Source organism: Phodopus roborovskii, unplaced genomic scaffold (assembly GCF_943737965.1).
Source record: "Phodopus roborovskii unplaced genomic scaffold, PHOROB, whole genome shotgun sequence".
In the NCBI taxonomy this organism is placed as follows: domain Eukaryota; kingdom Metazoa; phylum Chordata; class Mammalia; order Rodentia; family Cricetidae; genus Phodopus; species Phodopus roborovskii.
The window spans coordinates 1,723-73,811 of record NW_026125302.1 but is presented as its reverse complement, the minus strand read 5'-3'; the positions used below and the strand labels follow the sequence as shown (position 1 = coordinate 73,811).

At 43.6% G+C, this 72,089-nt stretch overlaps 1 protein-coding gene and 1 long non-coding RNA gene across 2 annotated transcripts; one reads left to right on the top strand and one right to left on the bottom strand.

The window, feature by feature from the left end:
• The first annotated feature begins 29,193 nt into the window (after positions 1–29,193).
• Positions 29,194–32,301, top strand: LOC127213696 (transmembrane protein 252-like). The gene is given in 3 exon segments (XM_051174163.1): positions 29,194–29,302; positions 29,305–29,512; positions 32,076–32,301. Coding segments are annotated over 3 exon segments (498 nt in total). The 5' UTR covers positions 29,194–29,238.
• A 7,027-nt stretch (positions 32,302–39,328) lies between these two features.
• Positions 39,329–62,183, bottom strand: LOC127213706 (uncharacterized). The gene is made up of 2 exons (XR_007833669.1): positions 61,764–62,183; positions 39,329–39,498 (listed from the first exon to the last, which is right to left on the bottom strand). It is a non-coding gene; the product is annotated as an uncharacterized LOC127213706 (long non-coding RNA).
• Positions 62,184–72,089: the final 9,906 nt, after the last annotated feature.

The following is a 72,089-nucleotide window of genomic DNA, read 5'->3' as shown; positions in this document are numbered from 1 at the left end:
CTCCTTTCCCCAGTGGATTCTTTCTGGTCCGTGTGAAACAGAAGGGCTGAGAGCCTGGCCTCTTTCACAGCAGGTCTCCTCAATTATTCCCTCCATCCTCTCTGCTGCCCTCCCTTGGAACAAGACCTGTCTTTTCTCAGATCATTTTTCCCCCTCAAATAATGTCCCCTGTCACATAAAGTGTGAAATACTAACAATTACTTATTCTCTAATTTTTTTCCCCAGTCAGCTTTTCAGCTTTGCATCCTTGGGGGCCAACCCCCAACCCTGACATCCTGTACTTCCTATATCCATACAGCCACAGCTTCATAGTCTAAATAAATAACAAGAAAGGAAAATGAAAAAAAAAACTGCTTCTTCACTTCTTCATCTTTGTTTACACTGACATTTTTCTCTCGGAGGGAACAGACTTGGCCCACTGTGTCTATAAAAGTGTGATTGCAAAGGAAGCATTCTACACTCAAGGTTCTTCCTGTTGCTTGTGGCAAAAGTGAGGACTTGAATCTAAAATTAAGAGTGATTTTGAAGCTCTGTTGATTTGGTACTGGGTGAGTTAATTCAAATTAACTCAAATTCAAACCTCTAAAATGCTGGTGGGGGGGATGATTCAGAACCCATCTTTCCTAGTTTGTTTTTCTGTTGCTGTGATAAACACCTTGACCAAAAGCAACTTGAAGAAGAAAGGGTTCGTTTCATCTTACAATTCACCAAAACGTCAGTGTAGGAACTCAAGGCGAGAACCCAGAGGATGAAGCTGAAGTCTAGGCCATGGAGGAGCATTGCTTACCGGCTCATGCTATGTCTTGCTCAGCTCACTTTTTTATACATCCCAAGGCACAACTGCCCAGTGGTAGCACTACCCACAATGGGCTGTGTCCTCCATGTCAATCATTAATCAAGAAAATGCACCCACAGACTTGTCTGCAGGCCACACTGATGGAAGTGTTCTGTGAAGGATGTCCCACTTCTCAGACTTATATGGGTTGACAAAACCTAACCAGCATACCATCCTAATGTGAACTGTTGAAAATGGCAGGCCATTGCCCCCAAATCTCCTTTAGTTTACCTCAGAGGCCTAAAGCTTGAAATCTCTGCAAAACTGATAATTCAATAATCAGATATTGAAAGTACCCAGAATACCTCTCTCCTGTGGTTATCTAATACTCACTCAATAGTATGAGCTTGCCTCCTCATTTATGCCCAATTACAGGGCATAGAATCTAGAAGAAAGAAAGAAGTAAGTTCTGTGGCTGGCCTGCCCCTATCAGGGTACCACCCTCACAGTGTCTTTTATTTTTTGCTTGTTTTGTTTTAAGACAGGGTTTCTCTGTGTAACAGCTTTGGTTGTCCTGGAACTTCCTCTGTAAACCAGGCTGGCCTCGAACTCACAGACATCTGCCTGCCTCCACCTCTGGACTGCTGGGATTAAAGGCATGTGCCACCACTGCCTGGTTATCACTGTCTTTTCTTGATGGCTCCTCTACTTGCAGACATAGGACCTGCATGGCTTCTTAAGCAGGTCATGGAAAGGGAAGATTTTTGGCTTTCTTCAACATGTGGCTGTTTTGAGCTGTGATTTCCAGACAGGGGTGACTGGGCATTCCTGTGGGAAATGCACATCACACAAAACGTGCAATTCATCAAACAAAGACTTGCTTTTCAGAGAGCTTCCTTTGAAGTGGATACTTGGTTTCCCCAGAAGTCACTTTATACCCTTCATTGATACCCACTGTGAATCCTTGGACCCTTTCTGAACTCTCAGAGAAGCCTTATGAAAAATGTCTTCCTTTATGGTTTGCCTACCAGAAAATTAATCACTAAGCAAACTACTTGTCCCTTCTGAGTTAACCACTAAAAACATTTGGCTGTACTTCCTAAACATGTCACCACTTGGGATTCTGGTGGCTGGAATGTCAATAGTATGGTATGAGCACCTAGGAAGGACTCCCTACTGTGTCATAAAATGGAAGAAGGCATTGCACGGTGAGAGAGATACCTAGATGGGGGAGGAGCTGATTCATTCCTTTACAGCACCCTGTTCTGGCGGGGGAGGGGGGGGACTACTCAGCCCCTGCTTGATGTAAGTCATTGCTTGTCTAGCATGAAATCCCATTGGTTACTCTCTTCAGCTAACCACCACTCCTTAGATCCCACCCCTTAAAGATCCACCATCCAACTCTCAGTACCTTTGCAGGAAACTAGTTTCCAACATATGAGTCTTGGGTGGATAAATTGTATTGAAACCACAGCACTTGGAAATTGTGGAAGACCTATCTATTAACTAAAAATATAGAGTAAAAGGGTTTGGATCTAAACAAGAAGTATTGTAGATATGACAGATTTGGCACTTATGACATTTATACATGCATGTGCGTGTGTGCATGCATGCGTGCGTGAGTGAGTGTGTGTGTGTGTGTGTGTGTGTGTTGTACTGGGGATCATGGCCTTGTACTTGCAAGGCAAGTCCTCTGTCAGGATTTACAGCTACAGATTTAGCAGTTTTCAATTGTAATCTTGGGAAATTATTTACCACTTTTGAAACAAGAGTTTTCTATCTATAAAATGGAGAAAAAATCATCAAAGTGATGACAGCATCACATGTCTTTAATCCTAGTACTCAGGAGGCAGATCTCTATGATTTCAAGGCCAGACTGATCTACAGAATGAGCTCTGAGACAGCCAGGACTACACAGAGAAACTGTGTCTTAAAAAATAAAACAAAAAAACAAAACAACAACAAAAAAGGTACCTGCTGCTGCTGATATCTGGCCTTCAAATACATGTGTATGTATACCCAAACACACACACACACACACACACACACACACACACACACACACACAGAGAGAGAGAGAGAGAGAGAGAGAGAGAGAGAGAGAGAGAGGAGAGGAAGAGAGAGAGAATATTATTTTATATAGTGAGTTTCAAAACACATTTGCCAACAGAGGGAAAACTTCAGACTTTTAGGGCTTATCATTTTATTTTGCTCTCTCATCTTTGTTGTCTGGCATATTGTGAAATGGATTTTTTTTTTTTAGATTGTTTTTTGAAGCAGGGGTTCTCTGTCCTGGAACTTCCTCTATAGATCAGACTGGACTTGAACTCACAGAGTTTCACCTGCTTCTGCCTCCCGAGAGCTAGGATTAAAGATGTGTGCCACCACTGCCCACCTTTATGAAATTCTTTATGTTTTAGAATAATCATGAAAACTTTCAATTCTCTATAGCCTAGCAGCCTGAAGAAATGATTGCCTTTCATCTCTTTCCTTTCTTTTCCCATTGACTTGAGGGCTTGAGTTAGGAAACTCCTGTAGACAGAAGTTTCTGTCCTGCCCAATCCTGCTGCCATTTAGTCCCAAATAAACACATAGATGCTTATATTAATTATAAACAGTTTGGCCGATGTCTCAGGCTTCTTATTGGCTAGCTCCCTCCTAATTATTAACCCATCTCTATTAATCTGTGTATCTCCATGTGGTCTTGGCTCACCGGTGATGCCCGATCCCTCACTTCCTTGGTAGCTACATGGTGTCTCTTCAACTCTGCCTACTACCTTTCTCTCTCCCTGTTTAGATTTCTAGCCTGGCTAAATCCTGTCAGTCCACTGGCCAATTTATCAACCAATAAGAGAAACCCATATTCACAGCATACAGAAGGACATTTCCTCTGTTCTATCTAAATAAAAAGTTTTAACTTTAACAGAGTGCCATCTAGGTGGTGAGAGTCTGTTTCTGGCCATTGGACTTGCCTTTTTACCAAGACACCTCCCTAAAAGGGTTGTTTCATGGCAATGTGCCCACACTTTCACAGCCCAAACAAGTATCTCCCATGTTCCTTCTTTAGAAGCGTATGCCTGCTCTGTATACACTACCAGGGATGGCCTGTTTTATGATGGCTCATACCAACACAGGCTGCAGAAATAAACAATTATTAGAAACCATGTCATTAGAAAAATCCAGGCTCCACTTCACACCCACATCTCACCCCACTCTTTGGGGAACCTTAACTGCTTGGGTTGTAAAACCCTGAATCGTTTATTTAAAGAGAAAAATAAGATTTTGTGATTGTGAAGACTAATGGAGTTTTGTGTGCGTGATGATTTTTGTCAACTTTATGAAGCTGCTTTCTAGAAAGGGAGGATTGTCTTCAAGCTTTTGTCCTTGGGAAAGTGTCAAATGCTACAGAACAATCTTTGTACATGGTAAATATGTATTGCTCTCATGGGCAGGAAGAGAATGGGCAAGACAGCTTGACCCAGAGAGAATGCTGGGGAGGGGAAGGGCAGAGCCAGTGGAGTCCCAAGCAGAGACAGAGAGAAGCAAGATGGTCATGCCATACTGAGAAAAGGTGCTAAGCCACATGGAAAAGCATAGATAAGAAATATGGGTTAATTTAAATGTAAGAGTTAGCCTGAGCTATTGACTGAGAATTTACAATTAATGTAAGCCTCAGTGTGTTTATTTTGGGAGTGGGCAGTCAGCACAGGAAAATTTCCACCTACAGTCATATGCTGTTACACCCAATTATTATAGTACCAAGCTTCCCTGTCATGGTGATATTTCTGAGTTTTCTGGCCTGAGTATGAACTGTAAGCTTTAAGAATTTTCAGAGGCTGGGTAGTGGTAGCAGCTACAAATGCTGTCTTGATCTCCAAGTTCAAGGCCAGCCTGGTCTACAGAGTTTCAGGACAGCCAGGCTATACATAGAGAAACCCAATCTTGAAAAAACAAGTTGTTTTTTTTTTTAAAAAATTGTTTTCAGAGGTATTAAGAACACAGAAATGAACTTCGCAAGTCACATTTAATATTTAATTATTACATTGAGTGCTACAATTTACTGAGCCTACAGCATCCCTTCATCTAAGTCAGCTCAGTGAAGTGAAATCCAGCAATGGCTCATTTATGGCATTATCAATCATACAGACTCTAAGCTACACTGCCCAATCTTTCCCAAAGTCTCTTCTATAAAGGGGAAATACCTGGGTCACGTAGATTCCCTCACCACCCTGGTGTGTGCTGCACAGGATTGTGGCTCACAAAAAGGCAAGCATGAGGATCACCTGGTGAAATGTCAAAATACAGCCTGGGTGCTGTCTGCTGCCTCAACCCCAATGCTTCAGTGGATCTGGGGTGGGCATGCTTCAAATTTGAAAGGTAGGGGTGTGTGTGTGTGTGTGTGTGTGTGTGTGTGTGTGTGTACATGTTTTAGCCAGTAAGGCACCTCAGTGTCCCAAAGAACTTCTTTATTCTTGATGGAATTATTTTTCATTTGTTTGTTTCAAATCATTTAAGAATAAAAGTTAAAGTTATACCATTGAACTAACGTTCACAGCCACAAGTGAGGAAGTTCAGAAGGAGGAAGGAACGTCCATATGAGTCAAGTCTCCCTGGGTTCTTGCCTTGGAACTGAACTTTGCCTGGTACTTGACATACTGCTACATCCTTTCTTGGCTCGTCACTACTACAAGGCTCACAGCATCTGCACATCAACTAGGACTTTTAGAATGGATGCTTAGATCATGGGCCTTGGGCATTCCACAGTGTGATTCCAGCTTTGGCCCTTTACCGCTCTGCAAGGCTGGGAGTCATTTAACCCAGGGCTGCTGCACTGGGTTCCATTTTAAAGAGAACAAAGTAACTGATGTTCCTGCTAGTTCTACAAGACCATGGCTCTGATTTAACCTCTCTGAACCTCAGTTTTCATCTCTGTGGAGTAGGGAGAATAACTGTACCCGGAGACTTATAGAGATTGCAGTTTCCTAGTTCCTAGTAAACACTCAAGATAATGCTGGAAGAACTGAGAATTTTAAGTTCAGTACTAGCAACCATGGGATCTTTTGAAGGTAAATGATCTCCACGGTCCCCTCCAGCCCCAGAGCCATGGCAGCCTCACTGTTGAGAGGCACAGGGGTTTCTTTAATTATTGTTGCATGGTGCACACCGTAGCGGAAACTCACATCTACTTTGAAGGGAACCACATGAGGGACAGTTATTTTGTGATTAACAAGGTCTAGACCTCATTGATATAGGTGTCTGCACATGTCATTCCCCACTACAGAACTCTGGGAACCTTTAGGAAATAAACATTTATCCAAAATAACCATCTCCCTGAGGACCAGCAGATGATGGTTAGAAAAGCTGCACGAGGCAGCAAATCCAATGAGCCAGATGGAAATACAGTTAGAGAAGGATCAAACAGACAGGAGGGTGAGGTTCAGTCTGGGGGGCATGGCTGCTAGTGTTCAGTTTCTTCATACACACAAAAGACCTCCAAGGGCATGGCGGGCTGGGGAAGCAGGAACCTTCAGAGTTCCAGCCACAGCTCTGAGTGTCTCCCAGTCCAGTGGTCTGCATCCTCACATCTAAAATAAGATGGCTGTGTAACATCAGGGCCTTCTCAATGTACCCATTGACTTCATGAAAACATTCAGTTCAATATCCAATAAATGAGCAGTATCCCCGCTGACACTAGATCCAGTAGGTCATTCTGTTTTTCTCTTACCTATGTGGCTTCCAAGGGAAATCAGAAGAAATCCAGGTCTCTACAGGCCATCTGAAAACCAGTGAGCTGAGCACCTGCCTTCCAGCTCCTAAACTTTACCCTCTGGCTTTGACCTAGTTCCTCAAAGGAATGACCATGTTCCACAAAATCCTATCCTCCCCCCAAACCAAATCCTTCCCATGATCTTTTTATCTTCTAACGGCTCTGCATGGAAGCCATTATTAACCTAACTTTGCTCACGGGCAAGGGCAAATTATTTGCCCAAGGCTTTTGAGGGAGACAGGATCAGCATCCAATTTAAAAGAAGCAAATGTTGCCTCTGGTACCCAGACTGAAATAAAAGACAACTTTCAACATTTCTCCAACTATGAGCAACTGTAGTCAACTGTCATTCATGCTGACCTTATCTGGTACACTATTTATTTATTTATTTACTTATTTGAGGTGGCTTAATCCTAGCTTTCTGGGTATTTGTGTTTCCAAGCATCATACACAATGAAACACCTGTCAAAAATGTAACACAACTTCATTTATTAACTACAGAGAGGTTGCTAGAAAGCTTGGAGAAAAAGCAGATGGAGGTGTGTGTGTGTGTGTGTGTGTGTGTGTGTGTGTGTGTGTGTGCTGTTCCTGTGAATCTGAGGGACTGTCCTATGAGAAATTATAGATCCTTACTTTCTTGGTTGTACCTTTACTCAGACAGATGGCACAAGACAGAGAACAATTCTAGGTTTCCATGGCAATTACTGGAAAACCCAGGCCTCTATGCAATGATGGCTGGGGCAGTATTTAGGTCAAAGGTAATATTGGAGGTACTCTTGGTAACTCAACAACTCCTGATTTCAAGCCAATCAAATGTCTTCTTTGGAGTCCTGTGTGTTGGCAAAATGCAGAGATTGCAAAGGTAGCCAACATTGGTGTTCCTCCTTAAGAGTGTTGAAAATATGGAACTTTAGTGAGACCTACAGATGTGTCTTTACTATAGCTTTTTGTCTTAAACACCAGCTGTCCAGCTAAGCACCGGCAAGAATGAAATCCTTAGGAGTTGAGTTAATTATCGACCTCTTTATTTGTATGCCACGTATCAGAGCTTTGTGCCAGGAGTGCAGTGCCGGACTCTGAGCCACACTGCCTCTGTTCAAATTCCAATATTGCCAGTTATTTTAGTGGGGTGACCGAATAAGCTGCCTGGCTTTGCCTTTTCTTAGTTTCCTCATCTACAACAATGGCGATAATAAAGGCATTTAGCTCACAGGGCTGTTAAGAGAGTGATATGATTTAACACATACTGAAGTCTGGCCTGGTAGCTCAGGCCTATGATCCCAGCTACTTAGGAGGCTAAGACAGGAGGATCCCAAGTTCAAGGCCATCCTTTGTTCAATTCCCAGTACCTCCCCCAAATAACCACAACCACAACAAAACCAAAACAACCAACAACAAGCCACGTTTAGAAAGAACTTAGAACAGGGTCTGTGAACAATGTCCATGAACAATTAGTAAAGACAAAAGTCGTCAATATAGCTCTCTTCACTGATATTCAAAAAGTAACACTGACTAGAAGTAGAGCAGGCCAGACTGTTGTTAATGCTGTTCTGCTCTGTGAACTCCTATTGGAAACACAAGGGCTGGCACATGCTAGCAAAACACTGTATTCCCAGGTCTCAGAGCCTGTGCTTTGTGGAGCCCCACAAGCCCCTCTGATTTCTCTAGTGAGCTGCAGAGGTAAGCAGACAGAGTGAACCCCTGTACCCAAGCCCAAGGCTCCCCAGACATCAAATGTGAGCAGCTCGCTGCACCATGGCCTCCCACAGTTTTCCAACTTACCACAGTTCAAGGCAATGGAACCAAGCAGATAGGACTTCTGAGGTCAAGAGCCAACATAACCCTTTGTCTTTTTAAAGTCACTTCTCCCATGCGATTTGTCATAGTGATGGAAGCATTTGATGGTGGCAGAAGGACGCAGGGGGACAAGGGTTCCTCATTGCAGGAGATATTTACATGATTTGGATTTCCACCAGGGCCAAGGAGAACCCGGGATTATTCCATTTGTTTGCCCACACTGAAAGCCATAATGGGTGAAAGATCAAAAATGGGTCAGAAAACCAGGCAGCCAACACCTGTCTCAGAACTTTGGAAGGAAGGTCGTGAGTTCAAGGTCAGCTCTGATAATGAATAATTGACATAAATTAATAAGTGGAATAAATGAGGTCAGATTCTTTTGGGAGTATGACATCTGAAAGAGATTGCACATATATAGCCTATAACTCAGTCGCTGCTGAACAGCAAGTGCTCGGTAAGTATTATCATTTAAAGTAAGCTTGGTTTATTTCAGAAGACAACTTCTGAAACTCCTCTAAAAATGCAAGACACAATATCCAATTTATCCTTGCTCTATTTGTTTTCACTAGATTTTTTTTTAAAGCTTCAGTGCAATCCCCACATGTGAAGAAACAATTATCAGCTCCCTCTAGCCATCCATCTCAGACTGATTGTCGCTTGAAACACTTTCCCATAGAAACGATGCTATAAATAGAATCGCTTCCCAGAGGGACTGTCACATTCTTTCAAAACAGTAAGATACTGAAAACAGTCACCGATGGAGCAGGGAACACTGACTCCCACATTGCCACCTGGGCCTTACAGCAAGCCAAGCTCCCCTGGCTCACCGTGGTCCTGGACAAGACTGAACCCTTAGGTTTTTGGAAATGTCAATCAGCCAGGGCTGGTGGGGTAAGAACCCACCTGATGATGTCAGGAGCTGCGATGCCTGCTCTTCCTGACAGCCCCTAGATCAGACCCCAGTAGGACTGAGATTGTCTTGTCATGATTAAGCTATCCCATAACTTAGGAGATGGTATATGATATAGGGAAAGATAACCCTAAATATGGTGGGATTTTTTTCTTTTTCTTTTTAGCATGATGACCCATTTGATCTACAGAAAATGAAAAGACTTTAAAGGCATCCTGGCTTCTTTACCCAAAGCCAAAGGCAAGGCCTTCCCTACAAGTTCCTTTATCTTTATCAAGACCAGACTATAAAGGCAGTGTACATGGAATTCTTAATTGGTCTAAACAAAATCCTGGAGTCAGATAAAGAGGAAAATGCTGAGAGATCGGAGAGAAGAAGGACCAAGCCAAAGCCACCTTTACCTCAATAGCTTCCGAGCAGGACAGAAAGTGAGTTCCTGTTTCTTCCCACTTTATATCCTCTCTCTGCCCAGCTACCTCACTTCCTGTTTCTGCTCAGCCATCTCACTTCCTGTATGTCTGTACAGACCTCCAGACCTCTATGGTTAGCATCTTCTGATCTCCAGACAAGCACCACAAGGGAGCACGATTGGCTTCCATCGGGAAAATCCCATGATCTAGCTGGGAAGGACAGGCTATTAACCACACCTGCAGGGGTTTCCCTTACCAAATAATGCTTGTCCCTTGCACTCATTCAAACTACAGAATCTGCCCAGACAACTCCTCTCCCAATTTAGACCCTTTACTATTTATGCTCGCACTTCCCCTCCTCCTATAACATACATCCTAGTTAGGATCCAGTTGCTGTGAAGGGACACCATGACGATGACAACTCTTATAAAGGAAAGTATTTAATTGGATGCTTTACAGTTCAGAGGTTTACTCCATTATAATCATTGTGGGGCATGGAAGCATGCAGGCAGATGTGGTGATAGGGAAGGAGCTGCGAGTTTTACATCTTCATCTGCAGACAACAGGAAATGAACTGGGTCACTCTGAGTGTAGCTTAAACATAGGAGACATCAAAGCCCACACTCATAGTGACACACTTCCTCCAACACATTCTAATAATGGCCACACCTTCTAATAGTGGCTCTCCTTATGAGCTTATGGGGGCCAATTGCATTCATACTTCCCCAATATGTACATTTAAAAGTCATATTTGGAAAGTGAATGGCCACATCTACCACTGTCCCCATCCTAAACTATGGCTTCTCCCCTTTACACTTGCATTCCTTCACCCTCTACACATTTGATATCAGTTAGTCCAACATCCTTGAAAAGGACTCAGGAAAATCCCCTCCACCAGTGTAGGGGCGTGGGGACATTCCCTTCTCAGCCTTCCCAGGAGAGCTTGGATCAGGGCAAGACGTGAATACTTCAGTAGCAACTTTTACCCTGGCCAGGGAAGGAAGACATGATTTGTTCACTTATAAGCAGAGTTTAAGCAATCGGCTAGGTGTGAGTAAGGGGCTGGGCAGGAGGCTCTGGGCACCTGGAATACCTTTGGGTCATGGGTGGCTCAGAGCCGTCCCCACAGTGGGAAAGGACACCGCCAGAGGGAAAGGCTACTTTGGGTTGTCTTTCTGGTCTAAAAGTCGTAATATACAGCTTCCCCTCCCTTCTCAGCCGTAGAAATCCATGGAGGGGAGACATCTGTAGCAAAGAAGATGAGGGCAATTTGGGGGTGTGGGAGGGGATTTACATCACAGCAGGGAACAGACTAGGGCCCGCTGATGACACAGGGACAGCATATTTGTGGGCGATGTAAGAATCACAGCCTCACAGAACACTTGGAGGGCGACAAACTATTCTAAGAACTCTCTGAACACCTTCAAGTCCCACACCTGTGCCATGATGCGCTGTTGCCTTTCCATTTTATACACCGGAAAACAAAGCAGAGAGCAGTTAAACAACATGCTCTCTGTTAGACATCTGATGGGTGTCAGAGCTGGAGACTGAACTTACACAGCTTGCCTCCTGTGGCGGGGAATGGCATCCAGAGATGTCATTCTCTTTCATACTGAAGCACTTACCTGTAAGAACTCCAGGCATACGCAGTAAGGTAGTATGTAAGAGATAAAGGAAGTTAGTGAAGTACGATTTTCCTTAACATAGCAAACTCAGTGTGTATGAGATAAACAACGAAGATCCCCTTGTAAAGTTGACATTTTCTCTTTTTGATCTGTGCCAAAAGTCTGAGAAAATAAAAAATGAGTTTTTGCTTTTCTTCCTCTTCTCCTTCTACTTTTTGAAATTACAACATAGTCACATCATTTCTCCCTTCCCTCATTCCAACACCCCCCATGTTATCACCTGCATTTTCTATCTAATTAATCACCTCCTTTTTTTAATTGTTACCCATTTAGTTAATATGTTACCTGCATGTATATATGTTTCCATTTGGTGTTCCATAACCAGTGGTGTGTTCTTCCCTGGAAAGACTGCTTACCTTACTCTCTGCACTCCTTAGGTTTTTTGTCTGTAGTGTGTTTGTCTCCCGAACTTTCTCTCTCCCACATTAGTGTCATCCTTGTTCTGGCCTTGCCCATGTCAGTGAGAATTTATGAGTGTTTCTTCTCTCATATTTCTAGAAGACACAATGTCACAGAAAACTTGTTCCTCTAGCTCTTACAGTTTTCCTTCCCCTGAGCCTTAGATGCAAGAGCTGTGTTCCAGATGCAATCCCACTTCTGACACCAGATATGGAGGTTTAACAAGGATCAGGATAAACAAATAGGCCCAACAGATGTTTATTCAGGGAGAAATAACTTACAACCTAGATAGATGAACAGCAGCAGCAGGTTCCACCAGATGCTCTCCTCTCTGCGTCCTGCTAGCAAGAGAGTATTCTGGGCTCCTCCTCAGACCTAGTTCCACAGGTCACTTCTGCCCCTGGCTCCACCCCCAATGGGCGTGGTCAGTGCCACAGAAGCAGACAAAGTGAATATCTCACTATAGGTATTGATTTCTACAACCCTGCCTTTTGATTGGTTGTAGTTTTCTGTAATAGTCTCCATCTGCTGCAAAGAGAAGTTTCCTTGATGAGTGGTGAGAATTACGTTTATCTGCCGGTATAACGATGGATATTTAGAAGTACTTAGGGATTGATCTGGTTTTCTAAAGTGGTGTTTGTAGGTTCTCCTCCAAGATTTATGGTTTACTAGTTCGGGGCTAGGTTTCCATTACCAGGCACGGTTTCCTTCTTGTTGAGCAGGCTTTAAGTCCACTGAGGGAGCTATTGGTTATAGCTAAGGTATGTGCGACACTATTGCACCCTTAGGATCAACCAGCCCTGCTGGCTGTGGCTGTGATTCATAGTCATCACAGTTGAGTAGGACTACTGGTTTCTTAGCTCCTGTGGTAACTTGCATGGTGCCTTCTGGCAAGTTACATTCTGCCTCTGATGATCAGCACCCGTTACTAGAGAGTCTTGGCCTCTGAACTTGGACAGTAAGCTGTTGAAAGTATAACGTTTCCATGACCACACCACCATACGCCCCTCAAGCTCTTCAGAGACTTGCCTGGACACACTCTTCTACTTTCTACTTCTACACACTTGGGTGCTTTATCACATGCTACCCAAGTTCTGCTTCCTCATAATTATACCTCTCAGGATAAAATCCTTACTGAGTACACAAGTTTAGAAGCAGTTACTGCTGGTTGACTACTAGTATTCATTTCCTGTGGGATGGGGTGCCTGATGAAACATACAGGACACTTCAGAGGCTTTATGTTCCTTATAAAGGAAATAAACATAGTTTGAATATTTTTTTAAAGTGCATGTTAATATATATACATCACAGTAACAATTTCCCTTAACTCTGCAATCTTGTAGAACTGTACGGAATTAAGTATAGCTTTCCCCAAATAAATCTATCCTTAAATGCCAGATGCCCCGGATTGTCTTTGCTTTCCCAGCATACCTTTCCACAGGGAGCTCATAAGAACTAAGTGGTAATCTTCCCTAAATGCCATGCATTTGCACAGCACCACCTTCTAGGTTGTCTCAGGTGCCGCTTCATACTCTTAACTTAGGTTAACACATTCAAACTGCACAATAACCTTGTAGGGAGGGTACTCTTCTTATCCTGAAGAGTCAACGACATAGAGATGCTTCACCGTGTAATGCAAGGCTATTCCTTGGGCAGGTTGGCACAGCCAGGTATCCTTTTGGCTACTAGGTACTGGCTTGGTTTTTTCTAATTTGAGTCTGCTTTTTAAAAGTTGTTTGTTTGGTTTGTCAGTTGGTTCTGTGGTACTCTGGGTTGAACCCACAGCCTTGCATATGCTAAGCAAGTGATCTACCACTGAACTACAACCCTAGCCTTAATGTTCATTGTAAAAAGAAGTTTCACATCTCTAGTATAAATGGAAACTCAGTATCACTTGTCATTAATAGGAAGTGACTACAAAACTGGATTCAGTGAGTGGAAAAACATGTTTAAATTCTTGTGTGGGTTTCTTGTCTACCAGTCTGAGCTCTGTGCTGTCTTTCTTATCAGGAAGGAGAAAACGGGGAAAAGCAAGTGTTACAGAGGTGTGCATGATATATTAACATGAAAGTATGCACTGATGACAGAACAAAGCCAAGGAATAAATAAGAGCGTGTATTCATGACATATTCTCCTTAACATTGTCATAGCAAATCAAACCTTTTCAAACTAACTTTCTTATCATGAGAGGGAACTGAGGCACAAATCCTGAAGATCTCTACCATGTCTTGTGGCACCTCACTGTCCTGAGTTTCAGTTTTCTATCTTAAGTGAGAGTAGTCTCTAAGGCTTAGACAAGCCATTTACAGAGCCTGCTAGATAAGAGTTACAATACTACCTAGTGGTGGTGATACATGACTTTAATCCCTGCACTTGGGAGTAGAGGCAGATGGAGACAGGTAGATCTCAGTGAGTTCCAGGCCAGCCTGGTCTACAATGTAAGCTCCAGGGCAGCCAGGACTGTTGCAGAGAGAAACCCTGCCTTGAAAACCCAGAGAGAGAGAGGGCGGGGGGAAGAGTTACAGTATGATAATTATGATCAATTGTCATGTAATACGGGCAGAAAAATGAGCATCAAGATTTGAGTCTGCCCCTCCAGCAGAGTCTCCTGTGGCCTCATGGGGGATTGAGTGCATTTTTTCTCTGCATCTGCCAGTGGCAGAGGGTTACAGGAAAATGGCCTGTGCTTTCTCAGAGGGAGGCGACTGGCAAGTAGCAGAGACCAAAGATGCTACTAGAGTCACCGCTCCAGGAGAGCTTTATCCTTTCCTGCCCCTGCCCATATCTCAGGCGGGTTTTGCAGCTTTCATCATTTCTGACACTTTCCCAAGCTAGATGGAGAGGAGGTCTGGCTGCAGCAGGCAGAAGTCTGTAATTCCAGTGCCTAGTTCATTGACTGGAAAAGAAAAAAGATGGTGCTGTTTGGTCTTGTAGGATGCAGTCCATGACCCTCCACAGTCTGTCCCAGGGTTAACTAGGGAATGCTCAATTGCTCTTTATCAAAACCTAATACACCCCTTTCCCTGCTACCTCCTCAGCAGCTTGTTCATGTTTGTCTATTCAGCAGCTGGTTAGCACAAGACAGTCGCGTCATAAGAGTAACAGTTGGGAGGCAGGGGTCAACCATGCTGTAATATTTAACTATATTACTTAAAGCAGCTGATGAAACCTCATTTTAATTTTCAACTTCAAAGAGAGGTCCAGGCCAGGGGAATTACTTTCTAGAACCCATCATGCAAAAGAAACAAGGCCTCCATTATCCAAGCCAGTAATGAATGACAGCAGGAATGTGGAAGGAAATCACAGTGTGGATGTATTCTGGGCATCCTTGAAGAGGAACAGAGAAACCAGACTGGGACAAATCTTTCTCAGGCTCTGATTTGCCAGGATCTTACAGTGAGATGAATAGCAGAGTCAGAGAGGTTATGAAAATGACATGTAAACTTCAGCCACACCTAACAGTCTTTACTTGAACTGTTAAACAGCTCCAAACATCCTACAATATTTCAAATGTTAACAGTCCACCTTCAGGAAATTAGGTGTCCATCTAAAGAAGTAAAATTATAGGTGTTCATGAGTAATTTTAAAAAATGTGTTACCACGTGGCATCTTAGTTACTTTTCTATTGCTGTGACAAAAGACTAGGACCAAGGCAATTGATAAAAGGGAACATCTAATTTGGAGCTCACAGTTGCAGAGTGTTAGAGTCAATGACCATTATGGTGGGGAGCACGGCAGCAGGCAAGGAGGCACGGCTCTGGGGCAATAGCTGAGAGCTTGCATCTTGATCCACAAGCATGAGGCAGAGAGCTAAGAGAATGGAATGGGCTTTTTGAAATCTCAAAGCTTGCTCCCATTGACACAGCTCCTCCAACAATGCCATACTGCCCAATCCTTCCACCAGCTGGGGACTAGGTATTCAAAACTATGAGCCACTGGGGGCCATTCTTACTCAGTCCACCACACACATCTAATGACAACACAGTGATTATGCCGCTGCTGAGGACCAGTCCCTGGGTTTGGTACTCTGAGTACCATGGTAAAGGGTTGAGACAGGCAGAGCCTCTGCCTTGCAAGTGTTTGTGATCTCACAGGGAATAGAGACATGAGAACAAATTAAGAACTTCAATTGGGTTGTGCATTGTTCTGGAAGGATCTAATCTTATTCAAGCCAAAGAAGTCTCCTGGGGTGACAGCCTCTGAGGCTTCAACAAGGAAGAGTTGAGGGAAGAGCTGGGAAGATGGTACAATGACTAAATGAGACCTGAGTTTGGTTCGCCAACAACCATGTAAAAATCCCAGGGCCCATAGGAAGGGGGAGACAGGAAGATTCCAGGAACTCATTGGCCAGCCAGTCTAGCCAATCAGTGAACTCCAGATTCAGTAAGAGATCCTGTCTCAAAAGACAAGGTGAAGAGTTACAGAGGAAGTCACCCAGTATTGGCCTGTATTCTCCATGCATGTACACACATGTGTGTGCACACACAGACACATACACACAATAAAAAATGAAAAGAGCATTCAGCATCCTTAACAACTAGAGAAATGCAAATAGGGTGACTGTGAGATTTTTATCTTAGCACAGTCAGAATGACTAAGATCAAGAAAATGACTGATAACTGATGATGGCGAGGATGGGGGGGAAGGGGACCCCTCATTCACAGTTGGTGGGATTGTAAACTGGTGCAGCCATTGTGGAAATCAGCCTGGAGAATTCTCAAAAAACTAAAAGTGGATTTACCATTTGACCCTGATACTCTTTGGCGTACGCTCAAAGGCTGTGATAGCCTATTCCGGAGATGTTTGCTCAGCCACATTCATTCCTTTCTATTCACTATAGCTGGGGAATAAAACAACAGGAGCATCCTTCAAGTGAAGAGTGGGATAATGAAAATTCGATACATATGCACAATGGAATCCTTTTCTGCAGCAAAGAAGAATGAAGCTTGCAGGAAAGTGGATGGAGCTGGAAGTAAACCAGACCCGGAAAGATAAACACCTCATGTTCTCTCTCCTCTGTGGTTTCCAACTTCAAATCTTCAGAGATGCAAGGTAGCATGGAGTAACTTCAGAGACTAGGAAAGTCTAGAAGGACTGGTGGTAGGGGTCAGGAGAAGAAGCTCTAGAGCAGGGAATAGCAGGGTGCTACCAGAGAAACGGGAGGTGGTAAACACAGCACAGTGGGACTTTAACTGGGGAGGAGGGATGGAGGGCTATACAGAAGGAGAGGGGGCGGGAGAAATAAATAACAACAAGGATGTTTAGAAAAGCCAGAGGGAGACATATTGTTTTGTTTACTTAAAAACACGTATGTGCTGTTTGGTTTTTGTCAACTTGACACAAGCTAGAATCATCTGGAAAGGCAAAACATTAATTGAGAAAAATGCTTCCATCAGGCTGACCCACAGGCAAATTTGTGGGACATTCTCTTGATTAGTGATTGATGCAGGGGGTGAAGCATCCCACTGAAGGCAGTGGGATGCCATCCCTGAGTTAGTGGTCCTGGGCTATGTAAGAAAGCAGGCTGAGCAAACCACGAGGAGCAAGGCAGTCAGGGGCACCCTTCCATGGCCTCTGCTTCAGTGCCTGTTTCCAGATTCTACCTAGAGTTCTAGAGTTCCTGCCTTGACTTCTCATATACCAATCGAGGTCAGCCTGGTCTAGCAAGTTCCAGGACAACCTCCAAATCTACACAGAGAAACCCTGTCTCGAACCCCCCACCAAAAAAGTGGATGTAGAGATAGAAGATTTGGGAGATATAATATATAGTTGTATGACAGAAAGTATTAAATAATATGGTGGGTGGAAAGAGCCCAGGGACCAGGAAGGTCTTTATACACTTGTGACGTGAACACAGCAGCTCTGAAGATTGTATCTCTATCTGTAACCTCCAACAACAGCAAGGGCATCAAAGAAGCAGCAAGGGCCTTATCCACCCCTACCAACATTCAGTTTAAAAAAAAAAAAATGATCAAGATTGGTCACATGACTAAGACCAAACCAATCATAGGCAGAAGGAACAAAACAACCGTGATTGACTTAGACTGGTTAATATCCTCACCCTACTGAGACAGAGATAGGGTTACTCCCATTACCACCACCACCATCATCGTCATCATCACTATCATCTTCATCATCACCACCAATATCACTTAGCTTGTTAGAGATAAAGAACCTTAAGTCCTCTGCCCTCATCCTGCTAAATCAGAGTCTGCATGCTCTTAAGATTCCCCAGGTGAATCACATGACAAGCCCTGAGTCTGAGAAACACCAGCCTAGATGACAGCCATGTCCATAGTGTCTTCCATGCCAATCACAGTACCTACTTCTTTATTTCTTCCCTCACAATGCTTGTTCAGTTGTTGCATGTTTTAATTTTATTTATTTATTTATTTATAGTGCCCATTACTGAGTCTGGGGGATTGCAGATTCTAATCAAAGCTTCTACACTGAGGTCTGTGAGGAGTCCCTCTTCCCCATGTCCCAGTAAAGATTACTTAACAAAACAGGTTTTCTTTAGTGAGTTCTGTCTACTGTTTGAGACTTCAAGACTTTAATAAATACACAAAGGACCTAGACTTTTTTTTTCAAGAAATAACAAATCTGGTTAAAGAATTGCAGAACCAAACCCACAAGGAAGCATTAAACAAATTTACATGCAGAAGAAAGGGGGAATAAAAAGTCACTGGCATGCAGAATTGGATGATATTTCCTCGGTGCTTCATCCAAGCATCTCTCCTCAGCAAATAAAGTGCTCAGAACCTGATAAAGAGAAAAGCACTGATGCTGTCTTCCTCGGTTTCTCCCTGACCCTTCATTTGTTTTATTCATTCATTTTTACTGACTGCCTGACAAGCTTCAAGCAATCCCTGCTGACAGACTTATTATTCTACTTTAATGTGCATGAGAACATATTCTTCTAGGAAACATAAATGTGTCAAGATGGAAATTTTAGTTCGTTGAAGACACTACATTTGACATAATTTTGGCAAAATTGTAAGCATCTCCATGAGTTACTCTCTCCTTCCATGGCACAGGACCTCGGTAGTCTGTCCCCAGATTGCAATGCATCCTTCCCTTTGCTTGCCTGCCTCTGTCGTGCTGTCATGACCACATTTGACTTAAGTGTGTCAAACCATTCACAAAACTCCCTTGAGCAGGTTTCCATCTCCCCAACATCCCTTCACTGTTGTGAAATGCCTCAAGAGTTTGAGCTCATCTGTAAGACTCTGTAGCTGACCTCTAAACATTAAGCACCTTTACCTCTAATGCAGTGGTTCTCAACCCTCCTAATGCTGTGACCCTTCAATACAGTTCCTCGTGTTGTGGTGACCTCCAACCATGAAATTATTTTTGTTGCTACTTCAGAACTGTATTTTGTTACTGTTATGAATTCTAATGTAAACATGTTTTTGGAGACAGAGGCTTGCCAAAGGGGTTGGGACCCACAGGTTGAGAACCCCGACCCTAATGCGATGCCTACACTATGAATTATGGAGTGTACCTTTTTCTTTGCATTTAGGAAGGCAGCTTGTATGGCTCATCAAAAGACAAAGTTCCCATCTCATCTTCTGTGCTGTCCACTTGGTACCTGTTTACAGGCCCAGTGAGTAGAGCTAGACTGCTTACCAAACATTTCAAAAAGAGTCTTTTTTTTTTTTAAAAAAATCACTAAATATAGAGATGATAATTTATGTTTAAATCCCATTTTCTCATCTAAAAAAACAAAGAAATATTTGTGATGAATTGTTGTGTTATCCCCTGTGCTAGACACCAGTGAGTCACATTAAATAACCAGATGGATTAGGTAAAGAAAAGAAAAAAGAGCCATCATTTTGCTCCTCAAGGTTTTAGACAGGAAGTGGGGGGATCCTCTGCTTCTGCTGCCCTGGGTTTGCTTATAAGACAAAACTAGTTCTGGGCTTCATGGTTTCCAACCTTTATTCAAATGCAATTCATCAGCTTTTCATCCCTGAACACTTAAATGACAGTCTCTAAACATCGAGGATCACAATCCTGCCAGAGTTTTTGTCACTGGCAAGGCATGCTCACACCTTGCTTACACTCCTGGCTCTGAGAAAATGTCTCTCAGCATAAATACAGGCCAAGGCATCATCTTTCCACATCTTTATACACCTGTAACTGAGCAACACATCTCTCAAAAACACTTCATATATCCTGTGATGTTTTCTAAAAGAAACATCATGTCCCAAAGATGAGTGTTTGTTTCTAGGCTATTAATAATTTTAAAAAAAGAAAGAAAGAAAGAAAAGAAAAGAAGAGAAAGAAAATCTCAACTTTCCTATTTCATTTAAGGATAATGCTTCATTGGAAGCAGCCAAAATGGGAGGAAAATACCCTTCTCAGCCAGTTACTCCATTTTCTGCTTTAGCATCTTCTAAATCCTCACTTATTCAGTGGAAGGAAGAATTGGTATCTTAGTATCTTTTAACACTGAGCCATCTCTCCAGCCCCTGAGTTAGTGTCTCTATTACTGTGGTGAAACATTGGCACCAAAATGCAACTTGGGAAGGGTTTATTAAGCTTATCCTTCCATAGCACTGTTGATCACTGAAGGAAGCCAGGGCAGAAGCTCAAACAGGGCAGGAACCTGGAGGCAGGAACTGATGCAGAGGCTGTGGAGGGGTTATCCTTACTGGCTTACTCCCCATGGCTTGTTCAGCTTGCTTTCTTATAGAACCCAGGAACACCATCCTAGAGATGGCACCACATACAATTGGCTCGACCCTACCCCATTAATCACTAATCAAGAAAATGCCTTACAGCCAGGTCTTAGGGAGGAATTTTCTCAGTTTGAGGTTTCCTCCTTTCAGATAACTCTAGTTTGTGTGTCAAGGTAACATAAGACTAGCCAGCACAATGGGAATGTATGAGAAACATTTACAAAGCTCCAATAGCCCAGATCTCAAGGTTCTCTAAAGCTGGCATTTCCTCTTTTCTCCAAACTCTCATTCTTTGGAAGAAATAAAGTGACTATGTATATGTATGCATCACTAAGTTTCACTCAAGATATATAATCACTATAAATAATGTTTTCAAAATCCATGCTGTTCTGGTGATAAAAAGAACCAAACAATATCCAAAGCCACACAGACAACATGACACAGTCTCAGCTCTGCCCACTTATACCCTGGTGTCCTCAGGGGGGAAATGGGGCATCTAATTGGCAGCCTGAGCATACTTGTCTGACTCTCCTCCTCCCCACCATCCTCCAATTACATGGAAATAACAACAAGAAAATCACAACAACCACAGTTGGGGCATTCTGAAGATTTGTGTAAATAAAATTTGACAGAACAATAAAGAAAAACCAAAGGAAGGCTACAGCAAATGTAAGTTTTAAACACATGTGTCCTGGAGGGGCTTCAAGCGCAGCATTATTGGTTAGGACACGAAGGTCTTGATCAGTAAATATCTAGCCCATAAATTGAAAGATCATTTTGTAAGCTGCTGGGACAATCAAGATCCTCCAGATTTCTCTTATGCTATAGCTCCGAAGTTCTGCCGGCTCCCATGCTAAAGCCCTAACATCTGCTCGAAAGCAGTGAAGCTGGAGTGTTCTTCAGAAGGGCCATCTGACAGAGATACCATGCAAACAGGACAACACTCTGTGCCTAATCTTGAGGTGAGCTGAGCAAAGAAGTGACGGGGGATGGCAAGAAATCTGGGGCTTCTTCTGATGTCAAAGGTTTCCAGATCTCTTACTCTGGGGAGAGGAAGCTCCCACACCAGGGTGGGTCATCCACTGCACACCTGGCAATCCTACCCTATGTCCCAGAAGCTGTCTCCTCACCACAGCCTTCATCTACTGGAAGGCTAAATCGGCCATGCGGTAGAAGTGCACCAGTGTGGAAGAAACACTCAGACTTCCAGATCATTGAAGACACTATTGTACAAAATTGATGTATATGCAAATAGATACATGAATACTGATATAAATTTAAGTAGCAAGCATGTGGGCCTCCAAGCTCTTCTGGAGGATAGAGAGAAACGGAGATTTACAGAAGCTTAATGTCCATCTCAGAGTTTGCAAAGGAGGGCACAAAGGGAATAGGTAAAAGGACATTTAGAAACAAACCAGATGGCTTCCCCAATGCTGCAGACACTGCAAACTCTCATTATCAAACTTTTTCTTTATTCATGGATTCATTTCAATCTGCGAAACTTTTGTCTTCATAGCATTCACAACCAGGACAATTTTGGTCCCCAGAAGATGTGTAGCAATGTTGGGAGGTGGTGTTGATTGCCATGGGAGTGGGCCAGCATCACAGCTAAACCCAGTGCAACAACAGGAGAGATCCACCTAAAGCATCCATGGTGCAGCTGATGCTGCTGGGAGCCCCCCCCCCTGAAAAAGAATGACAAAACTACCGTCAAAAGTTGACTGAAGAGATTATTAAGGTTGAATGCAAAAATGATGAAATAGAAAATTAATAAAAACCTTTAGAAGTCCTCATTTACAGGCCGTTGGTACAGAAAGAATGGCCAAAACAGACTAAAGGAATTATTGATGGTAAAAGGAGAAATTACTAAATGAAAACATAAAACAAAGGTCTGCTTTAAAAAGAACATCCCTGAAAGGCCTGCATGATGCTTCTGGTGAAGATCAGTACATGAACAGGCTTTGAAAATGCCTATAGAAAGTAGGTTCAGGCAGACTCATTGAGAATAAAGAGTGGAGACACCAACACAGAGCTAAGCATTGGGAAGTGCCATGGAGTCTAAGGAGACACGAAAATTATGAGCAAATACTACATATAGCAGCATAAATAAATACTGTGTACATACCTATATGCCACACCGTGTGTACTCTGTGTGTGTGTGTGTGTGTGTGTGTGTGTGTGTGTGTGTGTGTGTGTACTGTGTGTATGTACTATGTGTGTGTGTGTGTGTAGCTCAATTGTAAAATTGGCAGACAAAATATGGAATATTTCTAGGAAATTGTTAATTGTGAAATTTGATTTAAAAAGACAAAAACCTTAAAATTACTAGAAGAATTTGAAGAACTTATTAAAAAAAAAAACAAACTATACCAATTGAAATAGTGTCATACTTCTTTGCCTGGCATGCTGAAAGCTGGGGATAGTCTTTCTCTCTGTGATAAAAAGGTAGACTACATTTCCTTGAGTCTATCAGCGAGCTGTTGGAAAAGTCTATCCAAATGGCCTCTAGTCCAAGACAAAAGCCTTCAGGGCAAGCTGGGACACAAGGCCTGCATAGTCTATGGCTGAGCCTAGAAAGTGGGGCTCTGAGGATCACACTATTTAGGAAGATTAATCAGCTACAACTTTTATATTACTTATTTCTATGTGTGTGTGGTTTGCCCCCATGCATGTCTATGCATCGTGTGTGTGGTACCTGTGGAGGCCAGGAAGGCCTGGAACTAGAGTTGCAGATAGCTGTGAACTGCCATGTGGATGGTGGGAATCAAACCTGGGTCCTCTGCAAGAGCAGCCTGTGCTCCTAACCACTAAGTTGTCTCTCTAACCCCTCAGCTGAAACCTTTAATGGGTTGTAAGGTTGCAAATGTGGACGACCATGAAAGCACAGACTCTCTGGGCGCTGCAGACACAAGTTTATAGGCTCTGCTCCAACGATCTTGGTCATGCTGATACATGGGGGTGTTGAACCACTACCGGTACTCCAGTAAACTGCTGGGCTGGGCTGGGTGGAAAGGGGGAAACTCTTACTACCGTGACACAAGAAATTCCACATGGCTGGAGGAAGGGAGGAGAAAAAAATCTTGCATCCAGTAGTAAACTGTTCCTTGGCCAAAACACCAGCTGAAGATAGCATTGGAGAGAGGGTAGATCCCCAAGACAACACTCAACCCAGTCCAAACCTCAGTACACATGGATGACAGAGAAGTCCCTGATCTTTTACTTTGCTAGCAAGCAGCAAACGGCAGTGTGGTGATTTCAATGAAAATGGGCCCCATAGGCTCATAGGGAATGGTTTTATTTGAAAGGATTAGGAGATGTGGCCTTGTTGGAGGAAGTCTGTCACTGAGAGTAGGCTTTGAGATTCCAGAAGCTCTCTCTGTGTCTCTCTCTTTCCCTCTCTCCCTCCTTCCCTCCCTCCCCCCTCTCTCAGTACGGGTGTAGAACTTGAAAACACCATGAGAACCTCTCCAGCACCATGACTGCCTGTGCACTGCCTCGCTTCCTACCTTGACCATACTGGATTAAACCTCTGAACCTGTAAGACAGTTCCAATTAAATGATCCCCTTTATAAGAGTTGCTATGGTCATGGTGTCTCTTCACGGCAATGGAAACTCCAACTAATCCAAGCAGTAACCTATTGCTGAAAGAAAAAGCCAGAATGACAGGATTCCCCATGAGGTGAAAATCTGAAGTTGGGGTAAAAGAGGAACATTGAGAACCCCATCATACACATACCTCAAGCAAGCCAGCCCTTACTTCAATCGCTGAAGAGCCCAAGAGGCATTACATTCAGTCACCCTCCTACACTGATGGATGGGCAGTGGAACAAGGGTGCCATGTCCAGTGGGGACATGCATAGTATTTATCTCAGTCTCTATTGTCTTTTGCATAGCGTTTGGCATTTAATGATAAATTGCAAGATTTTTTTTTAAGGGAGAAGAAAATAAAACAATCTTGGACCAAGTGGTTTTCTGTGTTAATTCTCTATGTCTTTGAGGGACATGAAAATTGTTGCTTAAGTCAGTCAAGAAGAAGAAAATGGGTATGAACAACTAAGAGATAAAAGGGGGAGGACATAATCTCAATATTAAAGGAAGTGTCATGAAACAGGACCCAGATGTGTCATATTTAAAAGTCCCCAGCCATGATACCATTTGATATAAACTTGTGAGTTTTTGCCATGGTGTGAGGTTCTTGTCGTGTTCTAGAGCAGCCATGGAGGGCGGGTTCCTTTCAGTTTTCCAGGAATCTGAAGAAATCACATTTGTTCTGGCTTATGTGGAACATGTTGGAAGTTAAGCTCTTTCTATAACAAATTTCTCCTCTTGTTTGGTCCACAGCCATGACAAGATTCAAACATGAGCAGGCTTGACAGTATCAGGAGCAGGGATGCCCACTTGGGATTTCAAAAATCGCTTGAAAATAGAATCAATACTGATTAGCAAATTCAGTGCTGTGGGCACACATCTCAGGGAACCCATCTAGTTCCAGACCCACTTGGGGTCTCTGTCTTGGTGACCTGCTGGCCACAGAGGGCAAATGAATGGCTGCCTCCTTTCCATGCTGGGAATTTCTTGGCTTGCTGTTTGCCCTTTGCCAATCTCAATAACTCTCTTCGTTTCAGACGGCTCCTGAGAGGGGAGGAGGGAGGGCAGAGGAAAGAGTTTAAAAGCAAAGAAAACAAGGAGAAGGAGGAAGTGACCAGTACTCAGTGAACCCTCAAGTGTGAAAGGCTAATCCAGAAACCACTTAGTAATCATCACCCCCATGAGGTCAGCCGGGGTGGCATTGCTCTTCTTACGCACATGCCCCCTCCTCCACCTCCTGCCGAGGCTCACTTCCTGAGTCCAGGTGACCTTCTGAAATCTGCACCTCTGTGCTTGGCATCAGGCCCTTCCTGTGCCACAGCCTCCACAAGCTGCTTCTCTGTTACCACCCGCCTGTTTTCAAGATACTGGCCCGTACACCCTAGAGACAGAAACTTGGGTGTGGAAGACTGTGTCATGTCCTAAGGCCCCGACTGTGTGTGCTGCAGAGTGTGAAGAAAAAAAAAAATTCCAGGGTATTCTAATGTGAACCCAGAGGCAGGACAGTGCCTGGAACTCAGCCGCACACAATGTTCGGAACAGTGCTCATGGGTCTGTCATGCCCAAGGGAACAGTGTTGAAAGTCATTTATGTCTTAGGATCTCTGGCTGATGACCAAATAATACATTATTGTTGTTGGGTCCAAATGAAATGCCAATTCCCCACATTTCAAAAGGCAGTTCAGATATCCAGACATGAGTTCAGCCTGGACTGTAGGGAGATTTCTGGTGGTTAGATAAAAGCCAGCATTCCTCAGGAACTTGTGAAGCCTGTTCCTGTCTGCCAAAAGGAGCCCCTTCCCCTACCCCGACAAAAGGGACAAATGGCTACCTGTGCTGCCTGTTAGTATATCAGAGTACTTGTTGGCCTCCAGGTTCCCTCGGTGACACAAGTACCTGTTACACACTTCAGAGTCCAAGCTAGCATCCTGCCCTTCTCACCTCCCCCTACCCTAAACTGCCCCTGTTATCCTTATAAGCCTGCTAGTTTAGATATGTACTCTCTTTGTTTCCCCTCTAGTCCCCCCATCCCCATTCTGCGTCTCCTGAGGCCAGGCCCAGTCTGCTGGCCACGGTCAGGCTATATCTTTCTTTGCCCTGGACTCTTCCAGACACTCCTCATATCTACAAACACATTCAGACACCAGATTCTCAGGACAAATGAGATTCTGTTACCCTGGAGAGGGGGGCTGCCTCTGGGCCCGGCAAAGACAGCAGAAGGTGTTTCTACAGGAGTGGGTTTTTAATGAGAAAAAAAGAAAGTCTATGCTAGGGTGAGTTGCAAGCCCTGATTAGACAGGTTAGCCAGTGTAGTCAAATAATACATTTTGATTGCTGGACTTTGGTGTTTTGGTAGCTGGACCTTGGAGTTTTAGTCAGGCATAAGGAGTGGCCAAATAAGGGAACAGACAGTTTAACAAGGGTCAGGAAAGGCGGCCTTGATGTCACGTCTCTCCTCAAACCCCTAAAATAGCCCGGACTCAGAAACTTACTTTTTCTTTTATATACATTTTCTGTGAAGGAACTGGTCCTTCCCTCCCCTGGTGCTTTCTGGATTTTGCTGTATTTCACTGAAATTCATAGGAAGACACCACCACCCCTTCTACCACCACCAATACAACCAGACACTGCTTGGGAATGACAGGAGCCATGTCTGGGATGCCCGAGAGGAAGAGAAGTATTTGGAAAACCATATCTTTCATTGGCACTGGAGGAAGGCAGATAGGAAGATGCTCATTTGCTCATATGTTCCTATCACCATAGGAACTGAGCCTGATCTATAATCCTCCCACATTTATGTAACCCAAACAAAGCAAACTCATTGTGAGCACCACCCCTTCCTGATCTGACACTTAGTATTAACCCTAGGACCCCACTGTCAATCAGAACTTGGGACCTAACCTTTAGTGAAATCAATTCAGTTGGGAACCCTGGGTTTTCTTGTGGCTTTGGGGACTGTCAGTGATGCTGATCATGGTGGAGAGGATGAACACAGCTGACTTAACAGGGTGCTGTGGACCAGGTCCTGTGAAAAACACTTAGCACTAACTACTCTGGCTTCTCTGATCCTAATGGAACTGCATTAGTTCTCTCTTGATACCTTAAAAAAAAGTCACAAAAAAGTAACAACGTAAAGCAATGCATATTTAAAATCCCATCGCTTGTGTGACTCGGGTATGGAAAGTATAACTTGAATGGCTCCTGCTCTCCAGGGTCACTTGGAGTGCTGCTTGAGAGCCTTCTCCAGAATCAGTTGTGAAAGGAATTGCTCCTCGCTCTGTATGCTTGTGGACACAGTGCTCTTCTACATGGCTGATGAGCTAAGGGCCATTAGTGAAGGTTCTGGCAACGGCTGCTGACAAACAAGGTGCTCTTAGTTCTTTGCCAGATGAGTCTTGCTAATATGGCAACCTCATGCTTCAGAGGTAATAATCTACTAGCAGGATGGACAATTCCCTTCTTTTTAACCTGACCGTGGAAACAGTTATCATCTCTACCTTATTCTTCTCTCTAGAATCAAATCACTAGGTCCAGCTCACACTCAAACGGAGGGGATTATTTACATAGAAAACAGGAGTCATCAGTGACCATCATAGGAACCTGAAAACTGATTGCAGAAGGAGGAAGACAAAGGCTAGACTGCAAAGATAATTCCAAGCACAGAAGATGGAAGTAGTTCAAGGTTAGAATTGAAGCTAATATATGGAGGGGTCAGTGGGTAAAAGGAGGAAGTGCCTGCTATTGTGTTTGATCTGCAATGTCTTCCTGTCTGTCCTAGTCCTGACACAAAGGCAGAGCTAAGGAAATGGTGGGCACAAGGCTAAAAGGATATAAGTAGAAATATTATGACACTGCACAAATAAACGTCTTCCCATTGGAAAAGCAAATGACAAGCGATGACAATGGAGAAGCTTAGAAAGCATGCAGGCAAAAATGACTCTGAAGCCTTTGTGGGAAGAAGTCTCTTGGCATGGATGTGCCAATGTATCTGATAGAAAAGGTAGGAAGCGAGGCGATAAGCAGATCAAGAATAAGATGTTTGCAATCACCGTCTATCAAGATGAAGGAAACATCAGGCAGAGTACATGCGGTAGCTTGGAAAATATTTCTAAGGCAACACTACACAGAACAAAGGTGTAGGGGGGAGGGTGAGGAACACTGTTTGGCAGCATCTACTAACATAAATTTTAGTTGACATATCTTAGGGCAAAGGTTTTAGATTTCTCCCAGCCTATAATCTGAGTGTGCTGTGTGGAGCTGGGGGGGGGGGGGACAGAGAGTGGGGATGTAATAGGAGGCATTTCTGACTGGTACACTTGGTAGCTACAGCATGCTGCAACCTTGTGGGGAATGCTCTTAGATCCAATACCTGTGGATCTTTGTTGAGAGCAGGAAGAGACTTGGGTGAACCATTTATAATGAAGCAGGAGTGGCCTGTGCTGAAGTCGTATAGAATAAATACTCAGTGAATATGTGTTAGCCAGAGGCGATGGTGGGATGGCAACATCTGCACCCTGACAATGGAAGGCTTCCAAAGCTGAATTCAGACAGCAGTTATCACACCATCCTCTTTTACAGTCTTCCCCCATGTCCCCATACGGTCCCTTCTCCAGCATGCTCCTTCTCTCAGAATCCTCTATCAACAGAACAGTCGCTCCCTGGCCTGCTCCGTGGAGGAGCGGGGAACTACCACTATCAGAGTATTGGGGCAAAGAAGGTGAGAGTCACTTAGGTAGGCAAGACAAAGACACCGAGAGTCTCAGAGAAACGTCTCCTTAGTGGAAAGAGAAAATGAAATCAGGAAAGGATTCCTTGCCAAACCACAAAAGCAATCGTTTATGGAGAGATGTAAGCTTCTGTAGCCATTAGTGGAGAATCCCTTACAGAGATGGGTTAGAGACCAGTGCCTTCATAATCAAAAGATTTAGGGCCTCTCCTCTAGTACCTGGGAGCAGCTGAGGTCCTACCCACCAACCGGGAACACACTGGCTACGTGCAACCTTCCCTTCCTGGAGGACACAATGTTATGTTTCCAGGTTCCCCCTGGAGGATATTACAGTAACTTTCAGTGGTTAATGAATAGCTTCCCGGTGTCTGCTTCACTTAATTGTTCAAAGGCCATTTGTCCGTGTGTATAAGGCTGCGACTTGGCTAATGAGTGCATTTCCCGGAGCAAGCCTGGAAACAGGAGTGGCAGGGTCAGACGGGCTCTAGACAAGCAGGGATGCAGAACAGGACTGGTCTAATTCTCTGTGCCCTCTCCCTCCTCACTGGCTTCCTGATGATCTGCTTGGGGGCTTCTTCATCTCCAACTCCATATTCCACTCTCAGAGAAACCTGGTCATGGCCTACGTGCTTCTGCCTATGGGGTTTGTGATCCTTCTGAGTGGAATTTTCTGGGCCACTTATCGCCAAGCAAATGAAAACAAAGAGATGTTCAACCATGTACTCAGACAGCACCTTGCTTCCCAGGACCTGCCCCTGGCCACAATAGACAGGTATGTGCTGAGTGCCAGAGGGCATGAGAAGGGCTGAGATGAGCCACAGTGTGGGAAGTGGAGAGATGTATAATTCCACAGCAGGTCCACTTACACGAGGCTTACACGAGGTATCTAGACCTGAAGTACATTGGACAGTTTGCTCTGGGATCATAGTGTGAAAGAGCGAGACTGTTATTAGGGAAAGCATTGAGTCAAGGGGGACTTTTCTTAGGCTAAGATCCTCACACCCCTCGTAAAAACTCAAATCAGCAAATGAAGGGGCACAACTCCTAGGTTCTTATGTATTGGGGGTGACTTTAGTAAAGGCAGGTGAGGGCTAGGTAGTTCCTATAACATGGTTACTGAGTTATAAAGAAAGACCCAGACCAAATTCTGCCCACAATAAATGAGCAAGCAGACATCGAGTCAGTCAGCAACTTCTGTGACTAAGGGAAGTTCTAGATAACTGTCCTTTTAAGTGTTCTGATCTTACCTTGTATGAAGGCTACATTCAAGGCAAGAAGATAACATGTCCATCAATGATGGAAAAACAAATGGCATCATGTACACATATACACTGCAGTATTATTTGATATACTCCATAGGTGGTTACACGCTGAAAACGGTATGTCAAGTGATACCCAATAGTCAGAAAGGGCAACTATTGTACTATTTCCACTTAGCTACCACAGAGAGGAAATAGAACAGTGGTCCCCAGGCCTGGAGCATGGTGTGTGTGTGTGTGGGGGGGGTTGGGATGAAGAGTTATTATTTAATGAATATGGGATTGGAATATGGAGTGATATAAAGTCCAAGGGATGGTTTGCAGCGATATAGGATCACTAAATACCACTAATGCCTTACAAGTAATATATGTTAAGTTATATATATTTTACCAAAACAAAAAGCTAAGGATTCATGTAACGTTGTGGTCAGTTAATTTAGCATCGATCTTCTGATTCCTAACCCAAGAATATTGTTCTTAAGGTATAGGATGTAAAAATCCACAAGTCCTTTTGTGCTCTTCATGCAAGAGCAGGAGATCCATAAAATGTCTTAGTTATCCAATGCACATTGAATCAGAGTCATCTTACAAGTGACTATGCATTGCTGACATCCATAACACCAGTGACAACAACCAGAGCCCATATCTAAGGTTAATTAGACCAACCAGGAAGCAGTTATTTAGATCTGACCAAAAATTAAGATAGCAGGAGTGATTCAGAAGGTGTATGTGTGGGGGGTGGGGCGGGGGTGTTTTTGTGTTTTTTACGTTTTGTGTGTGTTTGTGTGTGTGTATCTACCTCTACAGTGTGAATTCCTGAGAACAATAATGAGTACCTTTAGAATGCATTTAAAATTTACCAACACATTCATATATATTCCCTTGTCTGGAGCATTCAAAAGTTAATGACCATCTTGACACCCCGTCTCACTGCCCCTTCCTGCTGCATCCTGGGATGCTCAGCCCACAGAGTCAAACTGGGAAAATTCTATCTCTCAAAAGCTTTGCACTCGACATGGGAAGCTAGCAGAGATATCCAAGTAAATGTTCCTCTGGGGATGGAATTCACAGCAGCAGTCTCCCTGGAGTCTCTCAAATGGTCCCATGGAAGAGCTCACCTTTCTATCCCCATGACTCAGCCTTAGCTATTCCTGAGAAAGGTCAAGCCTTGCATCGTACAGTAGACCGCTCCTTCAGCTATTTGGCCTTAGGCCTTGTGACATTTGGAGCGGAGCAGTGGCTACAAATGGCAGACCCTGTTCTGTTGTGGTTACTCACCATAAACACTTCCTTTGGCACTGGATAGATTGCCTCTATAAATACACAACTCATGCAAGCTCAGCCTGGCCCTCTTCCACTCACCCGCACCTTCATTCATGGTGGAGGAGCCAGAGGTATTTAGTAATTACTTAGATGGGCAAGATGATGAGCAAGCCCATCAGCTGGGCTGAATGACATTAACCATGGGCAGGCCAGCAGCTATGCTGCAGGTGAATGCCTCACAAAGCTACCAGCCAATGCCTTGTGAGCCCTGAGCATGTCTTCTATATTATTATTCTCTGGAACCAGCTGTCCAGGACCTGGCAATGTGTCTGGAGGGAGTGGAGGCATCTCTCAGGTCAGGGACCTGCATGTAATAGGTTTCCATTCATTATTTTGTTGCTTGTGAAGGTTTGAGGCCTTGGAAGCAATGGAGTGGAAGATAAGGTGTGTGAGTGGTAACAAGGATTGAATACTGGCTAAAGAGAGGTTCATGGTCAAAGTCTCTGTGTCACCCCAGGGCTGATAAGGATAGTGCACTGAATGGCTGTTACCTGGACTGATAGAGCAAACAAGGAGAAATACCTTGGAATACCTGCCCGGAACAGGCAAGCTGCCATGCCTGGAAGGGGATTGGTTCTGCAGGAAGGGTGTGCCGTTTTTAGAAACTGGTGATGTCAGAAAAGTGCATCTGCCTCAAACTCAGTTCCTTAGCAGTTTAGCGTCGCACGGTGTGAGATGAGAGAGGCAGACATATGTGTCTTCACCACTAAGACCTAAATAACACATGCATTTTTGCGGCATTTCATCTCGCAGGCCTGACTTTTACCCACCGTCTTATGAAGAAAGCCTGGGTGCTGAAAACCAGGCCTTCCCTGCAGGCAGAGGACTCCTGGGATTTCCTCCTCCTCCATATACTGCAACAAGCCTTGAACTTGAGGATGAATATGTGCCACAACCAGAAGCCCCACCACCCTACCAGGCCAGCACAGCATGTGCCCTGGGGGTAGATAAGGTGCAGGATGCTGCAGGCCAACCATAGCGTTGCTCTCCAGGGCCTGCTCTCCAGCACTTGGGACTCCCCAGCCACTGAGGAGATAGGCTGGCCAGGCACTGGGGAGCTGCTCTGTCACCCTGCACTGGAGCAAGGTCACCATGGGTTTAAGGGACTCGTGTTTCCGGGGCAGCCGGACATAGCCATCAGCAGGAAGTTGGTGTACAGAATTCCCACAAAGCCCAACCCAGGTGACCCTTAGATGGAAGAGAGGGCATATGGACGGCCTTCTACCTCCCTCCTAACCCCCATGACCTCAACTCAAGCCTGGAGGTGCACTTGCTATTGAAGGTGACTGCCACGGCCCTTCAAATACTATGTCCAAAAGAATCTCAAAGGGAAGACTGTCTGGGAAGCAGCCTTGGGTCACCCCACTGACCATGCTACCTGAGTGACACCATAGCTCAGACACATCACTGGAGGGGCACTAGGAACCAAGAAGCATTGTTTTGTATTGTTTTATTTTAATTATGTATGGCTTTTCCTATATGAAAGGGAAGAGACTGCAATATTTGCTTTCAAATGGTGCAAACACAAAATGTTGAGTGACCTCTTAAAGAGGTCCTCATAAAGGCACATAGGGGTTCTTCCAGATTAAAGTTAAGTAGACAGAAGACTTAATTCAGGATCCAGGGAATCGAGGGTGATGCTAATACACAACTTATTACAAATCTTGGGAAGTTTAAAAATATATGCAGTTTTCCAAGATGCACTCCCTCCCTCCTCAAATTCAGAACGTAAGAAGAGTAAAAACTGTAAGGTCATGTTTCCATCACCAGGATGGTTGTGTGTGTGTGTGTGTGTGTGTGTGTGTGTGTGTGTGTGTGTGTGTGTGTCAGGATAGAGAACTTGACTTTTGGACTTAAAATACCCCAATGGTCCCTCCTTGGTTTTATCTTCTTTGTGTGAGTCTTTAAAGTCAGAAGATAGGTTTAGGGGGAGGACGGTGGTGGGACACACAGGCTGAGACTTTTGGATGTGGGTGAAGATACCCATCTCCTGACCTCAAGTTTTCTTTCTCTACCAAGTGAAGCATCAGTGTTCAGGTCGATATCTAACAACCATGGCATGACTTATGCGTGATGGGTAAACTAGCCCTCCCATGCATGTTATTTAGCTCCACCCCATCTTTAAGATGTGGGTGCTGTGACCATTCCTGTTTTATGAATGTGCCAACTGAGGCATTGAGGATTCAGGAAATGTGTTCAGTGAAACAGTGGCCTCCAGGAAGGTGAAGAGCCTAACACTTGGGGGTTACGCTGGCTACATCTTTCCTCTTTCCAGGACACAGCTTAGATTTCTCACTCCATGTCAAAAATGACCCCCAACAGAAGGCAATGTTCCCAGCCACTACTACATTGTCCACCCTTTGAAGATGCAGCTGAGGTGGCTTTAAGATTATTGGGCTATGCCAGCCTGTTTCCTGCCTGTGAAATGGGCCCTCAGTGCAGTTTTCCTGCATCCTACAGGGGATAGTCATGATGCTGGGCACAGAAGAGCTTTTGAAAACTCACAGAAAGGATGACATCTTTCAAGAAGAGAGTCATCAAGATGGGACTGGGTATCCATGGTCCCTGCTGGTGTGGAGTGCACAGATTGTAAGTCCCCTGATTGACACAAAGATGCCAAATTAACAAAACCCCAGTCCACGAAGCACACCTTTATGAATCTCTGCTCTGAGTCCTTGACAGTGAGTGAATGACTAGATAGGAAGGCCACTGATGACTGTTTTGCGGGAAGGTGACCATTTATTAACAATGCAATTCGTCATTCCTTTCTTGTCATCTCTTTTCATCATCCCCCTACGGAGCAATTTTCTCTACTGGTCTGAATGACCAACATTATTGGACTTTTACCCAGATTTGCACACAGAATAGATGGTGTTTCTACCACTCAGATGAACCAAACATTCAATTTTGTTTGCATAAATTGTGTCAGTCTCCTTAAGGCAATAAATTTTGCATTCATAGTCTTTTGAAATGTATTTTGTGGGTGTGTGCTGCACATGCATGGGGTATGTGTGCAAGTGCATGTGTGCACATGCATGGGGTAGTCGGGGGCAGTTGTTTCAGGTAGGCTGGCAAGTGAATTTCCAGGAATCTTTCTGGGGTTCCTGGCATGAATGAGGATTTAAACTAGTTCCTCATGCTTTCACAAAAAGCATGCTAACCCTAGTCACCTCTCCTTTGCATCAGACTGACCTTTCCTTCCTTCCTTCCTTCCTTCCTTCCTTCCTTTCTTTCATTTTTTCTTTTTGTCACTTTTTGTATCAGAAAAAAGAAAGAAAGGAAAGAAGGAAGGTAGGAAGGAAGGAAGGAAACAGTAGAGGACCCTAAGTCACAGTAGCATTCGCCACAGTATCAAGATGAGTTCATATTCCTGCAAATCCAAACATGAGAGAAACCAGCTGTTGCTTCAGAAAACAGCCTGGTGACTACTTTAAAAAAAGAATACTTTTGGGCATAGTGACACATACTTGTAACCCATGCTCTTGTGAGGTAGAAGCTGGAGAATCAGGAGTTCAAAGTTGGCCTTGGAAGGAAGGAAAAGAGGGAGGGAAGGGGGAAAGAAGGTGGAGGGAGGGATAAAGGAGGGAAAGGGGGAGAGGGAGGAAGAGATGGAGAGAGGAAAAGAAGAGAGGGAGGGAAGGAGAGAAACAAAAAAGAATAAACAAATCAACACTAAAACATATTCCTTGACATGTTTCTAAGACACATGTACTCTGATTCAGGAGTCTAGAACCTGGGTATCATGCAAAGCAAACTTTCATTTTTTAGTCTTAGTGACTAAAATCCACTGGGTAAGTCAAACAAATGTGTCCTGCTGTAGTGAATGATACACTATTATCCCCTACAGAATGCACTCTGAGGAAGTAGTACTGGAATCTTCCTTCTTTCTCAGATGTGTGACCAAATGAAATGATGCTGGGTTAGGAGTTGTGGTCCCATGGATACTGGGGAGGGCATTTGAACTATAAAACAATGGAAAGAGGAAAGTCTCCATGGCAGAAGCTTACTCATTCGTCCTCATCCCTAGTGTGGATTATAGTGGCCCCTGGACTCCAGTTTATAGCTTCATGTTGTTCCTTTGATGAACAAGTTTAAATGATTACTGCCAGCACCTAGAAGATCAGGGTGGCAAGGTCAGTATATGGTACATGATGAGGAGCCTTTGAATATCTGAGATGTACTGGCTGTCTTGACCCCTCTAGGCAAAAACTCACAGATAGTTTTACTGGCACATCTGTTTGTCTCTCAAGAGTTTGCCTTAGTATATTGTTTCCTGTGAAGCATCATTCAAGCTCATCTACATGGTACAGCACATGCTAGGCACTGAAGGAAAGAGGAGAGAATCATGGATTTGTTACTCCACTTTGTTCTCTAAAGTTGTGTGACAACCCAGCTGACTGGCATAATAGTGAGCCTTCAAACGCATGGGCTATTTCTGTGGGGGAGGGAGGAGCCTCCAGCTGGTTGAAGTTGAGCAGGCATTCTGCTAAGCTCTGCTGCCTCAGATAATCTCGTGCTGTTTGGAACTGTTGATGACCCAAACACTGATTTACTAGCCGTGGGCATGGAGTCATCTCACTGTCATTATCAGTTCCCTACATCACCCGTAGCTCATGCATGGATCTGGCCACCAAAAATCTCTAGTCATGATACTATCATTCTTGCCATGCTTTAGTGTGGTCAAATCTAGTGCAGGGATGGCTATCAACCTTAAGGTTTCTTGTGGAAAGCATTCATGACCTGCAGATGTGATGGCTGCATTCTGGGACTTGGCACAGACATTTCTGATAAGTGGTCTTTCTTTAAACATGGCTACCCTTCTGTGTATGTGTACATGGATGTGTGCACCTACAGGTAGAGACCAGAGGTCAATGTTGGGTATTCTCCACCTTAGTTTCTGAGACAATTTACCACCTGAACCATCTTCCTAGCCCTCCCCAATTTTTTAAAAAGGACAATGAAGAAGTTCAAGAATCCTGGATGAAACAAAGCAATGTTTTGTTTGTGGACAATGGCTGGCACCTGGCAGGCAGGGTACTTAACACCCAGGCTCCCCCTATAAATGCTTCGCTGGCCATATGCACACGCATTTCCAAATCCCCTAGATGAATGAGGCACTACTTTGGTTAAGAACCACTACATACATACATGTGGTGGCTTGCCCCTCTCCAGAGGCATATGTTGCAGTGCGGGAACCCCTGAGTGCTAGAAGATAACCAGAGTGGCCCTAGCAGTCACCTCACTAGAAAATGCTTCTTCTATGATTCACTATACAGATTCCCACAAAATTCTTGTATGCCTCATGTCATTTACTTTTAATTTTAAAAAAAAAAATGCTGTCTATCTTGTGAGGAGGGATGCGCATGCCAGGATACATATGAAGGTCAGAGACATCTGTACGGAGTCAAGCCTTCCTCCCTTTCTGTGGAGACTAGGGATTGAACTCAAGTCATTCAGTAGGCTTGCACAGTGAGCACCTTTACCTTCCCCGCAGCTACCTCACTGACCCCGGGTCATTTGCTCTTAAAGGCTGGTTGTTGGCCCTCCATTTTTAACAACAAGAGGAGCATCATATAGGGAAGTGTAGTTTGCTGCCTTTCATGCCTCATCAGAGTAACGCAAGCATTCATACATGCAATCTTGGGTTAAGGCAGAAATAATACCTCAGCAGTGTAAACTTGAGAGAACTCAGAAACAGGCCAAGTCCTAGAACCACTGAGAAACCTGCTCTTTGTTAACCCATCTGAGAGAAAATGATGGCCATGCAGATTGGTTCCACTTGATGTTATTTCCTGTGGCTGCCTGAAGCCACCCATCACATCACCTCTGGCTCCCAAGGTCAACTTCTTATAATTCCCAGCTAACAATGACTATTCTATCTTGCTGCTTCCGTTCACCTCTGGTAAGCTACACAAACGCTAATGGATCCCAAAACATCCTATTCTTTTAGGAAGACTCTCCTGTTGCCAGTGTCCCACCATTTTGGAGCCAGTTACTCTTGGTGTGTTCCCGTAGCCCATGCTTTTACCTCTACTGTAATACTTACGCCTCCCCAATAACTTGTGTTTGTCACCACCAACTCTTTCCAGATTCTAAGTTCATAAGAGCAGGGATAACTCTACCTACCTTCCTGTTACATCCAAAGGAGGAAGGTGCCTGGAGTAGCTACCCAACCAGTCTTTACTGAATGGATGAATGAGCAAATGAATTGATGGGTCACTATAAATTGGGCTACTACACATGTAAAAAAGGGAAATACAATGTTTAAGTAGAATAACTTGAACTTAAAAGTTAGAGATGATTTAAGTCCAGGAATTTGTGACGAAAATATTTGCTTGCCCAGCTCGGGCTGCTGTGCCAAAGGATCTGTTAGAATATGCCGACAGCAGGTCCACAGTGAGTGGATGGACAGATGTTATCAGGGACTTTACTCCAGAGATAGTGAGAATGAAACCCACAAGGCAAAAGTTTCCCATTTGTGATATGTTTTTTATAATTTTTAAAAATAATCTCAGCTCAAAGCTACCTTCCTATTACTCTGAAATGAAGACTCTTACAGTGAAAGACTAGATGCCATTTTCATTTTTGCTGATTCCCAAAACCAATTTTGAACAATTCATTTTTCCTTTGGTCCTATTTTTAAAATCCAACCCTCCAAGTCATTAGAACAAACCACAGCCCTTACCAGTGTTCTGGAAGGCTGCTTTATCAGTACAGGTGACCAAATTGGAACTGCAAAATGGCACGCAGGCAGAAATGAGCTGAAGGCCACAATCTCGTATGGAGGTTAACATAAGGAAGTTTTGTTTTATTGACTACTAAATGTCCTAGCAAGTTTCTGACAGAAGCACAAAGAGAAAATGGAAACAAACACCTTTCTGGGAATGTTTCCTTGGGGCACTGACCTTGACGGCAGCAGTCACGCCTTGCTCAACAGCCAAAAGGCACTAGGTCAACCCCACAAATGACATGATAAGTGAACCTGCAGTTCCCAAGGAAGCCAAACATAAGCAAACACATCCCGTGCCTGCCTGAGGACTCTGCCCCCTGTCCATGTGCCTGCTGGAGCTGCCAGGTCCCTGTTCCTCTCAGGCAAAGAAAGCTAGTTGTAACAATCCACCTCTCCATCTCCTAGGGCCCACAATTGCCCCACAAATATTTCAGTCCCCTCTGATCTCCTTTATCCAGCCACTGTGAACAGGATCAGGGTACACAGTGGTATTCTGGCTCTAGTGACATCAAGAAAGTGTCCCCCTCGTTTTCAGCATTAATTTTCAGTCTTTTCCAGGAAATCCTTCTTCACCGGCACAGGAAATGGCTACATTCAGAAAGATGCAACCAGCTTGGTAGCTAAATTAATACTATATGCAAAATAAGAGAGGAAAAACCCCCTTTTATATGGTTTGTTGGCAGCGTGCCATTGTGATTTAGAGAAAACTCTAGAATGTGAGACAGGCAGTGCAGAGACAGTGGCTGGCTGGGGAACATGGACCATTGGATGGCTGGTGGGAGGGGAGTGCATCCTAGGAGTTCTGAAACTTCCACCTTGTGCTAAGTTGCAAAGATGAGTTCCTCCTCCATGTTGAAGAGGTCTTCTGCCTGTCCAAAGGCCTTAGAACTTAAGAGTCAGTTAGAGTGAGTCTAATTCTGGATCTCTCTCTCTCTCTCTCTCTCTCTCTCTCTCTCTCTCTCTCTCTCTGTCTTTCTCTCTCTCTCTCTCTCTGTCTCAGAATCTTTTCTCATAGGACACCAGAAATCCACAGGGGCTGTGATCAATAGTTTCCTAGCACACCTATCTATCTCCAAAGGGGGAGCTCATTGGTGTGATGACATATAGATATCAAACAAGAGTGAAGATCTGACAGACAACTAAAGACCCTGCTGCATTTGAAGGAACTGAACAAATCAAAACAAAAGGGGTGCTTATCCCCCTTCCCACCCTCATTTCATTTTACTACCCACCTCACCCCCACCCCCACCCTCAACAGCAAAATAGCTTCCCCCCCCCAAAGTCCTAAGAGGCACAAACAGGAAGCAAGAAGGCACGGTGGTGGAGTGTCTCTCTGTGTGCTCTGCTGCCCCGTGCTCAGGTGATGACAGTGGGTCCCCTCCGGCCAGTTCTCTCATGAATCTGGGATATTTTCAACGCGATGGCTATGAGAGGGCTCAGCACCGCCTGGAAAAGAAAGGGACGACCATCAACTTGAAGTCAGCTCCAGTACAGGCTTGAGGATGGGTTTCTACCTCAGAGACATGGACTCAGGTTGCCTTTTACAGCCCACAGGCAGTGACTGGAGTGGACAGGACACAGACGGGGAACAGAAAACTGCTCTGTGAGGTTCACTCAACCACAGAGAAATTAACTCATGATAGGGACAAGTATAAGACTACCGCAAAACAAAACCATGAACTCAGGAAGGCTGGAAACTTCCATTCTTCCTCTGATTCACTAATCCCTTCCAAGTTATAGCCCCAACCAAACACCTCCCCACATTTAGTGTGAGGACAAAGCTCGTTTCTCATCTTGAGACCACAGATCAAAAGAACCCACAGTTCTGACACTTTAGAGAAGATGGCCACACTAATGCTAAAGGATCCATATTCCTATCCTATACCATCCGGGCTTCTTCAGAATTCCCAGGGAGGTGGGGATGGCTTAGAGAACTTTGGAACCCAGTTCAGCAAAAGACTAAGGATCACTTCTTCCCTTTAATCACTTGTCCAGTTTTTGAAGAGTGGAGCACATATCCCAAACACACTCCTAAGACATAAATTATAAAACACTGAGAAAGTTGGTCTGTCTGCACTCTTCAATGCAGACACTGCCACAAACAAGAAACCGTGTTTACTGCTGACCATCAGCACTTTAAAGAAAACAATTCTTGCCAGAGAATTATACAGTGCTAAGAATTATATTTGACTATAATTTATGTGTCTGCACGACTCACATTCACCAAGTAAGATTGCTTTTCCATGTGGAGTACTGATGCAAACTTATATATAAGTATAAAATGAGTTCATTTAAAGATAAAATTCAAAACAAAGATATTGATAGAGAAGTATTGGGCAACAGTGAAGTAAAAGAATAAATAAAGATCCCATAGTTCTGGAAAATGAAGCCTGTGCAGAGGGAGGCAGCATTCTGTACCTGGCAACCTAACCTGTTCCTAGCAGATGAAAGGATGAAGGGTGTTCAAGAATTGCAGTCAAACAGAAGCACATGCATAGGGCACAGATAGCTCAGGCCTTCAGGTATGCCTTGAGTATAGAGAGAACCCTGAAAGATATGATGTGAGGGGTGAACCTATGGTGGAGTGAACCTATTTAATCCAATATACAGTGAGAGATGCTGCCATCCTAGGAGCCAAAGGCTGTCATAATCAGAACAGTGGAAACATTAATCTAAGGGCATGTTTGGTAAGGTATTACTTTAGGGGCTATTTCGTATCACTAAATTGCACAACCTCAATCATGAATAGCCACAAAATAATTTCATGTCATTCAAATAATTATACTGAAATTACTTCAATACAGTTACCCAAATAAACAGTAAGATGTGAGTACACATATAGAGGGGTTTTTCTAAAAAAAAAAAAAAAAAATTAGTATTTTAGAGACAATAGAGAATGATGATTAGTTTACCTATCAAATTAGATATGCACGAGATATTATAAAATATTGGTGAGGAATCAAAAAATGTAAAAGAATTCTTCAGCTTGCTTCACAGTCACATTTAGGTTCCTATGGCACTAACTAAATAAGAATAAAAGTTGGACATTATATAGGATGAAATAGAACCACAATCCTAAAAATGCCTAAAAATGTCCCGACCCAAAACAAATGATTGTGTGATTGGAAAGACACAGCTATGTATGCATCTGGTAACTTCTCTAAGTGTTTGTCTCTTGGTCTGGTCACATCCAGCATGAAGTCACCAGTGGCAATTAGGCCAACTCACAGAAGTCAGAGCAGGGTGTATGCCCCCTTTACCTTACACGTAGTAACTGGGCAGCTCTTGCTCCAAGTATTTGGAATCATGGTTCTGATTTTTTTCTTTTCTAGTTATTTGGGAATGTATGCATAAATAATGAAACATCTTGGGGTGGAACACAAGTCTAAAGGCAAAATTCATTTTTGTTTCTCATATATGCTTTTTTTCACACATTACCCAGGTAAGTTTATATGATATTCTTAACACATCTTCATTTTGACTGTGACCATATCACATCAGTCAAGATCTAAAATTTCCCATTTCTAACACATCAGGCTCAGAATCAAAATTGGGAGCACTTTAGGCATTTGGATTTGGGCCGATGTGTTACGCATATACCATGCTCTCCACTGCCGTGGCTAGAATACTTTTTGTTGGAGCTTTCTTCCTTCCCATCCCACTGGAAGTCATCAAACCCTCTGTCTTTATTCAAACAGTAGCTCCTCACCAATATTCCCCTCCTCCCAGGTTTTTCCCCTAACACGGTTTGCTAGCATTCATGGCTCATAGGTGCCAGTCGGCTGCTCCCAACCTTACCATGCCGAGCTTCTTTCTGAAATCGATCTTCTGATGGACAAGTCTCAAGCCCTGTCATCAGCCATTCCCAGTATGGCTGCTGGGTTCCTGATGTGCTGTCAATCCTTAGCACCTCCTCCCACTCTATGCCATATAATCTATCTTTATTTTAATGTCCCCAAATTCAATCAAAGTAAACAAGGCCTACAGATAAATCAGGATTCAGAGCTCAAGTCGGAGAGAATTTATCTTCCCCAGATAACAAAACAGGCCTCCATTAAAAAAAAAATCTTCTGAGGGGAAAATCCCCCCTCCAGATTGAAGTAGAGGAAATCCTTCCAAAGAGAGTCACCAAGGCAAAACCAAGCCAGTCTCTGGGATCAATGCGCTAGCCACAAAAGCCACATAGGCAGGTGAGGTCAGCCTCCTTCTCTACCACGCTGCTCACTTCTGCCTTCGAGTTGGGCCTTTAGATAACTGGTGGCATTTATATTACAACCTAACAAAAGTGTGACAATCATGGCGACAACTGTCCTATTTAGTCAAACATGAGCTCCATTTGGCTCCACACATTGAAGCCTTTGGGGACTAAATGAGTAGGCTGGCCAGCTCTGTGGGTCCTGCTAGTGGCTGGAGTACGCTATGCTTCTGCCCTTGGAATCTTGCTGTGTAGATACAAACTAGCTTGCAAAATTCCCATCTTAAACCTCTTAGGACTCCCTTGCTCACAACTTCCCCTTTCCTCTCTCCTCTGCCTGTACCCACCTCATCTCCCATGCAGCCAAGAATATTCAAAGGGAGGCCTGTATGCCTGCATGCCCTCCCAGAGATCTCCACTATGACTTCATGTTGCTATTCACTGGGCATGTCCACAACACCCTTCAAAAATTTCCCTTTGTGTGGAATATACTTGCTAGTCTGATGGAAAATGACCTCCTACCTCGTGCTAAAATTCTTAGCAGAAATAGATCTAAAGACTGAGACCAGAACTTTAAACAAGACTGGCATCTATAGAGTTTGATGCTCTGAGCCTTCTTTCTCCTCCCTAAGGCTGCAGAACCTGAGATAAAGGTTATTCTGTCATATATTGCAACCTGAGTTCCTGTGGTTGCAGCACTGACATGGTTCAGCTGCTTATAGATGTTTCTTAGTAACGAAGTTGAAGCCCCCACAGGTCTACTAGTAGCTTGCTACCCAAGGAACAGCCAAGAATTACCCAACGATACTGCTGAGAGTTCTAGTCAGAGATGGAGTATTTGTGTTCCTACAAATCCTGAAATATGTAGCTCTGACAAGCTTCCGAAATGATCCTGGTGCATACCCAGGTCTGGGACCCAGCTTTTCGCATCGTGTTCCTCATCCTAGGACAGGCAGAACAGGACAGTGGTGAAATGACTCTGAAGACAAACCTCCCTGGATCAACTGGCTCCACCCTTTATGAGCTGTGTGATCTGGGTAAGTCACTTAACTTCATTGGACATTAATTTTCATTGGGGCTAACAGCACCTTCCTCACAGAGATGAGAGGCTACGGGAGCCTACGTAAGTAGGAAACGGGACAGTCCCAAGCATGCAGGACAGATACGTAAGTGTTATCATTAAAAACTAGGAAAGGGACTGTAGCATGCAAGCTGGCTGTCAAATGGCTGCTTGGTACTCTGTGATCTTTTATTAGAATATCAACTCATGCTCTCTCAAATGTCAAATGAATATCTGCCTCTGGTACGCACCCTGGTTCAAAGCAGCAACTTTGTTTTGTCAGGTCTTACTGTCCTGTTTTTGCTCTGATGAGTTACCAGCCTGCTGTCTGGATCTCTGACCCCAGGGACTGCCAAGAGGACCATGCCCTGAATTCACCATGGTTCCAGTTGGCCTCTGCAGTGATATGGTGGGTGTGTCGGTAGTGTGGCACGTACACACATTGTGCTATTCCTGAATGCAGCTGCATAGTAAACATGTCCTTGAAAGCTCCCAAGCTGAGCTATGGTTTAGATATGGTTTGGGTTTGCCCTGAGGAGTCATGTGCTAAAGGCCTATCCTTGGGTGGTGATGTTGGGAGATGGGCGGTGGGCCCCTCTAAAACCATGAGCTAAAATAAACCATGTCTCCTTATCTGGGAAATTTCATTATAATGGCACAAAGTTGACTGATACACTACATAAAGGATATGAATACAGTAGTTTACACGGCTTCAAAATCATTGGCACTTCCCACACTAAACAGTGGGTTTAGAGCTGGAGAGATGGCTTAACAGTTAAGGGTCCTTGCTGTTCTTTCAGAGGACATGAGTTTGGTTCCCAGCACCCATATGGTGGTTTACAACTACCATAACTCCAGTTCCTGGAGATTTAATGGCCTCTTCTGACCTCCACAGGCACCAAGCATTCAAGAGCTGTTCATCTATGTATACAGGAAAAACACTCATACACACAAAATAAACACTAAAGAGACAGGCTTTCATTACTCAGCCTTGACATGTAGCAAGCTTTTGCATTCCAGCTATAGAGTTCAGAAATGATAGTATGTGACTTCTCAGACTGGGTTCCAGGATGCCCTGAAACATCCCACTAAGCCCTTAGTAGTTATATCAAGAAATCTGACACATGCCTAAAACATGAATACAAAGATTCCTCCAGAACATCACCATCAGTTTGCCCACCAGACACTGACATCACAGAGGTGGCTAGGGCAAGCTATCCCAGAGCCATGTTCAAATACCTGTGTCCATGGACACACAGAATATGGCATTGCAGTGCAGCTCAGTTGTAAGGAAGTTTATCAAGTAACACTAGCTGATGATGGCAGCCAATGTCACAGTGCTTCCTTAGGTGAGGAAAAAGTTAAGGGCTGACTGATACAGCAGACCCTACCTTAAGTGGTTGATGCCTGTATGGGGGTGGCGGCTAACTTCATTTCCACTTCTAGCACAAACTAGACAAGGCATTTAATCTCTTGTGCCTTACTTTCCAAACTGGAATCTAATAATAATTCTTACCACACAGAGTCATAAGCACAGAACAGAATGATGTATGGCAGTACTTAGCAAAGTGCCTGTCACATAGTAAACATTCAATTAATTGTAGATATTCATGCATTAGTAATATCATTATCAAACGCTCCCAGGCAGGTTTAAGTCATGCAAGTATCAAGTGACTCTCAAATACAGAACATTTGGCTGACTCTTTTCTCTATGGACCAGCAATGAAAATCCACATCTGAAAGCTGTCCCCTGTCTGCCTTTGAACTGACACCAAGCCACATTTCAGAGCTGTTCTAGAGAATTAATGCTAATGAGCATGGATGAAGAGATCTTTTCCTCAACTGGTCACATGGCAGGAGTCTTCTTGGTCAACATGTTCCATAGCTGACAACAGCAATATAAAACAGGCTAGCACAGAGGTTACCAGGCAGGCAGATGTATACACAGCTGCATCCTCGTCAGCACCCTACCCTGTAATCAGGGCTGTCAATAGGTGGCCAGGAGGCATCACCCAAGGATGTAAGTAGATTCTGAGTAGGGACTCCACACACACAGTACCTTCTCACTCTTGAGTAGGCTGCACTTAGGCAGCCTACTCATAGCTCATAGGCAACACAACAGCTCCCAGCAAGGCAGGGGACTGAAATATTAGCTTTGTTTTCTTCTTCAACAGTTTTTAGTAGTGGAAACCAAGTACCCACTATGACTCCACACTCAATCCATGCACTACGGTGATCTTTTTCTTAAATCTAAATTAGAAACAATCTTATTTTACATACCAATCCCAGTTTCCCTCTCCCTGCCATCCTCCCATGTCCCCCACCAAGCTCCTCCACCCCATCCCACTTCCTGTCTACTCCCCAGGGAGAGTGGGGCCTTCCATGGGGGAATTATCAAAGTCTGGCACATCATGTGGGGAAGGGTCTAGGCCTTCCCCCATGTATCTAGGCTGAGAGAGTAGCCCTTCATTAGGGAATGGGCTCTCAAAGTCCATTCCTGCACTAGGGATAAATACTGGCTCCACCAGAGGCCCCATAGGTTGCCTAGGCCTCCTAACTGTCACCCAAGTTCAGGGGGCCTGTTTCCATCTTATGCTGGTTCCCCAGCTGTCTGGCTGGGTCTGTGAGCTCCCACTTGTTCAGGTCAGCTGTAGGTTTCTCCAGCCTGGTCTTGACCCCTTTGCTCACCACTCCTCCCTCTCTACAACTGGATTCCAGGAGTTCAGCTCAGTACTTAGTTGTACATCTCTGCTTCTGCTTTCGTCAGCTACTGGATGATACCACGCTGATCTTAATGGCCTCTAAGAGGATGGTATGATGTCACTCTCTAGATGAGGAAACTGAGGTACAGAGGCATTGTGTTAACATGCTGAAAGTCAAAGACCTTGCTAGTGCTCTGAGCTGAGCCTCCAAACTGGGCTATCATTATCAGAGATAACCCCTCATCCAAAGAGAAGTTTCCCTTTCCTGAAAAATCGCACACATGCTCGAGTGCGCGCGCATGCGCATGCGCATGTGTATGTGTGTGTGTGTGTGTGTGTGTGTGTGTGGTTTGTTGTTGTTACTGTCTGGTGTTTGGTTTGGTTTTTTTTTTTTTTTTTTTTTTTTTTTTTTGCTGTTGCTGTTATTATTTTTAGAGTTGTCTGAATGCCTGTGCTGTAAAAGGATTCCGTTTCAGGTATGGCATTTGAAATCTGCCCTTTAAAAAATGTGAATGGCTGTAACTTTAGTTCCAGGGAAAGCCACCATTCCCTTCTGACCTCTGCAGGCACTGCACACATGAGGTACACAGACACACATGCAGGCAGAGCACCCACACACACATTAAAAAGAACTGTAAACTGTTATAACCACAGAGAAGTTGACTGAATTGAATCTCCTTGAGGTATATGCACAATGCTTGCGCTCCGAGAAGAGCTGGAGTTGTATGTAAGCCTGTCACTGGGCTCTCACACAGTACAGCCAGCCACACATACTGCCTGCACCCCAGAGGTCCCAGCAGCACCATTCTGTGAGGACAAAGGCTTCTCTGGTTCCTCTCAGAAGAATGTTGAGCATACATGAGTGCCACATTTTATCAAACTCATTCTGTGCTTATTTTTTTTCTTTGTTTTCTAATTTAATTGCCTTTGTGATGGTGGCAGAACCCTTTCACCCCCTACCCATAGTTAATTTTTACACAAGTCTCTGTGTCATGAAAAGAAGTTTATGTTTATGTCACTTGGTGAAGTATCTATATATGTCCATTAAGTTGGGTGTGTAAACTAATCTATATTAGCACTAATAGATTATTTACTTGGTCTAATAATTACTGAAGTGGGGGTAAGAATATCCTAGGATTAGTAAGGATTTCTTTAGTCTTTTTTTTTTTTTCTTCTTCTTCTTTTTTCTTATACTTTCTCCAGTCTTTTGACACAGGGGTTTTCATTTATATTTCCTAGGAGAAATTAAACCTGGCTTTCATTTTGACAAATCCCTCTTTATCTTTAGCAATGACTTTGACCTTAAAGTCTACCTTATCTGAAATGACTCGTGCTGTTTTTGTTATTAGTTGTGTGAATGTACACATACACATGCACTTTGTAGTTTAAAATCCCTCAAATTCTGATTCTGTTTTTTTGTTTGACATGGCTTTAATATTTCATCCTTTTAAAGTCTCTTTTGTGGGGAATGTAGGGAACCTTAGATGGATGTTTATTATCTTACAAGGACACAGCCATTGCTAAGGACCCCAATGCCTGAGACCCAAGGAAATGACAAAGCCTTTCCAGGTGAGATGCAGAGGGATGGCAGAGCCCTCCTCTGGTCCAAGTGTGAATGGTGATGGTATATGCAGAAACTGTCAATCACAGCTTCCTCTTCAGAGATTACTGCAGCCTGAGACTGCTCACTACAGAGCCCTCCTACCCAGATTAGCTAACCCTGCCTCCTTGTCCGTCTGAGTACCATAAACCTACCCACTTACTCATCTGTATACAGCAAAGCTGCCTTCTTGATTCAGCTGTATAAAACAAACATGATGAGGTTCTGGCTGCTACTGCAGTTGGTACCAGCTATCACAGTGAGCATGCTCCACCCATTTTCAGCTTTTCTGTCTGTGTGGTCGTCCTATCTTCAGCCAGGCTTCCAGAACCAAACTATGCAGGGCACCGCACTTTGGTCTTTATTCCTTGTTGCACTTCGTTCCAAAATCCATCTGGGATAATGTCCCCCTGCTCCCACTACTATCTTACGGGACTTCTTCATGTGTGGCCAGCTGGTACATTACCCTTCTGTGTCAGATGTTGAAAAAGCTCTCCCATTTGCTTTCATTTTACAAGCAGAGTTTTACTACATTGGGAACTCTAGCCTCTAAGTGGATTAATTTCATCCCTTTGATCTTCAGTGTTGCTGCTAAAAATTGGTTGTCAATAAAACAATTTCTTTTTTGACTTTCCTTTTCTGTGATTTCAGTCTGGTGTGTCTAGATATGAATTAATCATCAATTATATCATCTGTTTTGCCACCTAGTTCCATTGCACTACCTTTCCAGGTTTTGCCTGTATCCCAGTGCCTCCTCCTCGCCTTTTGAGACTGGTGTTCCCCAAACTCCTGCCCTGCTCTACTGTCGTAAACAAACCCCAGTCTACACACAGGGCCTGTACTGGTGGGCTCCTGAGTTTGTTTCCATGAAAAGCAATAATGGAACAGGGGCAATAAAATAATGCTAGTGTGAGTGAGTGATCAAGTATGGATTATACCCGAATAATTACAAATCCAAAGATCTAGGACAGTCTGATTTAATTTTTTTCTCTTTCTCCAATACAGATTCTCACTATGAACGTGGAGACCACTAGAGAAAGCTGACAGATTATACATGGAGCCCAGAAACCTGTAGAGGGAGGAAGAAACTGAGATCCCCCTCACTGTTCCCAATGACACAAACTCTTAGCATGGACTGCTCTGAACCAACTGTGACTTGGGCACAGATCTGTAATCCACAACTGTCCCTGGGTGCCTGATCCTCCCCCAGGGTACACAGCAGCCTGATAAAGCACAGCGAGACAGTTTTTGATTCTTCTCTTAGAAATAATATTTTTATTTATTCTTTGAGAATTTTGTAATAAAGAAAATATATTTACTTGCCTGTCAAACACTCCATTTCCAAGGGTAGACAACTCAAAAGTTACAAAGTAATAGAAAAGTTCCTTATAAATCAAAACGTCACACTATGAAGGTTCTAAACATCTGGGCATAGTAATATTAGAAGACAGGTATTTAGTGTGGAGAGATCATAGAATAGGGAAGAGGAAATGGTGAAAGGTAAGTGGAGAAATATAGGGATAGGTCAAAATAAAGAGTGATTAGACCGCAAAGTGGTGTTTGGATATTACTGGGTAGGTCAATCATTTCCTCTGGAACACATATATTTTAATTTATTACTGATACTTAAGTTAGGAGACAAAGTCAACCAAGACAGAAAACATGTATGTATTATTTTGCTAGGTAAACATATGTAAGCAAAGGAGAGAAAGGAAGGAAGAAAGGAAGGGAGGGAGAAAAAGAAAGAAAGAGAGAGAGAGAAAGAAGGACGGATGCATAGACAGACAGACAGACAGACAGACAGACAGACAGACAGACAGACAGACAGACAGACAGGAGAGGAATGGGAACAGAGATACCCAGGCCCTGGGTTTATGTTAGCAAGAAGAGTTCCCACTGAGCGGAGCCCTGGGAATGCCAGCTCTTTTCTCCTCACACCCTAGGAACTGCCAAGGCCTAGATAAGGACCTCCACTGCTTTGGTGCTGGAGGCCTAGCACCACCGTGCCCTTTCATGCCAACCCTTGGTGAGGCCATCCTGGATGGGTAATACTGCTTCTCTGGGGGAAGAATTGAGAGGCTCTCTGTACAGCTGCTCTTCAGCAGCCTGCTTTACACAGCTGGTGTGTTCATCCCCAGTGCCTAGAAGGCTGGTCCACTGGAAGAGAAAAGGCCTATTGTCTGACAGTCTGGGACTGAGCTATTTGAGAATAAGACCTGGGAACCCTCCTAGAGGATGGGTTAGTTTTCAGTCATTCTATGCCAGATTGAAGGGTGCTCTGGGTACTCCATGGCATTTTTCAGGGGTGGGGCAGCATCCCCATATTTTTGGGTGGTATGTAGGACAGCATCATAGTTAAGATCATGGGCATTGGGGGCAGAATCTAGGTTCAAATACCAGTTGTGCTATTTTAAACCATAGGTAATTTGGATTTTCAGAGCCAAAGTTTTCTCAGATGTAAAACATGGACAGTTCATGTATAGCTTAGCTACTAATGGCATTGGCATGTGGTAGGACAAAGAGATGGCATGCAGAAACCCATACTATTCTATGAAGCACACACATGCTATATACTGATGAACACTATTTTTATTCTTCTTGAAGAAGGAAGTATACATGCCAAAAAGAGTAGGTAGGACCCAGAACACGTTTCATCTACCCCGACAGGCTGACCTTTAGAATTGAGTCAGCAAACCTCTTCCTTCATCTCCCTTTATCAACAGAACGAAGTTTATCTTTTCTAATGAAAGATGAGATTAAAGGAGAAACCAAGAATGTGCGAGAGCTCTCAGTTGTTTGAACAAAAGCCACTTAACCCTTAACCCTGCTGCACGCCTAGGCCAGGGAGGGGGCCCAGCCTGCCTTCTGCTCCCTGCACTGATCCCTGTGGCTGGCCAGAGGGAATCCCATCAGATTTGAAAAGACAATGGTGAAAAGTGGAAACTTATGGTAACAATGGTTAGCAACGAATTCCTTACGGGCATATCAGTTTGCTATAGCAACACCAAGGACAGCTTTGTTGAATATTAAGTAGCTTAATGCTGGTTGAGCCACCGAAGTATAGAGAAAGGAGAAAGTATTCTATGAAGGCTGCTTGAGTCTCATGAAGCAGGCAGCTCATCAGGACACTCATTCATGTCACAGACCAAGGATAGAAAGGAACCCACCACAGCAAAGGAGTCTTCCATGCAAAGCCATTAGAGGGGTTCATGGATGGCCACTATACATTTTATGAGCATACTTAGTCATAGGAACATGGTTTTTCTTTTAACATACTGTGCCTTTAAGACTCAGATGTCATACAAACCCAAAGTGTTTTAAATAATTGCCTTTTTCTGAGTAATTCGAGCTGTGCTAGACTGTCTACCAACAAATTTAGCAAGACTTCCGTGTCTTGGAAAAATATCAAATGAGAAGTTTCTTCACTTCATCCAGGGCTTATTTTGGATCTCTCAGCTTAGCTAAGACAACCGTGCAAAGAAAACAAGCTCACTTGTGGATTGACACGGAGGTAAGGTTTCCATGGAGACACAAAATGAAACTGATCTTGTTTCCCTTTTTTGTGAATTGACCTGAAAAGCAGGAAGAAATCTTCCCAGACCTTCAGAATTTCCCCCCCCCCCCCCCTGTTGTCTTCAACACTTGGTAATTTTCCAAGTGTAGGAAGGAATGGCAGAGGCCAATTACCCTCGTAAGTACATGGTAGTTGGGTTGGCACTTAAGAAGATTTATCTGCTAAGCAGAGGCAGAAATAAGGATCTCAAAGGTCATCTACAGAAGGCTTCTCTGACTTGAAAGTACGCGTGCACCACCCTCAAGCCTGTGACAGTGCAGAATCTGCTAGGTAGGCCTGAGCCTGCAACTCTAAAGCAGCCTGATGCCATGAATCAAGGCTCCATTAAGCAGTGAAGGTTCCAAGAAGTTTGATAAACATAAAAATATACTTGTTTTGTAATTCCTTATCAATTGTTACTGAACCCTGTTAGTGCTAATTAGACAATGTTCATACAAGTGGGAGTGATCAGCTTGATTCATCAATTGACAAATACCCACAGAGTCAGGGACAGAGTGACACATACAGCTGTGGAACCCCAGGATCAGAGTGTGTTAGCATTTTGGGAACACTACACTGGCCATTTTGACTGTAGCTCTTGAAGATGTGCCTAAAAGCAAGGACCATGAAGCAAGGACAGACTCATTGCTTGTCTGGGAGGCTGACTTTTGGAAGTGTATCTGGGAGTTACCATTAAGGCATCTGTCCTTGGTGACCTTCCAAGGGAAGCTGGTTCACACTAGTGTACCTCGGGCCGATGCTGAAGGGACCTGTGTTGCAATTGTTGGCACAGTTAACATTCAGACTTTTCTTTCTCCATCCCATTTAACCCTTCTCTTCCAGCACAGGAACAATGTTATTCATCTGCAAATCGTGTTGAAGCAACTACTTAAAGTGAGGAGGAGAAGAAGAAAAGGAGGAGGAGGAGGAAAAGGAGGAGGAGGACGAAGAGGAAGAAGGAGGAGGAAGAGGAGGAGAAGGAGGAGAAACAACTGTCTAGTAGGAAACAAAACACCTGAAAAATTAGACTCTATGTTTGGTTATAATCAAAAGCTAAGATGTTCAATCTCATTAGGTTAATTTGCAGATTTTTACAAAATCCTGAAATTCATCCAGATCCACAAATAAACATAAGTGCTAGTATGATTTTGCTTTTTAAAAATATTTTATTTTTATGTTATATGTATTAATATGTGCCTGAATGTATGTCCATGGACCACATATATGCAGTGCCCACAGATGCCAGAAGAGGGGATAGGATCCCCTGGGACTAGAGTCACATGTGGCTCTGAATTGTCACGCAAAGGATAAGAATTAAACATGGGTCCCCTAAAGAGCAGCCAGTGTTCTTAACAATGCGGCCATCTTTCCAGCCCTGTAATTCTACCTTTTATAAAATAAAATCTTTAAACTAAAACATTTAGATACGTGCATCACTAACGTACCCTGAAGCTGTGTGCAGCTGTCATGTTCAGAAGCTATAAGGCAAAGGCTCACATGGTACAGTCCTTGGTCTAAACCTGGCCTTCTCTCAGTTCTGGTATAGCCTATGGATTAAAGATGGTTTTTATGCTACTAACTGATGCTCTTTTCATTTATCGAAAGATGTCACAACATATTAACATTTGAAGTTCAAATTTTGGTGTTCATAAATGTAGTTCTATCGGAATGCCAGCCTCGATGATTTGTGCCTATAGACCTGTGCTTGTTTTTGTAGTGGTCAAGAAGCTGCACACAGGCCAGGTGAATAATAACAGATTATTATTTAAAAATCCCATAAAATAAAAGGCACCTGGATGTTTTGTTTAGAATGCTGTGATAAAATGACTGATATTCAAACAAGCTCGGCTGTGCAGTCTCATGGGAACTGGAAGAAACAGGATTGAAAAGCACACTCCTGGCTCTCAAGCTTGACTTCTGACCTAGAAATCATCAATCTGACACTAACTATATATAAAATACAAACAAACAAACAAACAAACAAAAATCAGACCCTTGTTGGAGCATCTTCCCAAATTTTAGCTACCCGAAGAATTGGCTGGCTTTATTTACTATTTTATCTCTGTATTCAGCCCATCTGTTTAATCTGATACTTTGACATCCGGGTGCCTCACTGGTGTAGGGGAGACTGCCCTCCCAGAGCTGGCTAATTCTCAGAGGTAACCAACAGCTGCCTGCCACCTGCAGACCAGTGGCACCCTTCCCTAGGTTCATACTTAAGCCACTATTTTCCCGTCCTTCACCTCCCAAAGCCATGTACAAGGCAGTTAGGGGCAGGCTCTGTGCTCTGGAACAGAGTCTCCTAGAATTATTTAAAGTAATAAGTCCTAAGCTTGCTTGCCTGGCCTACCCTACTTTTATCACAGAGAAATAACAGAGGCATCAGCCCAAGGTTTCCCCTTGCCTCTTCTGCCTCCCAGCTGCCCCTTGCACATCTGTGTGATCTAGTGGGGCATGTGTGCACCCTCCTCTTCAGGACTGTGTGTAATACATCATTTGGTCCCTGGCAGTTATCTTCCGATTTGCTGGCCCATTCATATCTGACAATAATGGAGCCATTACTTCAAACCACTCTTACGGTCTCATCTAACTTTTATTTCTAAACTGGAGTACACAGGTCCCAGCCAACCAAACAACACCTCATGTGACAGTTTCTACCAAGAGATGTGCACAGAAATGAGCCCCCTCCCTGCAAGCTGTTTAAAACCAGAACTTTATTACTCTCTTTGTGTTTTCCTCCTTCCCAAGACCTAGAATTCTACCATCAAAATATCCCTACCCCAAGATCCCCTTGGATCCCAGAATTACTGGGAGGCAAAAACAAAGACAAGGGATTCCCCTATTGACTGTTTTGTACAGGATTGCTCAATATGGCACTAGGATGGCAAGCTTAAAACAAGCCAAGAGTCTAAGGAGAGGTGATCCAGCTGACCTCCTCTCTGACAGGGATGCCATCTCCCATGCCGGTGTGTGGCTGTGGTGAAGTCTGCCCATGCCCTCTCCAGGTACCAGCTGAATATACTGAGTCCAAGGGATTTCTGTCAAAGTTCTCAGCCACTGACCACGTTCCCTGTTGGCATTCATGGGCTGTGATACACTCCTATTTATGAGTAAAGACAATGATTTACTAGCCACACCAAAAGGTACTAGTTCAAAGAAATCCCAAATCACCACCAGCCATGAGACTTGTGCAGCTTTCAATGAAAAGCTGCTGATGTGTTATGTTGTATATCAGGACTGGAACAAACATGACGGCAGAAAAGCCAGATTGCACTGAGCACAGCTTGTCAAACCCATTCATCTGGCAAGAGGAGCTGTGACTAGTGACCTCTGTACTTGTATGACCGGCAGAAATTCATTCATGCTTTCTTCTGAGGCTGAGTAAACAAGGCCCAGCAAGACTTGATGATTTGTAGACATAAACAGTTCAGGGCTAACCAATAGCTGGTTAACACACAAGTGCTTTGGACACAGCAAGGCTGGAGTGAGGCTCAACATAACCCTGGTAAGAGTTGAGATTTTATCTTAATTTTAGAGATCAGAAGGAACAGAACGTAAATGTCATGCTTCCTAACACTTGTTTAAAAGCTAGTTTTGTTTTTGTTTTGACCTATGTGTATCAAGTGAGAATGGCACATTTTTAACCGTCAGGATTTCCAAACCGTAAGTTAAACCCAACCTGAAGCCAAGGTCAAGGTTCAGTGGTCTGCTCCTCCGTGCTCTGTTCTTAAGGCCACGAGGTTTTTGGACAGGGCTGTCAACTTGAGAAAGTGTCATGAGATTTGGAAAGTCTCTTCTGTTTATGGAGCTCTAAAGGAGACGAGACAGGGGTACTGTCTATAGGACTGACATGAGAGATAAGCATAGGTAGTTGTCTATTTCTCACAAGTTCCAGGCAGGGAACAGTGTGGTGGACAGGGCCACCACATACTCAGGACCTTGAAGAGTGGTTGAGGAAAAGGTCCACTGTCATCAAAACTAAACAGCACTGGCATGTGACACCCTGGGAAATGTCATCCAAACTCCCAGCCTGAAGGAAGTTTTCACATGTCATCAAACTCCCAGCTCCAGGGAAATAACACACAGATGGCTGAGTTCGGGTCCAGATTTCAATACCAAGGCCAGAAAAGGGAGGACTGTGGGTCTGGTGGTTCTTTTGATTTGCTTTTGTTTTGGTTTTCCTTGGGACATAATTCAACTAAGCCAATAGAAATACAAGAAAACCTGTAAAACAGGGCCAAGGCAATGGCCCTGTGGGTTAAGTGCTTGAGGTGCAAATGCAAGAACCGAAGTTCAGATCTCCATTACTTTCCACCCATATCAGCCACACACACATGGGTGTATGCATGCATACATACATACATACATACATACATTCTCGTACACACACACACACACACACACACAGAGGGAAAGAAACAGGAAGGGAGGGAGGGAGTGAAGGAGGGAGATAAAAGCAAGACATTACGAAAAACAATAAAACCTATATAACTTTTTCTTTGTTAAAAGATTAACTCTATGCAGGTCCCCCAGCTGTCAGTCCACAGTCAGTGAGCTCTCACTAGCTCGTTGCTGTGGGTTACCCCACCATGGTCTTGCCCCTTTGCTCATATTATCACTCCTCCCTCTCCTCACCTGGGCTCTGGGAGCTCAGCCCAGTGCTTAGCTGCGGATCTCTGCATCTGCTTCCATCAGTTAGTGGATGAAGGCTCTATGATGACAATTAAGGTAGTCATCAATCTGATTACAGGGGAAGGCCAGCTCATGCACCATCTCCACTAATGCTTAAGGAGTCTTGTGGATTCCTGACTAGACCCTCCAAATGTGGGCGACTGTTTATGGCGCCACTAGCAGTAGGACCAGGATTCATCCCTAGTGCATGGAGGGATACCTTGCTCAGCCCAGGAGGGCTTTGGACCTGCCTCAATGTGTTGTGTCGGGCTTTGCTGACTCCCTATGGGAGGCCTCACCCTCTCTAAGGAATGGATGGGGAGTGGGGGTGGTGGGGAGGGTGGAGGGAGGGGGTGAGCAGGAGGAGGGAAGGGAGAGGAACTGGGATTGGAATGTAAAATTAAAAAAAAGATTGTCCTGATTTTTTAATTAAAAAAAATAAAAGATTGACAGCAAAATAAAAATAAGAAATCAATTCTGCTCCAAGTAGCAGATTTGTGAAAGACAATTTCTTTCTGCACCACTAGAGGGAAATCTAACCCACCCACTAGAACATGTTCTCTCAATCTTTCAAAAGAATTGGCATTTTAAGGCTGAAAAACTACTTTGAGACATTATCTTATTCAATCCTCTGTATTCTTGCCCATATTTAAAAATTATTATTTGAATCTTCATGATTATAGAGACTTCTGGAAAAGCACAAACCAGCCACCCTAGTCAGGCTAGTGGAAACATCACTGTTGGGAAACGGTCCTAACAGAATCTCTCCTCCTTCAGTTTGAGTTTATTTCCTCAAATTACATATTCATTAGCTATGGTGAACAGCTGGTCATCTTTCGACACCTCATATTGTTTTTAAATTTCTGAAGATGTCTGGGTCATCCATGGCTTCCACGGAAAGGAGCCAGCTCCTGAACTCAGCCATAGTTTATAACCCAACTCTTTCGCCACGTGTTTCTTCTCTCTTGCTCACTCTGTATCACTCCCCCCTCCCACTTGGAACCATATTACAGCAACACATACTAAATTCTGAGGCAAAAAGGAAAATGAAGTATTTCCTCGTGGGTTTCTTCAAACATGTGGCTGTTAAGACATTCCTGTGCAGATTTTCTTTCCAGATAACAAAATGGTGTTTTATTATATGTTTATCATATGACTTGAAAATCATGCTTTCTCTCTCACAGACATACAAGCACACATGTATACACATTCATATCCACACATGCTTTCATTGTGTCATGAAAATGGACTGGCTAAGTAATGCCTATTTCTGTCACTTTGAAGTCTGCTATGTTTCCAACTCTCACATCATAAATACCTCCATTTCTAATTCTATTCTTCAAGCTTTTGACTAATAATTCCAGGCTCTTTATTAGCTATAAAACATAACCAGTATGTACTGAGAACATTATCCTTTCAATAACGTTGTAAAACAATACTCATTGCTAATAAAAAAAACTTAAGGGGGAGAATATTCACCATTTACCCATGTTCGTATGTCTGAAGTGGAAAAAACCGGATTTGGTTTTGTTCCTGGTTCCTGGCCTAGAGCTAACCTCTATTGGGTCTTCCTGGGAGATAAGTGTCTGTGCTGATTATATTGCAACCACACCCAACTTCATACTTACAAGGTGTCTTCAGGTTGGGTGCTGTCTGACAAGGATACATGCACGTGGTTAGATAGTTTGAACGTGTGATGACTCCCTGACCCCTAATGTAAGTTCAACAGCCAAAGACAATGGCTTTATCAATCAAATTTGAGAAATGAAGCCTCTATAAAACGCCCTGAAAAGGGCTGGGAAAACTTATGGGAAGGGGAAAACATAGAAGTATTGCATGGGGAACGGGAGAGGAGGGGATTGGGTGTTAGAGGGTTACAGAAATTCCTCAGCTCATCCCCCCCCAACCTGGCCCTAAATATTTCTTCCTTAGTCATCCCTGAGCTGAACCTTCTGGGACAGACCAGTAACAGTCAAGTGGAGCCATTTCCTGAGGTCAGGTAAAAGGAATCAAACTGAATTTCACTAAGTTCTTGGGACAGAATGATGCTTAGAGGCACAAAGTACTGATAAGTGCGGAATGATAAACCTCTTCACTGCTGAGCCGATGTCCCTCCAGCCCTTGAAGGCAGCCCTCTTGATAACAAAACCAAACTAAACTTCCAGAGGCAGCACTGAATTCTAGCTCAGGTGAGAAATCCTCCTCCCTTTGGACTTAACCATTAATCTGGTTGGAAGTTTTCTTAAAACAAAACCACTCCAGAAACAACTTGCCCCATGGATCAGAACAACTCCCTATCTCAGTTTTCTCTTTTGCAAAACTAATGATAATCCTACCCTGTGAGCAGTGAAGTGAGGGATAAATAACAGTGTATATGAATACCTGTAACTGAGCCTGGCACATTGCAGATACATTAGGGGGAAAATCAACATTAGAAGCATCTCGACAAATCACAAGTCTTACATGGGGCCACTGAATCTCTGAACAGGGACCTGCTATGGATGTTTCTGTAGAAACATTCAAGTAGTTCTGATGGCAGTCTAGGCTAAACCTCTCTGATCTAACTCTTCACTACTTCCCCTCTTCCTCAGAAGTCCCCATCTAAGAAGCCACACAGTTTCACATTAGGATGAAAGCATGTTGCTAGAATAACCACATGGCCAGTTGGTAGGATCCAATCGCAAAAGAAGTATTAATAGATACCTTCACTCTCTGAAGTGCCCTGGCCAGTCCATTCTCTCCACAGACAACAAAATGACTCTATATTGTCTATTTTTGAACTATAAATTATTATAAGAACTATTAAAACAAAATGGCAGATGGGTTTGGGTGACATATGAATTAAACATAAAAAGATCCCTGGTGTTTTAGACACATATCTGCTAGATGCAGCTTATCAAAAATCCATCAATTCATCAGTTTCAAGGAAGGTTCAAGAGAAATGGCTCCTTCCCAAGACTGGAGTGGGCTGGGGGGTGTGGTTCCATCTTAGTCCCAAGCTACCTTCATTCTCTGATAACCTAGCCCCTAATAAAACCTTCCTTTTCCCTTTGACTGTGTGTTGTGTGTTGGCTGCTCCACCCATGGGGCTCCTGTGGACAGGGGAATAGAGTGAACACAATGTTAATTTAGCAACCCTGCTGGGAAGTGGGATGGAAAGAATATGGAAACCACCTCCCATTTCTAGTTACCAATGAATTTAATCCATCCTGGCTCGACCCTTTTTACAAATTTCCACCAGCTGGCTTGAGAGCTCATTGGGGGCCTGACGGCAATAAAAATTAAAGTAACTGTATTTGAAAATGGTGAGAATTTTCAGCATCTGCTGTTGGGGAGGTTTTCTCTCTCATCCAAAGCTGTGCAAACACAAGCCTTCCTGGGGCCTTGCCCATGCCTTTCCTCCATTCACCACCAACTCAGAGGGAAGTATTGAGAGAATATTTTAAAACAGTCTGTGTCAGCAAAGTGGTTACTTGACATCAACTTAAATGGCATGATCACCTCTACAAAAGGACACAGCCAAACTCTAGCTGTAGGGGTCGAGAGTAGTACCCATGTAAGTCATAGGGTTTCCTTGTTAGGTCATGAGGCTAACTTGAACACTTCCTCCTCAAGGTAACAAGTGTAAATGTTTAAAGCTGCCTCCCTCGTGTGCTTTAAATGTCTGAGAAAGAAACAATCCACGTGCAAAGTGAAATAGCCAGACACCAGCACGGCATTTGAAGGGAACTCTGTCCTCACACAAAATAACTAGAATGTAAATGACTACTGCATTGAGGTGGATAAAACATACACAATTACTTAACAGAGTTATAGATTAGAGAGTTCTTTAACGTGTGTGTGTGTGTGTGTGTGTGCTCACACGCACAGCAGTGTGTTCTCTGTAATCTAGGCAACAAAGCTGAATTAGGATCTAAGAAAGTACAATCCAGTCCTTGCATGTTAAGCTGCTTGTCAGTAGTGACCCAGCAGCTTCAGAGGCATGCCTTATCTCTATTAATGGCTAACCCAAACTTCATCCTCTCTGGGTTCTTAGAAGAAAAAGCCGTTTGTGCCACAAAGCAACAGTTCCCAAAAGACTTAAAATCTCCAATGGAAGGGCCTAGATGAAACTGAACAGTGATTAATGTGGGTAAGCCAGCCATGCCTCCCTCCCTTCTCCCTTCCCCCCCTTTTCCTCTCCTCCCTCCCAACTCCCTCCTCCATCCATTTTTCCCTATGGGGTTAGAATTCTTCTAAATGTTGACTATTATATCATGATCCCAATGTATTATGCACTAGGGCTTCAGTGAGTGGGTTGACGATACAGGCTATTTTAATCAGGAATTCTATTTTAATACAGAACTTTTAGCTAGATCATGAGCTAAAATGAATGTACTGAGTCCCGTCTAGTTGGGTCTAGGGAAAGACTCTTGTATTAGAGAAGAAGAAAATGACTATGATCATTAAGGAAGGGATTCCTCTGCCATTCAGACTGGCAAACTAGTACACCAACAGGGTGGAAAATATGCAGTAATGGGAACTAAAACAAGCACTGTTCATGTTTTATTTGCCCACACAACCATCTAAAAGCAGGCCTGTGGAGAATTTTTTGTAGCTTCCAAGAAAACCTTTTTTTCAAAAGTGACATTTGCTTTCATGGACCACTTCAGAGATGCATTTGTGTATAGAAGGCCTAATGGCCTGGGTGAAGTCCAGCCAGGGAGGTAAATAAAAATAAGCAAGTGTCTTAACCACTTGTGCTGTGCAAATTGGGGAAAGAATGCTAAGAAAAAAATAGTCTCAAGTCAAAGTGACTCAGAGCTGGGGGAGGCCAGAGATGTCATTCCTCACCCGGCGCAGAGCTCCTGCCTTTCATCTCGGCTCTCACCATGAGCTATAGAAGACAGTTTTATTCGGAAAGAGAAAGTAAGTCTCCATCTAGTTCTTGCATGGCTTGGTACTATCTTGGGTGAAATGTACTCACTAACAATTTATTTTGGCAGAGGATGACCCATGCCTGCATGGACAGCTCCTGAGAGGAAAGACTAGGACTAAATGCTGATCACGGGCACTGTCTACTCATGCCCTGGTGACCCAAAGAAAGACTCCTCAGGCGTCTACTTCCCCGTGTGGAATGATATTGTTTCCATGGGTTTTTGAGTTATGAGAGCAGGTAGAAGAATCCACAATACAGTGATGACCAAGTTCTTTGAGATTCTCCAAAGAAACCAGCACAACCAAGCTACATTACTGAAAGAGAAAGGGATTGCTCCAGGGAGACAGAATGGACCTGGAAATCCTGGACAGCTGTGCAATGAGAAATGGATTTCTGCCCCTCCGCCTTTCCAGAAAGAGGCACAGCTAACATTTTAACCTAGGGAAGCACCTGCAAAACCATATGAGAAGAGAGACCAAGGAGACCAGAGCACCCAGCAATGCAGCAAGATGCACCCAATGGTGGAGTGGGTTCTTTTGTAGTCTATCTGCTGTGTTAGTAATTGTAGAAGTACAGTGGTCTATGGCTAAAATATTTGTGTTTCCTCAGTCTGAGAGAGGAAGCCCAGAGTGGTATTTGTATGATTACCTCAATGTCATGGTCCAATCCAGGGTTTTCCTAACACCTAAAGATTAGTAATTTACATGAACACAATAAAGGATCTGAAAAAATTGACTCTCTTATTATACAATCCGCATCCACCTTTTCTTATTGGAATTCACATTAAGCCTCAGGACCCTGAAGAGAGGTGAATTATTTGGGAAATCCTTGCCTGAAATCATCCTAGATCCTGGAGAGTTCTTCTGCCTCAAGCACTTTGCTAAGTGAATTAAATGTGAGGTCACACACAGCTCACCTCCCACTGAAGCTATCAACAGGTCTTTTCATTGAAGGTCCATGGGAGCTTTAGGGGAAGACACAAAATGCCAAGAGCAGAACTGTGCTCGTGTACCTGTGGTTCCTGGTCGTGACCGCTGGGATCCCTCTCGTAGCTCTCTGCATACAGTCTGATGGTGGCCCGCACACCGCTGGAGGAACTGAGCCGGAATATGAGCCGTGATGCATCGGAGAAAATGATCCTCAGGCCCTGAGACCAAGAACATCCCAAATGGCTCAGTGAACAAGTAAATACACGGGCAGTGATAATCAATACATGTTGCAGAAATCAGAGCAGTTCTACACACCAAAGCCCACCACGGCCATGCCAATTTCTAGTTGGCTCTGGATGCTCACTCAAGCACAACATTGCGGTAAACCCCAAAGCTATTTGAGGTTACCCATTTGTTTCTTGGTTCTATTTCTGTTGCTTTGTGGCTAATGTTGGCAGATGTTGAAGAGCCAAACGATGACCACATGCTCAGATTTTGTTGGTCTAGTGCAAAAAACAGTGGAGACAACTGGGAAAGGATAGCATTTAATAAATGTTCTCAACTCCATGGGGTAACCCTTATAAATCTGAATGCAATAGGCATTAAGCAAATTATCAATTGCAATAAGAAACATTCTGTTCCTTCCCTCCCCACCCATTCCCCCTTTTTATATTGAGTCTTGTCATGTCACCCAAGTGGGCCTTGAACTCAAGACACTGTCCCCTACCTTACAAGAGCTGGTATTACATGTGTGCACCAACATGCTAAGTAACTGTTTCTCATTCTAAGGTTCAGACTACCCCATATACTGGTAGGCTTAGAACCCCCACAATGAAGTGCTCAGAGCTGCCCCCTCCTCTGGACTGTGAGTGTTGCTGAGAACAAACTCATCATCTTAGATGCCCTTTTCTTTCTTACCTAGAAATGCTTTGCACCAGGTTGGAGTCAAGACAGAGCTGTGGCCAGGTGAATTAAGTGCTACCAAATATTACATTTGTTTTTAGCTTAGAACATCCCTACTCTATGTATTTTTTCCTCATTCATGACAGGAATAATTAAAATATGGCCATAGTTTTATGACCATAAAATCATAATTCAGACTACTGATGAAAACACATTCTGAGGCAGCTAACAAAGCAAGTCTGATCAGTAAAGCATTAGAGAGACCAGAGAAAGGAAGAGGAAGCCACAGATTATCTACCAGTCACCACTCATAAAAAGTAGATGTCAAAAAAAAAAGTAGATGTCTTAGATGACCTCGATATCAGACATTTTCCCTAAGTAATTTATCATGGAAATGTCCCTGGCCTCCAGTCCTGCTGGCTACGAACCAGTATTACTAAAATCATACCATTCCTGCTGTGTGAATCTGAATGCCAGTTCCCGTACCCCACTCCAGACCTGACCACATTTGATACAGGAGGGCACCTGCAGGGTTTTCTGCTTTTTAAAGGTTTGTCCCAATGCCCAAACACAAAGCTTTTTGTTTTGTTTAGAGTTGTTAAACACAAACCAATGGAATCAGCTCCTGTGTTGGCAAACCAAGTACTAGTTTTTACTCATTGGGTTAACATATGAAAGTGGCCCCATGGAATAAGTGTGAGGCTATGTCCTAGGTATATGAAGGTAAAGACACAATGTTTGTCCTTCATAAGCCTGGAGTCATCCATCACAATCATCGAAATCTCATTTCTTAGCTAGCTACCTTTTTTTCACCAAAGAGGTGAATGGTCAACAAATCCCAAATGGAGCACACAAAATGAACAGTGAACATGGAGAATCCAAAAATGCCTGCTGCAAATGATGGTCAAACCCATCACAAGCCCCTGGAAGTCCCACAGATGTGCTCACAGTTAAGTTTTCACCAATGCTTTCAAAACTGTTAATGATGTTGAAGCATACATTCTCATTGTCCCAATATGGGCCACACCAGTACACACTTCATCACTCCCAGGATTATGCATGGCTTGTTTATAAGTTGATTAAAGCAGTTGTAAGACTGAGGTACTTTAACACACCCTGTATTTGCAAGTGTCAAAGAACTTGGGAGCCACCTTTTCTGGTCCTTTCCCAGACTCAAGTCTTTGAGACAGATCCCGTCCACACAATGAATCTCCTGGGTTTGTTTATGGCCAGTGGAAAGTATATAGGATTTCAAGTCATGTTGAATCATCAATTTGTAGTAAGTTCATAACTAAGCCTTTAGAAAAGAAATCACACCTCCACTGTTTATACTGAATGCTATACACGTAGAAGATCACTAGTAATTAGCAGAAAAGAAGATAGTTTGAAGAAATGATATCTGAGTGAATGGTGTGTATCTGCCTACTGAGAATAACTTACCATCATCTCTCCTTCTAGAACACCAACTGTAAGAGCTTAATTGAGAATTAGGGCTGTTTGCCCTTACAGGCAATCAACATCACAGTTCTCTGCATGGAATGCATGACTTTTCAGACCAACCCTACCTCTACATTGCAATGTTGTATCTATGTGTAAGGTTAATATCTGTAGTTGACTTCACTTAGAATTACCTAAGAGACACATTTCTGAGGGTGCATCTGTAAGATTGTTTCCAGAAATGATCCCTCTGAGGAGGAAAGACCCACTCTGCATGTGGGGAACACCATCTTTTGGCTTTAACCCCAATGAGTTAAAATGAGAAAAGACATCGAAGCATCAGCATTACCCAGAATGTAGCCTTATATTCCTGCTGCCAGGCTTTCTCCTCCAGGATGAATTGTATCTATAGCAATTGTGATACAAAATTAACCATCCCCCTCTTCAGTCACTTCTTCTCAGGTATTTGGTCTTGGGGACAAGCAACAGAACTAATATACCATGTCTGGTGAGTACCACTTCTACATGTGAAGAGTTAGATTGATTTCTTTGAGATCTGCATGTTTCTTCAATGAGCGTAATGACTTTGCAGTCCATACATGAACCATGTTTTTTTTTTCTAGCATGAATCCACCATTACTATGAACTAAACAGTAAAGCCAAAGTCACTATTAAACAAGAGTTGTCAAGCTTCTTATCATTCCTTAATTTCACTACAACAACAATGACAATATGCTTTTCCTTCGTTTGTTGTTGTTCAGGTTATTTCAAAGGTTGGTGAAACTTGTCACACCCTCTGTTTGTTTTGTTTTAAATCAAGTTTTATTGGGACACAACTATGTCCATTCAGTTAGGGGCAGCCTATAGCTATTTTCCTAGTATAGTTTTAGAGACTAATAATTGTGGCAGAGATCTTCTAGTGCATAAGGCCTAAAATATGTATTATACAGTTCTCTACAAAAGCGTTTGCTGGCCTTGGGTATAAACAGTTACATCATGCACAGCCTGGAATATTTACCCTTCAGCCTTATAGTAGAACATAGAAAATGCGGCCACCTGCCACATCAAAATTTCAGTAGGGAGAAATGATGGTGATGAAGATTGTCATCAGGGGATTCAACCCATTCATTTCCCAGGTGTTCAAATTCTAGCTATAGATGCATCTGGACTATATCTGACCCAAAACTGTTGACTTCTGACCACCATTTAATGAATGGAATTTTAATTTGCCATTCTCACTCTTAGTGCAAGCTGTTATACCACACCGTCTTATAATAGAATCTTGAAATTAGCAGGCAAATGGATGGAACTTGAAGAAAACCACCCTGAATGAGGTAACCCGGTCACAAAAAGAGGAACATGGTATGTACTCAACTCATATATGGATTTTAGACATAGAGAAAGGATCACCAGCCTATAGTTCACACTGCCAGGGAAACTAGGATACAAGGAGGAATCTAAGAGATTCATACAAGGTCCCTCACAGGAGGGGAAAGGAATAAGATCCTCAGAGCAAGAGAGGGTGGAGGGCAGTGAGTGGAGAGGGAGCTAGGAGAAAGAGAAGGGGAGGAGAAGAAAGCACGTGGGACTAGGAAGATTGAGTCAGGGGAGGAATAGATGAGAGAAAAAAAGAGAGAGATACCATAAAAGAGGGAGCCATTATAGGTTTGAAGAGAAAACTGACTCTAGAGAAATGTCCAGAGACCTACAAGACTGACCCCAACTAACAATCTGAGCAACAGTGGAAAAGCTACCATAAATGCCTTTCCCTGAAAATGAGATTGATGACTAACTTATCTACCATCATAGAGCCCTCATCTAGTAGCTGATGGAAGCAGAAGCAAACACCCACTAGTAAACACTGAGCTGAACTGGAATCCAGATGCAGAGAGGGAGGACAAGACCAGGCTGCAGAAACACATAGAGACAGCTTACCTGAACAAGGAGAAGCTAATGGGCCCCCAGACTGATAGCTGGGAATCCAGCATGGGACTGACTCAGACCCCCTGAATGTGGGTCTCAGTTAGAAGGCCTGAGCAGTCTAAGGGACCTCTGACAGTGGAACCAGGATGTATCCCTGGTGTACAAAAGGACTTTGGGGACACATCCCCCATGGAGGGATACTCCCTTAACCTAGAGACAGGAGAGAAGTCCTAGTCCCTACTCCAAATGACTTGACAGATTTTGTTGACCCCTCCTGGAAGGCACCACCCTCCCTGTGGAGTGGGGGAGGGGAGAATGGGATGGGAGGGTGAGGGGGCATGGGAGGGAGGGAAAAAGGGAGGGAGAGAGGAAGGAAGAGGGAACTGGGATCAACACATAAAATAAGAAAAATAAATAAATAAATAAATAAATAAATAATGTCCACTTTCCCAGTCCTGTAGGAATATTGTCAAAGACGGTATGAAACTAGATATGAGACATTCTCTCACAAGCCAAATGTTTTGAAAGCCTTTCCTTCCCTGAGGAACTGGTCGTCTTTGCTTTCTGACAATAAACACTTTGTAACTAACCATATTTCCCTTCTCAATATGGCTGCCAGGACACTTAACACTAAACTTGAAGTTGAGTTCAAGTGGATCTCCATAACTCGTGAAGCTATGAGTTTTTCTTCTTCTGTTCTTGGCATTCTAACTTATACATTCCCCAGTCTTTATTTCTGTTTCTTGTTTATATTCTAACAGCTTTATTATGTGTTTCTGATGCCATAAATCCTCTTGGTCAGACAAGGGCCCAGAGCAAAGGGATAAAACAAGGTCCTATGGCAACTTGACACTAAAGTGTTTGCCCTACTGTGTTTTGCCTTCAGATCGTTCATTAACTCTGACAGGAAGACAGGCACACACCCTGTTCACCTGCACTTTAGCTAGAGTCAGGACAATGATAGCCACAGAGCAGGCCCTCCATAAACACTTGTTAGTTAATGTCACTACATGGTCAAGAGTGAGCAATGCTAGGGACATTACCAGGCAGTCCTGGAAGGGTCTTTGACCTTTAGCTTTAAGAAAATGTGCATTCTTTATGATGAACTGAGGCTGATGGCTCCACCTGAGAAGGTAGCTGTTAATACAGATAGAAAACCACCAGCACATTACAAATAAGTCAGCATCCTACACTTATTGACCCATCCTTTATTGCTACAACATGCTAAAAACAAAGCAAGTTTGTCTAAAGTGGATGGAAGTTGAACCATCATGGCTTCCTGGCTGTGCAATTGTGGACAGACTGCAAACTTCGCTGCATGCTGGAGTTATCTGGGTGGGGAACTGGGCTTTGGCCCAGACACAGTGATTGAATTTGTATAGGGAGTCCCTTGGGCACTGACTGGGATTTAAGTGACTCTCTGGGTGAATTGGATGTTGCAATCAAGACCACTGCAATAATGTCTTTTCTGTGATTTCCCTTGCCTCATGCTGCAGATGCCTGGGTTATGTTACATGTCGGTTTTTAGATTTTAGCATAATATTCTAAGGAATTCCTAGAATAGCCATGAAGAAGTGGATGACTCCTCTGTAGCTGCAGTAGCTAGAATGTCACAATGACACACAGCTATGATACACACACACACACACACACACACACACACACACAAACACAGGCACACACGCGCACGCACACATGCATGCACACGCCCACACAGAAGAGGGTGCTTGTCTCCCTTAGCAGATAGGATAAATTATGGAGCTGGGTGGTATAAAGTCCCTGCCTTACATTTGCCTGTCGTGCACACCTCATTGCTGAGAGCAAAGTTGGATCCACCCTAGATCTGTTGCAATATCACCTACTGCACACAGCTCTCTCTACACAAATACCCCATCAGCATCCAGACACCACTGCTACATTCTGTTTCTGTTTCTTTTCTTTCTTTCTTTCTTTTTTTTTTTTTTAATTTCTCAGATTTGCCCCTCTTTGATTTACTGTGCACATGCAGTTTGGAGAAGGTTCAGGAATTGCAACTAGCTAGAATTTTGGCTTGGCCACTTGCTAGCTAGTGGTCTTGAGTACGTAATTTAAGCTCTCTAAGCCTTAGTTTCCTAACTTGGATGAAAAATAGCCCGGCCTTGGGTACCGAGTGGATCCGAGCATCATATCAGAAACTGTGTTTGAAAAGTGCTTGGTAAAGTATCAGTCATCATAACAGAGAGTTGAATGATTCTGAATAGGATTACCAAATAAAACCTTCATGCTATAATAGTGCATGCTTGTTTATTTGTATTATATTTATGATTATTGTGCTGCCGTTGGGGGGGGGGGCTATGTGCATGAGCCATAGTGCCTAAGTGGAGGCCAGAGGACAACTTTTGGAAGTTGGTTCTATCATGTGGGTCCTGGGTATTGAACTTAGATCATCAGAAATGTTGGCAAGTGCCTTTTCCTGCTGAGCTTAAAAATTAGGCAGAATTAAGATTAGTTTTCAGAATGTTGAAAATCACTGTTGGTTTTTTTTCAGTGTCCTTCCAATTATATTCCCCATGTCTGCCGCTGAAATGGCTTCTTCAGCAATAAAATGCTCATTTGTTAATAGTCATTGGACACTTAAAGACCTGAGGACCTTCAGGTGTGTTCCTGGCCATTTCTTCTGCTTATAGAGAAGAGAAGGAAATTGTCAAAAACTGGCTCAGTGTAGTAACACAGTGAGTAAGAGCCTCTAGGTCTTCTGACTAGGGGGGGTGCTTTTGACATGGGAGGACGCTACCCCACATGAAAGAACTCACGCTCATGCATCACTTCTCATGCAAACATCTGACCAATTTCTCCTGCTTGGTGTGCCTCAAAGCTGGCTCAGAGCCTTATGCAGAGTGGGCTCTGACAAATGTTTGATAAACGAATGTTGGAGGGGTTGTTGTTTGGGTGTTTTTCTTTTTTTTAAAACCCACATGTAAATCAAGGCAGAGAGATCTGCTAGTTGCTAAATCCATGCATAGCCTCCAGATGTTAGCTTGGAGACTATAGGACATGTTGCAGCCAGGCAGGAGGAGGAACTGTGTGTTACCAACAACTATTGGCAGCCTCTGACTTACTCAAATGCTGATGTAGGATGAATTCCAGGGGGAAACAGCATATGGCCCTGAAATCTGGTACAACGTCACATGTGCAGTCAGTTGGCCACATGAGGCATGTGAGCTGGAGGCAGGACAACCTTGGAAGATAGTCTAGGCCTAATGTGGATGTTATCTCCCACAGGAAATCCCAGCCATTTATCTGGAAAGCGTCAAGGTGAAAACATCGCCATGTAATATCTGAACCATATTTTGTAGAAGAAAGCATGCAGTCCATAGAGCAGGGGATTTAGATGGAACACACACAACAAACACGGAGTTGCCTAGTTTCCTTTATTTAAGTCATAGACTTAATTGGAAACATGAATTCAAAAATAATTGAGTAAGGCAGCAGCTAGTCCGTACAGGGCCTTTGTATGAATTACAAAAAACGAGATACCCCTCCCCAGGCGGAAAGGGACACAAAAACATCTCTCCTTCTTGCCTAGCTGTGGACTTTGGCTTCACCTTTCCCATTAGGCTAGGGGGTTCTTTGTCCAGTGCTTTGACTGCACACTTATGCCCAGAGACACATTCTCATTTAGGCTTTATTTTAGTACTTTTCACTGCTGTGACAAAACACCATGACCAAGGCAACTTATAAAAAGAGAGCATATAGATCAGGGACTTAGGGTTCCAGAGGGTTAAAGTATGTGACCATCATGGCAGGGATCATAGCAGCAGGCAAGAAGGCATGGAACTGGAACAGGACCTAAGTGCTTATACCTGATCCAGAAGCATGAGGCAGAGAGAGAGAGAGAGAGAGAGAGAGAGAGAGAGAGAGAGAGAGAGAGAGAGAGAGAGAGGGAGAGCTGCTTAGTAACAGGGAACAGGGGATAATGTGGACTTATGAAACCTCCAAGTCCATCTCCAGTGACCTACCCCCTTCATAGCCACACCTCCTAGTCCTTCCCAAACAGTTCCACTACTACAGACAAACCATTCAAATGTATGAGCCTATGGGGACCATTCTCATTCAGGATTTTTATTTTTTTATTTTTAAATAACCAACAAGTCCTTGTGGGGCCAACAATTGAAAGAATGAAAGAAAGAACATGCAACTAGGAAGATTGAGTCAGGGTAGGAATGAAGACAAGAGAGAGAGAGAGACAGAGAGAGAGAGAGGAGAGAGAGAGAGAGAGAGAGAGAGAGAGAGAGAAAGAACAAAACACAAAAGAGGAATCCATTGTTGGTTTGAAGAGAAAACTGAACCAAAGAAAGGTCTAGAGACCTACAAGACTGCCGCCAACTAACAATTTGAGCAACCGTGGAAAGGCTACCAAAAATGTCCTTCCCGGATAGTGAGATCAACAACTAACTTATCCACCATCATGGAGCTCCCATCTAGACGTGTTGGAAACAGAAGCAAACACCCATAACTAAACACTGAGTCAAACTAGAATCCAGATGCGGAGGGAGAGGACAAGACCAGGTTGCAGAAACACATAGAGACAGCTGACCCAACAAGGAGGAGCTAACAGGCCCCCAGACTGATAGCTAGGAATCCAGCATGGGACTGACTCCCAGGCCCCCCTGAATAATGGGTCTCAGCTAGAAGGACTGAGCAGTCTAAGGGACCTCAGACAGTGGAACCAGGATGTATTCCTGGTGCACAAAAGGACCTTGTGGACACATTCCCCATGGAGGGATACTCCTTAACCTAGAGACAGGAGAGAAGTCCTAGTCCCTACTTCAAATAACTTGACAGATTTACATGACCCCACCTGGATGGCATTGCCCTACATGTAAAATTGGGGTGGAGGGATGGAGGGAGGGTGGTCAGGTGCATGCAAGGGGGCACAGAGGGTAAGAGGGGGGAGGGAGAGGGAACTGGGATGGACATGTAAAATAAAAAAATAAATAACAAAAGCATTATCTGGGTAAAATCAAAGCCAAAGGGACCACCCTTAGATATTCTTTCAAAGCACCAAGCTAGCAAATGCTACCTTAAGCGATGAGAAGCTTGCTTGGTTTTCCTCATCAAAATCCTAACCATCAATGCAAGCCAGTAGAAACAGATCACACACATGCGTCCATTTCTTGCAGAATTATTGCTCATCCCTGTTCCCTCCACACCACACTGGCCATGGGTCTGGGAGACTCTGGATTCAGAAATGCTTTCCACTCCAGTCACAGCAACACTTCCTTCCTTAGTTCCTGTGAGCTATGTGGCTTGCCTCTGCACTGTTTCTTGCTGAGCATAAAGAGACATTAGCATTTCAGTAGGAAGTTCCTGTGGTGAAGAACACTTAAATGTTCCTCGCTGTTTTAAAAGACAGCTCTAAACCTCCCAGTCTTTTCCAGGAGAGGTTCATTTATTTTAACTGAATTCTAAGAAGTAGAAATGGAGGGGGCTCCCAACTAATAAGAAACCATGTTCCCATCGCTCTATGCTCATAGCAGTAACAAGTAGGTAATTATAAAGAACTGACTATGTGTTTCATCCTTGAAGGGCAAATAGGAAAATTTCAGGGAAACTGTATAATAGAAAATATTTTTTCAATAGTTTCTAAGATGTCCCACTAAGAAGCCTATTTAGTCATAGAATATGATGCAGTAATCTCACCTGGGCCAGCGTCCTGTTTGATCTCCTGGGCATGGCTTAACCATTATCTCCCTCTGAAGAGCTTTCTTGAATCCTGGTTCAACATTATTTCCTCCAATATGCATGCCCAACTAAGCTCTTTCTCAATATCACTGTTCAATAAATTCTAGAATAATTACAAGTTCAACATTAAGTTACCTTGAGGGCTGGGTGGCATACAGCAACTGTGTGGTAAATACACTTCCAATGGGTAAGAGCATGAAATCATGACTTTAACTGCCTTCTCCATATTTTCCTAAGAGGACAGAATTCATATTTATCACAGGGATTGTTTTCAACACCACACTATACCTAGTATGAAAACTACACACTTCTAAGTTACTCCACACAGAAGGGTCTAAGTGCCAACTTTCAGACTTAAATAAGTTTTATTGGTGGCTCACCATTCCAACTGAATCACTTCCAACATTCTGCTTCTAGATGCA